This window comes from Pistacia vera, unplaced genomic scaffold, assembly GCF_008641045.1.
Source record: "Pistacia vera cultivar Batoury unplaced genomic scaffold, PisVer_v2 Contig852, whole genome shotgun sequence".
NCBI classification, from domain to species: domain Eukaryota; kingdom Viridiplantae; phylum Streptophyta; class Magnoliopsida; order Sapindales; family Anacardiaceae; genus Pistacia; species Pistacia vera.
The window spans coordinates 18536-79483 of NW_022196726.1; the positions used below are offsets into that span (position 1 = coordinate 18536).

General features: G+C 37.9%; 1 non-coding gene and 1 pseudogene across 1 annotated transcript; both read left to right on the plus strand.

The window, feature by feature from the left end:
- The first annotated feature begins 6787 nt into the window (after nucleotides 1-6787).
- Nucleotides 6788-57093, plus strand: LOC116118656 (annotated as a pseudogene).
- Nucleotides 29077-29180, plus strand: LOC116118666. The gene has a single exon (XR_004126194.1). It is a non-coding gene; the product is annotated as a small nucleolar RNA R71 (small nucleolar RNA).
- Nucleotides 57094-60948: the final 3855 nt, after the last annotated feature.

Below are 60948 nucleotides of genomic sequence, written 5' to 3' on the forward strand. Positions count from 1 at the left end.
CTTGGAACTTATTGAATATCTTTGTGTACAATAGGCATTTGTTTGGGCATGTGGAATACTGTAATTACTATATGGATATTTGCTTGAAAGAGTTTAGGATTAAAATGAAAGGATTTGCATTAGGTGTTGTCATTAGCTAAGGTTCACTTTTAACTTCTCTTTTCTTCTAATGTTGAATATCACTTGTAATAATTTTAGGTCATTGCTGATGATTTGGGAGTCTTATAGGCATATATGATTGGAGCAAATTTTTAGCAAGTTCAGTTGTTGGTTTGTCAATTTTTATTGTTTTCTATCCAGTGTTTAAATGTGATAAATAGCAATTTAATTGATTTTTCTTTGCTAGTGGAAACATTTGATAGGATAACTAGAGCTTCCTTGGTGGAAAACAAAAGATTGTGATGAGGGTTTTGAAGATCCAGAAAGCAAATGAAAAGCAAGCTTCAAGGAGCTAGAAAGTGGGATGGGAAAGCAAAACTTTTTAGATTTTAAGAAATGAATGAGAAACTGTCTTATAAGAATATCACTTGAAATGTTTCTGCTTTCTTTGTATTAAATTTCCTATTTTTACTGGTTTGAATTGACAAAATGATTTGAATATATATGCACTGTAATTTTTTAATTTGGATTCTTATTTAACCAAATTAGATATGCTAATACTCGGTTTTATTGGGTTTAAATTGACAAAATTTCTTGCATATAAATGTCGGTTTAGATTGCAGCAAATAGAGGGACAAAATGGTAATTTTAAAAGTTAAAATTTTTTAAAAGATTTAAAGCATTATTTTAATAAAAAATTAGAGGGATAAATTCGTAATTTAAATCTCATAACGGAGAGCATATTACTAATTGTATATTTAAAGGGGGTATATAGGTAATTGACTGTTGATATATTATTAAGTCAAATTGTAAAAGGTATTTTGGTCTTTACAATGAATATATATTGTAGTTAACAGAATTTACTAACAGAACATAATGGTTGGTGGGAAAGTGTCATTTTGAGACTTATCGGGTAGGAAAGTGTCAGTAGGCCTAACCTTGGGTGGGAACAGGTAGTTTACCCTTTTTAATCCAATAAGCACTATTGAATTATTTTTAGGTTGTTTGATTGCATTTCAAAAGTGCTTATATGGTTATAAAAAAAAGGTTTTATGACTTTTGGAAGAAGCTCAAAATTTGAGTTTTTCTCCTAAAGTCTTTTTGATGATGTAAAACTTTATTACAAGAATAGTTTTCTGAAAAACCTAAGAGACCCAATTGAAAAATTTAATAAATTAATAGGTCCCAATTTTTCTGTACAAAGCCCATAAAAGTTTGCAGAAATCAGAACTTACCCATAAATGAATAATTCTCCAAGTTTTGACCATTAACTTTTGCCCTCCAATGTTCTTAAAAAATACTAGCAATTATATAAGGTGTGGTCACAATTGACCACTGTACTCATTTCATCAAAATTATGGCCAAAATAGTAACTTAACAACCCCATAATTTGTATTAATTGATAGATTCATGCAGAGGAAAAAGTTCTGTATGAAAAGATTGGGCAATGTGAAACCCATTTGACAACTGAAAAATTACCAAATTAGAAGAAGAACAGGGTGGTAGGTCTCCCATCACCTCAAATTGTATCTTCCGTTTGTAATAAAAGCTCTTTTCCCATAAACTCTTCTCAAAGAAGTCATACCAAATGGAGCCTTGGCTCTCCCTCTCCTGTATACATTTACAAAGCTGGTGTACATTATATCATGTATCATCTATTTAAAATCAATGAAGAAAAGTTGTATTCTTTATGGGTATAAAATAAAGGAATTATACATATATAATTAATATGGTAACAGTATCATTTTATCCATGTTGACAAACTGATGATATTGTTGAAGGTTGATACTTGGCTGGAAATGCAGCAGTTTAACTGGTGTTTTTGAATGTGTTTTGGCGGTAAAACTGGAAGGCAATCTGCCGGGGGTCCATTTGTAATGTTGCAAAGTTATGCTTATTTTGTAATACTAGATATGTACTCCAAATTATATGGGATGTGCTGCATAGTTGTTGTTTAGTTGGTATTAAGTCAGTAGCTTTAGATTAAATCATGTTATTATATGTCTGCATGGTTGGTGTAATAGTGTAATATCAACTTTATTAGTTGAAGTGTAAACTCATTTTTTGAATGCAAGAAATCAGACAACTTTTCTTCGTCTTTGTTATGCTCTCTTTCTTTTCATTGTAATCTCCAGTGTAAAAACACTAGCATGGTATCAGAGCTAAGTTGATTCCAACAAAAAACTGAACATTTTCTTCCCCAAACAACTCATCCAGCTCACCAGGAAACTGCCTTGCATCAGACCTGTTTTCTCCTGAAGAAATGACTACTCCAACAGCTTCCCTTCTACCTCCTGTGTTCAACGGTGAACACTACCATATTTGGTCAGTCAAAATGAAGGCTTACCTGAGGGGCCAAGGACTTTGGCAGTATGTAGAGGAAGAGAGACAACCCCCTCAGTTGGGACCAAATCCTACCCTCAACCAAATTCGAATGCATGAAGAGGAAGCATCAAGAGCTCCAAGAGCCCTGTCCCACATCCACTCAGCTGTCACAGACCTTGTTTTTACAAGAATCATGGCATGTGAAACAGCCAAGAAATCATGGGACAAGTTGAGAGAAGAGTTCATGGGGAGTAGCACTACAAGAAACATGCAGGTTCTGAATTTAAGAAGGGAGTTTGAATCTTTAAGAATGCAGGAGGCTGAGAAAGTGAAAGAATATGTTGACAGGCTAATGAGCATTGTCACAAATCAGATTACTTGGAGTGGAGATGTTAGATAGCAGAATAGTGGAGAAGGTAATGGTGAGCTTGCCGGAAAGGTTTGAAGCCAAGATTTCATCCTTGGAGGCCTCAAGAACCTAACTCAGATCACATTGACTGAGCTGGTCCATGTTTTGTAGGCACAAGACAAAGATGCGCTCAAGGCTTGAAGATGCAAATGAAGAGGCATGCTGGCAACCTACAAAGACAACCTGTGCAAGGGAATTATAGAAAGTCTGCTGGAGAAAAGAGAGGAAAAGAAAGTCCAACAACCAATGGAACAAAGCTGGTGGGATGCGAAATTTTCCAGCTTGTTCTCATTGCAAAAAAAAGGACATGCAGAGCACAAATGCTAGTTCAGACCTGGTATCAGTGTAAGCCTGCAAACAGTTTGGGCATATTAAAAGAGTATGTAGAAACAAGGGACAACAGTCCCAACAGCAAGCTCAAACAGCTGATGAACAACAGCCAAGGCAGGAGACAGAGCAGCTGTTTATGGCCTCATCCCTTGATCCAAACTTGATGATACATGGCTGATTGACATGGGTGCACACATCACATGACACCTAATTTGAGCAGCTTTGTGAACATAGATTACTCTCATCGGTCAAAGATCAAGGTTGGGAATGGAAGTGTGTGGAAGCAAGAGGCAGGGAGATGTTGCAATCCAAACTCCAAAAGTACAAAGCTAATCTCAAATGTACTTTATCACCATATAAATCAAGTCTTTTGAGTGTGGGGCAAAGGTTGGAAAGGAATATGCACTGCATTTTCAAAACACATCCTGCATTATTCAAGACAGTGAGGGTAATGAGGTTTTGAGAGTGAAAATGGTTGGGAAAAGCTTTCCAATATTTGGAAAGCTACACCACACACAGCATGCGATGTTAGGGAAGATGAAACTGAAATGTGGCACAAGAACTAGGCCATGTACACTACAAAATTTGACTGAATGTAGTCCAAAAATCTAGTCCATAATCTGCCTATTGTGAGCAGCCGAGAGGTGTGTCAAAGTGTGTCAACTAGGCAAAATGAGTAGGAAACCATTCCCAGTGAATCAAGCTTGGAGAGCCTCTGAAAAACTCCACTTGTTCACTCTGGTGTATGTGGCCCCATGCAAACCTTATCACCAATGGAAGCAAGTATTTTGTATTGTTCTAGATGATTGGTCTAGGATGGGGTGGATTTACTTCCTAAAACAGAAAAATGAGGTGGCTGGAACATTTAGAAATTCAACTAGAAGTAGAGAATTTGACAGAAAAATCCATCAAAACCTTGAGAAGTGATAATGGCACTGAATAAACTTCTCAAGATTTTGAAAAAATCTGCACTGAAGCTAGAATAAGACATGAGTACAGCAGCCCATACACTCCACACAGAATGGAGTTTGTGAGAGGAGAAATAGGACAATCATGGAAATGGCAAGATGCTTAATGGCTGAGAAAAATCTTCCCAAACCATTTTGGGCAGAAGCAGCAAACACAAGTGTCTATCTACTCAATAGGATCCCACCAAGCCTTAAAAAACCAAACACCTTTTGAAGCTTGGACTGGTGTCAAACCAGCAGTGGATGAACTGAAGATTTTTGGAAGCCTTTGCTATGTCCTAGTGCCACCTGCAAAGAGGACTAAGCTGGAGGATAAGCTGTGGACAGGAATTTTATTGGCTATACACAGCCAATCCAAGGCCTACAGACTTTATATTCCTGACTCTAGAAAAGTTGTAGTGTCCAGGGATGTTAGGTTGATGAAAGAGGGATCTGGAACTGGGAAAAGGAGCTGATTGTGATACTCAACCTCAACTAGTGAGGTTCGACCTGAACAAATTGAAGAAGACTCAGGGGAGGAATCAGAAGAAGAAGTTGCTGTCAGGGGAACCAGAACACTTGCTATGTGTATGACAGGTGCAACTTACTCATGGAACCTACAAGTTATTTAGAGGCTGCACAATCAGAATCCTGGAGGAGTGCCATGAAGGAGGAGTTGCCATGATTGAAAAAAAACCAAACCTGAAGCTGTGGATGGACCAGAAAATAGAAAAGTTTTCCAAGTGAGTGGATTTTCAAAAAAAAGCTGAATCCAGGTGGGTCATTCTGAAGCATAAGGCCAGGCTTGTAGTTAGGGATTTGCTCAGCAATATGAAGTGGTTTCCTGGAGACATTTGCTCCTGTTGCACGCATGACACCATTAGCTGCTGCTTGCAGTGGCTGCTCAATTCTCCTGGAAGGTGCACCAATTGATGTAAATCTGCCTTCTTGAATGGCTGGTTAATGAAAGGTCTACATCGAACAACCTAAAGGATATGTGATCCAAGGACAAGAGGGAAAGTTGTATAAGTTAGGGGCCTTGTATGGCCTAAAACAGGCTCCAAGGGCCTGGTACAGCAGGATTAATGACCACTTGCTGAATTTGGATTTGTTTAAGTCCAATGAATACACCCTTTACATTAGAGAAGCTGAAGATGACTTGATGATTTTTCTCTTTATGTGGATGATCTTCTAGTATTGGAAGCATCAAACTCAAGTGGATGAATTCAAGAAATCCATGCAAAGTGAGTTTGAAATGACTGATTTGGGTGGAATGTTTTACTTCCTTGGAATGGATTGATCAACATGTGTGATGGATCTTTGTGAACCAAAAAGATATGCAAGTGAATTTTAAAGAAGTTCTGCATGGAAAACTGCAAACCAGTAAATCTGCCTTTAGTTCCAAATTTAAAGCTGTCAAAGAATGAGGATGGTGAGAAATTGATGAAGGTCTGTATAGGAGTTTTAGAGGATGTCTGCTGTATTTGACAGCAACTAGCCATATTTATGTATGCAACCAGTCTACTGTCCAGATTTATGAGTAATCCAACTGGAACACACTTCAAAACAGCAAAAAGGGTACTGAGGTATGTAAGAGGAAGCACTGACTATGGTGTGGTTCAAGGATCAGAGGACTTCAGTTTGATTGGTTATTCAGACAGTGATTGAGCTGGTTCAACAGATGATATGAGAAGCACTTCAGGTTTGCATTCTTCCTGAATCATGGAGCTATCTGCTGGCTTTCTAGGAAACAAGAAACCATGGCTCAATCCACACTGAAGCAGAGTACATATCAGCTGCTGCAGCTGTAAATCAAGCTATTTGGTTAAGGAAAATCCTTGAGACTTGAAGCTGAAATAGAACAAGGCTACTGCTATCATGTGTGACAATCAATCTGCAGTAGCTATGGCCAAGAATCCTATGCAGCATGGACGAACAAAACACATTAAATTAAGTTCCATGCCGTGAGAGAAGCTGAGCAAAAGTGTTGAAGTGAAACTAGTACATTGCAAGAGTGAATATCGAGTGGCTGACATTATGACCAGGCTGTCTCCAAAGCCAAGTTTGAAGAATTCAGATTCAGACTTGGTGTTTCAGCCAACCATCAAGGAGGAGTTTGAAGGTTCATACTTGGCTGGAATGCAGCAGTTTAACTGGTGTTTTTGAATGTGTTTTGGCGGTAAAACTGGAAGGCAATCTGCCGGGTCCATTTGTATGCTGCAAATTTATGCTTATTTTGTAATACTAGATATGTACTCAGATTTATGGGATGTGCTGCATAGTTGTTGTTTAGTTGGTTTAAGTCAGTAGCTTTAGATTAATCATGTTATTATATGTCTGAATGGTTGGTGTAATAGTGTAATCTCAACTTTATTAGTTGAAGTGTAACTCATTTTTTGAATGCAAGATCAGACAACTTTTCTTCGTCTTTGTTATGCTCTTTTTCTTTTCTTTGTAATCTCCAGTGTAAAAACACAACAGATACAATATACGGTCTGGCTTGCACGTGAGAGATCACCTGAAGATCATTGTTGTCCTTATCGTCCAACCAACACACAAATTACAACCAAACCACCCTTTTTAACTCTTTCCTGTTGTTTTTCTTTCCTTTCTCTTCTTTTTAATCTCCAATTTCTTCACTCAATTTCATCATCACCATGTCTGATTCAAACTCTAACTTGATCCTCACCAGGTTGAAGAATGCCGAGGAGTCCTGTTCGTTTTCAGCGACGGTTCCATCCGCCGCCCCTAAACCAACTTCAACGTCCCGGTTCACGATGATGGTTCCGTTTTATGGAAAACGTTCAATTCGACCCCCCACATGACCTCTCTCTCAGGCTCTACAAACCTGCAGCTCACCCACTTCCACAAATAACATCCCAATCTTCTTTTACATTCATGGGTGGTTTGGTTGCATTGGCTCACGCTCTTGGCCCACTGTCAAAACTACTGTTTTCGCCTGGCTTCCGAGCTTCAAGCAGTGATCATCGCTCCTGACTACAGGTTGGCTCCGGAGAACCGGCTCCCGGCTGCTATTGAAGATGGCTGCACGGCAGTGAAATGGCTCCAGGCTCAAGCTGTGGCTGAGGTGCCCGTACTTGGCTCCTGATGTCGCTGATTTTAGCAAGGTGTTTATATCTGGTGACTCTGCTGGTGGGAACATTGCCCATAATTTGGCGGTGAAGTTGGGGCTGGTTCGCCGGAGTTGGCTCCATTCATGTGAAGGGTTATGTTCTTTTAGCACCATTTTTTGGTGGACTGTGAGGAGTAAATCAGAAGCGTGAGGACAAAGGATGCTTTCCTGAATTTGGACCTTATTGACAGGTTTGTATAAGCTTTAATATGGGAGTTGAAGGTTATGAATCTCAACCATTCACTGTTCACAAATTCTGGAATTTCCATGGAAGTGATCAGAAATCATTTTAACAAAGAAGATTTCTCACACATTTCGTATTCATTTCATGCAAATTAGCAACTAAGTTTATTATGGTGGGCAGGTTCTGGAGGTTATCTATACCATATGGAGACACAATGGATCATCCATTGGTAACCATTTGGCCACGCAGTCCAGCCTTGAAGAAGTAAATTTGATCCAATCTTAGTGGTTGTTGGAGGAATGATTTACTCAAAGACCGAGCTGAAGATTATGCAAAGAAACTCAAAGCATGGGGAAACAAGATGAATATGTTGATTTTGAAGGACAGCAACATGGCTTCTTCACCTTCATCCTATTTCTCAACCATCCAACCAACTTATGCCATAATCATAATCCATTGCTGAAATTTCCGACTAGATTTTGTTTTGGGACCTTATATAATGGTGTGTGTTCTGTTTGGACTTGTTTCTTTGTTTATCAATTTTTACAATTTTCAGCCAATTTTTGTTAAGTGTTTCATGAATGGAGTTGGAGTTGAATTAAATTTGGATATTTAAATCCAATATTTATTGTTCCTTAGACGCAGAGTTGATGAATATGATAATAGAAGATAAAGTTCATAATATGTGATCTGAAGTGAAGGGTGATTTTTCTACTGAGAAAAACTTATTATATTGCAGATTTACTTTTTAAAAAAAAAAAAAATTGTGATATAATAAGAAGCAATGAAATTTTATTTGCACCAATGGAACAATTAATTATGGATTTATTTCATTTATATTTTTGTGAGATTGATTAGTGTTAAACTCATTTGCTTAATTCAAAGAGTATTAAAAACACCCTGCTGCTAGTGATTTGTTTAGATTTCATCCTATTTTAAATTGCTTTAAGTTGGCAGTGATGAAAGGGGTAAAATAGACTTTTAAATTTAAAAGTGGATGAAATCCAAACATATCACTAACAAAAGGGTGTTTTTAATACTTTTTAAATGAAGTGGATGTGTTAATACCTCTCAATCTCACAAAAGTGTAAATAAATACAACAAAGCTATGGACACCGAATATTTTGCACCAAAAATGTGTATCGGCCTACGTGTAGGCGTGACTCACACCAGCAATCTAGACTCTGATTTTTCTATGAATATTTTTCTAGCGAACAGCCATCTATCAATTATGGACGGCCGTTCACTCACATGGACTCCCGTCCATATTATATGGACAGCCGTTCACTCACATGGACTCCCGTCTATATTATATGGATGGGTGTCCCCATTTAAAGGACACCCGAAAGGACGCCCGTTGATAATCCGTAAATTATACAGTTTTTATTAGATCTTTTTGTCAGATTTCAGGTACTTTCTAGTGCATTTTGACCTGAATTGTTGCTTAATTCGTTAATTTTCGTGTTTCAGGTTAAAATAGACATTTTGAGCATAAGGACAAAATTGGATAGTTTTGACTCAGAAATTAGCAGATCTCAGAAGATTGGCGAGTTCCGGAGCAGGATAAAGCACGATGAAGCTTGTTCCCAAGGAAGAGCACCGAGAATCAAGGAATCGAACGAAGAAGCAAGCAGAGTGGTAGTTCTGTAATTTCAGAACTTTTCAAGTAGCTTCGCCCCGACGAAGAAATTGTCTTCGCCGCGGCGAAGTAAGCCAGGGACGAATGTGTCTGCTTCATTCTTCGCCGCGGCGACAGTCAATTTTTCCAGTTTTGTTAAACGCACAGTTTCATTTTGTGCGTGTTTTGGCTGGGTTATTTGGACTAAGTATAAAAGAAAAACTTAACCTTTTGCCAAAGGGGTCTTCAGCTTTTTAGGTTTAGCCGCTTTTACAATTTTCTTAGAGTAAAACTTTGAGCTTTTCGGATTGTTAAAGGGAGAAGATTCGGATTTTGACTAGAAGATTTATCTTTTGGGGAGATTTCTTATCTGCATCTCAGTTTCATTATGTTGAACTTGTGTTTTTCCCGTTTTGTTTTTGTGTTGTAGTATTAATTTAGCGAGAACTAGATCGTTTAGGGTTAGGTTTTTGATTGTAGTTTGGATTTAATGGGTTGTTAAGTGTTTGATTGTTTTGATTTCATATGAATCTGTCCATGGGTTGTGTGGTATCTCGAATTTTTAATGCTTTATATGATGAAATGATGGAGACTGAGAGAAAATAATCATGTAGGCTCTGGGTAAACCCATTTCGTTTGGATGTGAGATAGATTCAAGAATTAATGAAATCATTAGGAATTCTTTGCTTACTGAGTTTGGATATATTAATCTCATTTTGTTGGGTGCGGGAAGGTTAATAAGGATGAATAGGGAAAACATAGCACGAGGGAGTAGTTTACACATTACGCGGAGTTACGATTTACAACCAGTGCCTATGAATGTTGAATTTAGTGTAATTTTTAGGCGGTTAATCCATAAAATCAATTGAGCAAAACCTACCGTTTTGCTGAATTGATATTCCGTGTTGTTCAATTGCTTTCTTAATCAAGTTTTAATTCTTATGTCTAAAATTCATTGTCTTTTAATTAAAAATTAGCTCCCACCAATCCAACGGTATTCGATTGCTTCAATAGGTAACATTAGGAAAAACTTAGGCTTTGCTAATAATCCTCGTGGGAACGATACCTACATCATCATTTGTATTACTTGAGCGACTAGTGCACTTGCTATTTTCGCCATGTTGTAAGAACACGATCACACGGCCATAAGTAAAATACAAGCAATTTTTTTTTTATAACACATTCGGGACCGGCCGACAGATTATTTATAGGATGGGCGCCTCAAATAATGGAAGCCCGTTCACTTGACCACAAATATGAAAAATAAAAAAAAAAAAAAACTTTGGACACCGCGCCACAATTAGTGGACGAGACGGCCCTTATTTGTGATGGGCGTTCCGTAACAAAATGGACGCTCGTCCATTATTTTGGTTTTAAAATAAAAAAAAAAGAAACTCTTGGATGGCCATCCTTTACTGTGGACGGGGCGTTGGTTAAGGTAATGGATGCTCGTCCAGTTCATTTGTTGTTTCCAAATTAATAAAAACTATGGACGGGCCGTCACACAATTGGGATGGACGGGCGTCCGTAAGTAAGGCGCCACGGCCATCTTTTACTTTAAAAAAATAAAATAAAACAAAGGGACGGTAGTCCATAATGGTGGACGACGTCCCTTTATTGTGGAAGGGCGTCCATAATTAATGGGACGACCGTTCTTTATGTAAAGGACGGTCGCCCACCTGTATGGGACGCCCGTCTTTATGTAATCAAATTAAACAAAAAAAAAATACTTGTAGGGTTAAAATTTGGGTATGGGGAACGTTTCAAAAATTAAAATACACAGCAGCCATTACCATCTGCTTTGGTTCCATATTGCGTTATCCTTCTTGTCTTACATTGCGTTAATGTTTCTTTGTTTCACGCTCTTGTTTCTTCTGGATTCCTGTCCTACGCTTGTTCTTCGTTCTGTACTTATCATGCATTGGTAATTAAAAAATTTCTTTTCATTTTTTTTTTTTTTTTTTTGGTTGGCGGATTGATGTGTGAATGGAAATGAGTTGATGAAATGGAAATCCAGTCAATTGTGGGGGATTGGTTTGTGTGAATTGATAAATCAGAAGTGTTTTGCCATTGATAAAGGAAATGTAGTTTATTTTTATGTGCTGGTTTGTGTGAACCTACCGTGATAGGAAAATGAGATTAGGCATATTTTAGGTGCAACTCAGCAGGGGTAAATTTGAGTTGATATCTAAGAATCATAGTCTTAAAACCTAGTTCGCGAAGAAAGATCTCCTCTCAACGCTATTCGAAAGGAACTGTTATTTCAATTTTTGGAGGTATTTCTTTCATTGGGTTTTCTAATATGAACTGTTATGCCTAATTTGATTAACTTATGTTCCATCTTCGTGTCATGATAAGATTAATCTACTTATTAATTACAGTCCCCCATGTAAACTCTACAAGGTAGATTCTTGATGATAGGACTGATTGATAAATATTGCAGGGGAGAGAATGGTGATTAAAAAAACTAAGAGTGTGGAGTTTTATTGCCATTCTTCTGTCATGTTTTTTTGTTCTCTTGGGGACTTCATTTTTTGGTTTATGGGTACTGTGTGTAAACGCCCTTTTTGTGGCGTGTAAGATCATGACTAATACTTTTAATTAATTCCCGCACGAAAAACAAGAGGAAGAGGAGTTTGTCTGTAGATTTTGGTGCTTAATTTGAGTGCAAGTACCTGTTAGGAGTATGTAACACACTTGCACTAGTGATAATTGTTAGCTTGAAATTCTTGTAGGTGTGTTAAACTGGTGCATGGTGCCATACTACCATATTGAATATACATTTGAAGTCTATTGTTGTGATTGTCTATGGTGGTTATTGTGTTTATATGAAATGTGATTTGTGTTGGTTGTGGAATTCTGGAATTTGTTTGCTGGGATCTAAGTGAGTTGTATTGAAGGTAGAAGGAATGGGGTTTTCACCAATGTTCTGTAGTTGTTATACACTGAATTCTTTTGCTTTTCTCTTTTGTAATTGATTTTTGGTGATTGGTTGGTTTTAGTTTTTATTGGAATTAAGGAATGGTTAATTGTATTACAAATTCATGTGGATATACTTTTCTTGACTTCATTTGCTTCATTTCTAAGGTTAGCTTAGAATGACTTATAGGGCTTCAAAAGTTTAAATTCTCTTCTTGATGTTTCAAAGATCTGTGGGTGTTGGCTTTTTTCAGTTTCAAATTAGTATTTTTGATAAAGTTTGATGTATTGTGTTATAATTAAAAAGATTAGAGATCATGAACATAAAGTGTCTTTGATTTGACTAAAAAATGATGAGAGATTTTATATGTTTATGGAAAAGTCTCCGAACAAGCCGAAATTTGGTATGTTGGTTTAGGTTTGGCAGATTATGATGACACTTTTTATCTGTATATAGGTTAGAAGGAAAGACGAAAATGGTGAGGGCAAAAAAATACAACCATTCCTGCAGGAACGCACGTTAGTCATCTGCCAATTCATTCGAGACTTGCGGACAAAAAAACACTACGAGGATGTGTCGAAAAGAGATATTTGCCTGGCAGAAGTTTGGATTTAGGACTTCTAACAAGTTAGGTTTAGGTGATGAAACAATGTTGGATTAATATATTGAAATTGGGACCGTTGGTCAGTATGAGATCTGATGGATTATAGGCATTGGATATATGAGTTTTTTTTGGTTAGTGTGAAGTTGTAGAGACAATAGTTGATGAGTTTCACATAAGTTACAATGTCTTTGAGATATAAAGAATCAGAAACTTTGTAGTGGCACCACAAGTTTAGCAAAACCTGGATAGGATTTGATTGTGAAGGTTTGGAAAACATATCTTAGAAGCTGGGATTCCAAACAAGCTTGGATAATGTTCCGGATAGGGACTTACATAACATAGGTGTAAATCTACAAGTTACAGAAATCACTGCTAGAGAGTATTCACCAGATACACTCCTTTCAATTTAATGGTTAGGAAGAGACAAAGGAAATGTGCGGTTAAAGATTAATGGTTCATGGAAAGCAGCAGTAGTAGCGGAGGTAAGGTAATCAGCGAAGTTATTGATTAAGGAAGTGGGAGATGCTTCAATGCAAAAAAGGAGGAAATATATGGGGGCTGCTTGTTACGTTAATATGTGAGAAGTTGATATTGAGATCCACCCTGATGAGGCAACAGATAGGATTAAGTTCTTCTAACAAATAATGTGTTGGGGGATGTGACATTGAATAAAATGGCGTTTGATTAAAAGGAATATGGCAGGGACAATGGATTCTGATTAGGGATGAAACTGGACGGGAGATGCAACGGTTCAGGAAGGTGTTAGTGTTTCAGAAAGGGTAATGAGGACAAGGTATTGTGCAAAGAAGAAGAATGAGTACTGAACCTGGATCATATGAGAATGTAGAAGATATGTCTTAATACTTTAGAGGAAATAGAAAGCAGATTGAACAGATGGAAAAGTTTCAAGAGGAGCGTTTTGCACGTTATTGAGAGGACAATGCAAGAACAACATGATCAATTGCAACAAGTGATTCAACACGTTTGCATCAAGAATTAGAGAAGAAACAGTTGCAAACATTGGGGAACGCATGACAAAGATTTTCAGGCATGATGAAAGACCTTTCAAAATCCAGTCCTCTCAGTCAACCTCTACCCCCTGCACCTGTTCTTAGGGAACACACTATGAATGTTAATTATGATATGTGTACTGTCAATAGTTTAATCCTTTGTACGAGATTATTTGTGCCTTTTGTTTATAAAAGATTGATTTCAGCGGGATGTTTTAAAAAGATGTCTGTTTGTTTATAAATAGATATATTTTTTTTTATACATATTACGTGAACACTCTATTGAATGCAGATGTATATGTATACATCCAAAATCCATATACAACAGAGTCTGTAATGTGATTGATATATATAACTGAAAACATTAAATAAGTTACATTAACGTCATTACATGAATTCTCATACCCTACACAACCAAGACGAAAAATACATAAAAATAAAACAACTGAATGAGCAGACAACTCAAGTTGATTCAAGAAGAAATTATCCAAAAACATTCGAAAAAGTTCTACCAAATACAATTTCTATATGCTTCAACTTGGCAAAAACATCAACATTCTAACGAGGCATGTTCTAATTTACAAACTCCTGTCCAGTATAGAAATTACTTTGATACTGCGATATTCTGAAACGGACAGTTAGACACTGTCATTGTTTAACAACCACAATTTAGCACAAGTATAGAGCAAATTAGGCATTACAATTATACAAAGTACATAACACAAAAACTTGGGTAAGTAAAACATCATTCGACAACACTTGAGTTTCCGCATCGGCCACGGAACTACAGAAAGAAAAATGTTCCTTTGTCAACCTGTACCAATGATCCTTTTGTCCTAAAAAGATCAAACACTAATAATCAAGTCTAATGATTTAAACGTCAATACGTAAGTAATGTTTCAAAAGATCCTCAAATAAGTATACTCATACCAATTCTTTGTGTTTGTAATGTTTTTCGTTTAACTGCTACAGTACAATTTCTTCAATCTTCGATGCTTGTCTTATACATGGAGGACGACCTGCTAACGAGCTACTTGTGGCCTAATAATTAGGGTATTCACCTCTTTCGGAGGACTGTCCCATCTTGACTAGTCAAACCCGGGTTGTGAAGAAGATGTTCCCTTTGTACCAAGCCCTGCTCTCACTTTCCTTTTGCTCCAAATATTTCCTCTTGTCAATCATAAACTCCGTCAATCCATATTAGAATCTTCTCAGGTTGATGCCTATCCGCTACTGTCAACATAAATTAGACATTATCAAAACATTGTCCTTCAATGTTGGGCTCCACATATTATAAACTGACCTTAATTTCGTTATGAATCTGTTCACATTTTTCCTCCAACGCCATAAATGTACTTTTCCAGCATGTGTGAAAACCTTTATGGAATCAACACCATAATGGCAGTGCTGCAGAAAATCTGCCCTGAACTCAAACAAATGACAGTTACAACGAATATCACACTAACTTTTCTTCAAAGTATAATGCATCAGGAACTGGTCGACTACACCTCACCAACAACATCTTCCCAAACTTGATACTTGCATGAATACAATTTTCTTCAAAAAAGATAACTCCAATAAATCTTCCCCGCAATCTGTATTTGGAAACTCTTTAAACTTGCAGTGTGTATGCACTTGTGAAATATGTTTCTCAATGGGGCAATAGTTATGCATGGTATCCAACGATTTGAAAGATTCCTAAAATCAGCCTCCTTTCTTTTCCACTTTAGTCGCAATGCATTTATATATTGTTCACAAATTTTGCAAAACTTGGTTTTGGAATTGACATACCCATCAAAAAATATAGGCATACTTTCACTACGTTGGGTAGTTAAGGGACTACCTGCCGAGAAAGTTCTTTAAGAAATGCGGCACCCATCGTATCTTTCTTTGACAATCCACATAACCAGCATTCTTGTGAAGTTGTGCAATCGAAAAAATGGTTCCACTGCTCTTCGACTCTTCACGGTGTAAGGAATATACACAACATTTTGCAAACTAAACTGATCGTTTCATTGTAATAGCACTACTACTCAAATTCTCAAAAAAATGACATATAAAGAAATTGGGCCCAAAATTTCTTTTTGTTAATATATATATATATCTTTACAACATCTACATATTTACAAAAAATTATAATGTGTACAACAAGTCATCAAAAACATAATAGACAGTGTACCGCTTCTCCTCGAGCGCCAACGTCCATCCGACCCATGTCCTCACCTAGATCCGTGCAAAACATAGGAAAATAACGGGGGTGAAAAACTAAAAAATGCTCAGTAAGTAAATCCTATCATCTAACCGTAACTCTCTCCTCGCTAACTCTTTCCTTACAAACTTCTCATCAATTTCTCTTGGTTACGTTCTCTCTATTTCTCTTTCCCGTGGAACTCTTTTTCTATTACCTCTCTTTAGTAAGTCACGACCCATCTTACCGGGGGGCATAGAGGGGACTTGCTCCCACATCTACGTTGACCGCACTTATTCTAGCAGAGCACGACTCGTTATGCATGGAATTCAGAAATACCTTGGCCCCATGTGAGTGTTAATATCTCTCTCTCGGTACTCGGGTTATAGCCCTTATCCGCATGCACTATCACGGGCTACACCATTTTCTATCCATATAATGCGCTCTCTTCAATGAGCGTACCTGAAGGAGTACTCTACCACATTACTCAGGGTCCCCATCGACACAACCTACTCATTATCTTTCCTCTTACTCTTAAAGTAGCTATACTCAAATTCTCTACTATGTTCAAGTACTTCTTAATGTATACCTAGCTCATGCCAAATCACTAATGAAATGCCAAATACAAGATTCCTCAAACCAGCATGTCTGCACAAGCCACACTAAAAGGACATAACTGTGCGTTTAGACCATCAGATTTGCTACGGTTTTGGGTCTTGTTTTAAAGCTTGAAGACCAGGACTATTACACTTCTATGTTTTTATCTGCAGCTCAGGTCAAATCCGTAAAATTCCCAAAAATTACTTAGAATGTTACAGAAGTGACAGGGCAGAGTTCAACTAGGTCATTTCATCAAGCCACTCATGGCATAAAAACACTCTATAAAATTAACTATACTTCATTCTCTAGCCATGCCCAAAATGGCGGGAAAAACTTCCGCAAAGATCATAATCCCTGTCAAAGAAAAGCACTTCCAAAAAGGTTCAAGACAAATCTCTCAAACTTCATCTCAAATTACCATTCTCTATCAACAATGAAAAAACACTTCTCATACATGGAGTCTTCCAAACAACCATAAAAAGAGCTACTCATTCAACTCAATTTCTCACAATCATACAACATTACTGATCATGCAACAATCTCTACTCAAAAGCTTATCAAGAACTCAATTGTTGGTTGGATTTACTCCTTGTGGAAAAAGAGACTTCTTTAGTACTTTTCTTTTCCTTGTTGTTCTGGCTCTTCCTACAACAACAACAACAAAACCAAGAACAACAACCAAATAAGACTTCACTATAACTATAAGAAAACTCACATATAAAGCATGAACCTTACCTTAGGATGCTTTGAGAATCCCTCTACGCAAAAATTACTCAAAAACTCTCCTAAATCCTTAGGAAATATTGGAAGATGGACTGGAGAATGAGAGAGAACTTAGGCAAAGGAAAGAGAGGCCGGGTAAGCATGGATGAAATAATAAGGCGTTCCCTACACTTTACTCTTTGTGAGTCGCATATTACAAGATCCTCCTCTCCATCTGCTGCCCTTGCCCTTAGTGGAGACATTCATCATCTACTCAGCTGACTGTGGATTTTTTACAAATATAGCCATACAAACACAATCTCTATTAAATGTCTTTCATTTTACTCGCCACCTTTGCTACTAATTAGGGGCCTCCAGAACACTGGTCATTGTGCCCTAAAAGAAGAATTCTCTAGAAAAACCTCAAGAAACTTGTATTAGGCTCGTGCCGTGGCGAAGCAATTCCATGCCCTCGCTGCAGAAACAGGCCCGAGAACCGCACCCGTGGCATGCAGCTCCTCCTCGCCGCGGCGAAGCCTCTTACTTCGCCCACGGCGAGATGGATTTCCAACTTCACCAACTTAACCAAATAAAGGCAAACATTCAAACCAACTCAACATACAAACTCAATTTGAAACTGAACAGTAAACTGTTTAAACTAATACAGCAAAACTTAAAGATGTACCTCAATGTGAGATATTAACAATTCTCCCCCCACTTATAAAGAATTCGTCCCAACGAAATTCACACGAATAACTCAAGGTACTATTATGTATGTCTTTCTGTTCCCTGTGGCTTCTTCTACTTTGTGATTCTCCAAAGAACCTTCACTAACGAATACTCTTGTTTTGGAGCTTTTTAATCTTCCGATTCAAAATCTGTACAGGGCGCTGCCTATATCACACACGATCTCTAGACGGTCGAAATCGTTCATATTCAAGATGGTGGGGGGGAAAGGGATCACTTACTACTTTCGCAACTGAGAAGGAAGACATCATGTACCTGTCCATACGAGAGGGTGGTAGTGCCAACAATTCGTAGGCAACTTTCCCAATTCATTGCAATACTTCAAATGGACCAATATGATCTTGGTGCGAACTTCCCTTGTTCCCGAAGCGCTACCGTTTATACGGGAAACTTTCAAAACATACCTTACACCCACTTGGACTCTACTTGCTGCCTCTAAGTACTTGCTGCACTGCTCGACACCATCATCGGCCACACTTGTTTAACTCTAACTTCCTCCATAGGGTAGGATGATCTCTAACCTGGGAATCCTTCCTGGGATCACTCAATCGCTCTTTACAAAATCATCTATCACACTCTTTTGCCTTGCAGTCGGGACAAAAAGCTTTTCTACCCAGGCATCGAATACTACGTTGGTTTCACTGTTGATAAGTGATCTCACATTCATAATCCTAACCAGCTTCTAACCACTTCTCTGTCTCATATTCAAAATCCTTTGAGTGAAGAAGTACTTAAACTCTTGTGATCGGTGTAGATATACTCTTGGCACCATAAAGATAATGCCCAAAATCTTAAAGCGAAAAGACCATGGCTGCCAACTCTAAATCATGGTAGGTATTCGTCTCATACTATTTCAATTGCTGAGAGGCATATGCTATTACCCTACCTAACTGCATAACACAGCACCAAGTCCTTGCAAGAGGCATCAGATAAATGGTATAATCTACACCCTCCTGTGGCAACACTAAGATGCGTATTTACAACATGCAAAACTAGCAAGTGCACTAGTGCTCAAACTAATAAAGTGATGGGTAGGATTATGTTCCCGAGGACTATTAGCAAAGCACTAAGTTTCCTAACGTTATCAGTTGAAGCAATCGATTCCTGGATTGGTGGGAGCAAATTTTAATGAAAAAGACAATGAATTTTTAGACTAGAATTAAATTTAATTAAGAAAGCAAGATGAAACACGGATATCATTCAAGCTAAACGGGTGGGTTTTGACTTCGTTTGGATTTTTATGGGGTAAACCTATAAATACACTATGTTCACATCATGCCACAATGGTTGTAAATCGAATTCACTAATATGTTAACACCCTCTCGGGCTATGTTTTCCTATTACCTTATTAACATTCCGCACCCAACCAATTGAAGGTAATAATTCTAAATCATTCACGCAAGAATCCTAAATTGATTTCATAATTCTTGAATCTATCTCTAGCATCCAATTACTATAATGGTGATTACCAAAGAAGCCTAACATGAATTATTTCTCAATCTATCTGTTCCTCACATACAGCATTCAATTTCAGAGTAACACACAACCAAAGCTTATTCACTGGAAATAACAATCAAACACTTAACCCCATTAAAATCCAAACTACAATCAAAACCCTAACCCATAAAAGATTAGTTCATAGCTAATTAATACTATAAAAACGAAAAAAAACAGAAGGTAAACAAGTTAAGCATAATGAAAGTGAGATGAAAGAAAGAAACTCCCCAAAAGATGAATCTCGCAGTCAAAATCCGAATCTCTCCCTTAAACAATCCGACAAACTCAAGTTTTTTTACTCTAGAAAAGGTGTAAAAGCGCTAAACCTAAAAAGCTCAAGATCCTTGGCAAAAGGTTAAGTTTTTCTTTATACTAGTCCAAAAACCCAGCCAAACACGCACACACGAAAAGTGCGTTTAACAAAACTGAAAAAATTGACTGTCGTCGCGGCGAAGAGAATTCTTCGCCGACGAGCAGAAGAAGAAAATCCCCCACTATCGTCTCTGGCTACTTCGCCGCGGCGAAAACAATTTCTTCGCCGGAGCGAGCTCCTTGAAAAGCTCTGAAATTACAGAAATGCCACTCTGCTTGCTTCTTTATTCGATTCTCTCAATTCTCGGTCTCTTCTTGGGAACAAGCTTTTATCGTGCTTTGTCTAGCTCGGAACTTCTATCTTCTGAGATCCGCTAATCTGAGTCAAAACTATCCAATTTTGTCTTTATTTGCTCAAACAGTCCATTTTAACCTGGAAACACGAAAAGTAAAGAATAAGCAACAATTCAGGTCAAAATGCACTAGAAAGTACCTGAAATCCAACAAAAAGATTAAAAAAAAACTGTATAATTTACGGATTATCAACTACCCCCAAACTAATAGATGCTCGTCCCCGAGCATACAGTACAAAAACAACAAAAACAAGACAACAAACAAAAACAAAAACATGAAACATACACAACAAAATGAAAAACAAAACCAAAAAAACTCAAATCCCACAGTGAATTGCCTAGAAATTGCACATGTCTCAAAAATTGTTGAAAAATTATTATCAGGAAATTGTCGAACTACAAGAAGTGTATAAGCTACATCGACTGTCCTTCCTCAACGGTCCACCAAGTAGGTGATCCACCACTTCAATCCACATTCCAAATGCCCGGATATTTTATACAAAATTGTAAAGTTTTATCAAATGGTGCAGACTCCATAAGCCTAATATCGAACTAATTTCCCAAAATGAGGACTAAACACAGATGAGAATCAAAAGGTCTTTAAAAGCTTGTAACGTTAGGCTCAGGTCATGGGTCTCCAATAAAAAGGAAGGAAACAAAGTAAGAGAATCGGTTGTCCTAAGCAAAACTAAATCACAATCGAAACCCACACGTTTCAAACACCAATCGACATGTCCACTAGTTCACAGCCTCAAACGCCGTATCCTTAAAAACTTTTGGCATACCATAAATGCAGGGAGACTCGTTTAAGGTGTACGTGGCGTGTTAAACCCAGGTCGCCAAATACTGTAGGCAGTTTTTAAGACGGGTTCTGGTTTCCAGCCGGTTTCAACTTAAACTAGGCAACATTGTGTTTAAATTTTTTTTTTTTTTTACACATCAATAGAATTGAATTGAGGTGACTACCTCTTTTGTTTTTATTCTTTTCTTTCAACCCCCACATCATTCTTTTTGGTATCTTCTTCATTTTTTCTCTTACCCCCAAACTATTCTTGTGCTCATTGTACACTTGTTTCGGTCTTTGTTTTGCACTAGGACCGAATTCTCCTAAGGGTACGATAAGTGTATGGGTAAAAGGAATGAAAATTCTGTTGTTTCCAGGAAAAATAAAGCAAAGCTCATATGGCTCAAATGGGTGACTAGGGATAATTCATTCATGGTGTGACTAGAAAGGCTCAAACGTTACCGAAATGCCTAAATCATCTCTTAAACATGTCTAATCCTAGAATTTCGCCTCAAGCATTTCTCAACTAGGTTCTAGAGTCACCAACATTATCAAGACTTTACTATAATCGCATAAAATGAATCTAAGCATGCTGAAAAAAAAATGAAAATGATGGTGAACCACTAACAAACCTCAATCAGAATCAGTCAATAAACATAAACTTGAGCAATGCCTAACATTTCCTAACAATAAAAATTCAACATCCTACTCTCATATGATTTATAAATCATCTTCGGCAAACAAAAACATCAAAAGAAAATAAAAACAAAACTAAATTTTTTTTTTTTTTTTTTGTGTTAAGGGATGCGGCATTGTTAACCTTGAGGTCGCCAAGTTACTGCTAGGCAATTTAAGGCAGTTACTGGTTTCCAGCCATAACCCTTATAAAAAAAAATTTACCCCGTAAGGTGTACGCGGCGTTGTTAAACCCGAGGTCGCCAAGTACTGCTAGGCCAGTTTTAAGGCAGTTACGGGTTCAGCCAATATAGCCTTAAACTCAAAATCTATTTCCTACCCCCAAACTAAATATGAACTTGTCCCCAATGTTCCATTATGCACAAATCAGGAATAGAGAATAAAAATACAAAAAAAATCAATAAAGGTACGAGAATGCTTCCTGGTTATTCATGAATCATCACTCCACAATGATCACCCGTTTTCGGACTTTTACATCCAAAATCTGTCAAAACAAAAAAAACCGTGGTGTTTCATGTTAGAACAAATTCACAAACTAAATTGAAAAATACAATAATAATCTCGTCCTTTCAATAACTACAAATTAAAAGAAAACAACTAAACACTAATGTAAACAAAAATCCAAAACCAAATAAACTGAGTTTAAAGTTTCAAATGGACACAAATTAAATGAAAACCATTAAATAACATAAAACATATAACAGGTGCTCGGTTCGTCTTGTTCTTTCTCTTCTTCCCTCTTCATCTTCCTGCGCTCCTCTTCTTCCCCTGAGCCCATCCACTCATCCGAGTCCCAGTCAACCAGGTATGCTGAAGTGTCAACCTTAAGCTCCTGGAAAGTATTTGTCAGCAGCTCAGCATCTTTAGGCCGTCCATCATCCAATCCTGATGTCTCTTATATATCATCAGGCCCATATTTCTTGCATCATCTTATTTTGTGAAACTTTGAGCTGATGATGTGGCAAGACTGTTCTTTGCCTTTCACCCCTGCTCTGGTTGTGCGCTTCGTTCGGTCAAGGTGTTTTTTGAAATAGTTGCATCCAGAATTGGAGCAACATGAATACGGCTCATCATCTTGAACCTTGACCCCAGCGTTTAGGCACATAGCTGTGATGAGATGCGAGAAACAGTAAATCGCTCACCCCTTTTTGGATGTAGCTTGACATTATTATAGATAATGTCTCCCACATCCATTCTCTTCCTGTTGCAATAGATAGAGTAATATCGCCTTTCGCATAGTCACTGTGCTGTAGTGCGACTCTGGCATTAATTTAGCACAGACAAAGTTCAGCCACAGCCGAGCCATTGGTGGCAACTGCGTTCCTTTGAGTGTCTCTTTGTGTCTTAGACACTTCCACGCTTCTGCCCAGGTTTCGCAGAGTCGGCAGACATAATATCATCATCAAATTAGGATCTCTTGAACTCCACATACTGACATTAGGAAAATTTCGGGCAAGTTATAGAAGTTGTTGATATCCCTTGCACAAATTGCACATCCTCCCCTCGTACAAACACGTATCTCAGTGACATTCCGGGAGGTTGGCATAGAATTCTCACCAACGTTCTATAGCCAGAACTTCAGGAGCACGCTGAGCCATGAACTTATAATCTCCCTTACTACAGTCCATAGATTGTTGTGGTGTGGTCAATCCACGCTCAGGGATGAAACCCTTATCCTTGTCGTTTGATTACCTCTCAATCGTTACGGGTGCCTCATCACAACAGGTTGTCAACATTCTCCCTTTGCTCTTATGCTTCAATTTTCGGAGCATTCTTTGTGTTTCTCTGTAGTTTAAGGTGTAACGTGGCTTGTTAAACCTGAAGTCGCAAGTACTGCCTATGCAGTTTTTAAGGCGGTACTGATTTCCAGCCAATATACCCTTAAACTCGGTTTCTAATTTAACCCCCAAAGATTCAGTCCTGATTTTACACACTCATTCCAACCTGCCAAAACAACCCACACGTTCAAAAATTTTTCAGTCAACCCCCAAACAAAATATTCAATTCAACACAAACACTCCAAAATTATCCAACCCACACTCCTAACAATCAAGCACTACACAAACCACTCTTCTCAAACAACAACACAACGTCAACATCCACAAAACACTTCAAAATCAATCACACAAAATTTTCAGATCTACTCTTAGAAACTTGAAAAATTTCAAATTTAAGCTGGGGTTTGTGAGATCTTACCACCATGAAGGAGTATGCACCACCAATTGAAGGAGAAACGACCCAGATTGAAAAGCCCCAAAATTTTTTATTCAAAAATTTGTGAAAATTTTTGCGAAAATTGTTGTGTAAAAAGGGTTGTTGTTTGGTGTTAGTGATGTTGTGGAGTAAGAAATTTTGTTGGGAAGCAAATAGAAGCAAAGATGAAGTGAAAATTTTTCTCTCAACTCAATGCAAGGCGGCATGAAAATGAAGAGACTAAAGCAGGAGTTTTATAGAAAAGGTTCATCGCGCGGCGAAGGAGTTTCTTCAACGCGGCGAAGTTCATCATTCATAAACCCTAAAAAAATTTTCCAGGTTTCGCCCGGCGAAGAAGACACTTCACCGCGGCGAGTTCATCGTTTATGAACCCTAAAATTTCCCAGGTTTCGCTGCGCGAAGAAAAATTCTTCGCCGAGGCGAAAACTTCCTAGAGTACAAGGCTTTCTCTTCGCCCCGGCGAAATGCCTTAGCCCAAATTTTCACCAAATCATTCAGTTCTTCGCCGCGGCGAAGACACTTTCTTCGCCGAGGCGAAAATGTCCAAGAGCTTACCTGGTTTTCTTAGTCTCTTCGCGCGGCGAAGTCTGGAAATTTTATACCTTCTTTGGCTCAAGACTTCACCTGAAACACACCAAAACATAAAAATCACAAAACTCATAATGAAATTAATAAATTCGAACAACCAAAATTAAAAACAAAAATTAAGAACACTGGTTGCCTCCCAAGAGCGCTTATTTATAGTCGAAAGCTCGATCTTTGCAATCTCACAGTTGGGATTTCAAGCCGGATTGGGATGAACTTGCAACTCATCACCCCCTCAATGTATGCTTCAACCTTTGTCCATTAAATGAAAGTGCCTTTTTCTCATGTGTGACTTCCACTGCTCCGGATGCACGTATCTTCCTAATAGTGAATGGTCCGGACCATCTAGACTTAAGTTTTCGGGGAAAAGCCTAAGTCTAGAGTTGAACAAAATACCTTCTACCAACTTCAAGCCTTGACCCGGATGTGCTTGTCGTGCACCTTTTTGTCTTCTCTTATAATTCTGGCATTTTCATATGCTCGAGACGAAACTCATCAAGCTCGTTCAAAGTCAGCATTCTCTCCTCTTCCGCGGCTTTCAAGTCTATGTTAAACTGTTGGACAGCCCAGTATGCCTTATGTTCAAGTCTATCTAACAAGTGGCACGCTTTCCCATAAACCATTTGAACGGAGACATACCATTGGGTTTTAAAGGCAGTGCGATAGCCATAAAGACATCGTCCAACTTCCGTGACCAATCCTTCCTCGAGCATTAAACTGTTTTTTTCTAAAATCCCCTTTAGTTCTCTATTCGACAGTTCCACTTGCCCGCTCGTTTGTGGATGGTAGGGTGTTGCAACTCTATGTTCACTCCATACTTACTCAGCAATGCATCCATTTGCCTATTGCAAAATGCGATCCTCCATCACTAATGATTGCTCGTGGTACCCACAACCTTGAGAAAATATTCTTCCTCACAAAATTAATCACCACCCTAGCATCATTAGTTGGCGTGCAACTGCCTCAAACCATTCGACACATAATCCACCGCTACCAAGATATACGTGTTCCCAAAAGAACTTGGGAAAGGAGCCATGAAATCAATCCCCAAACGTCAAAAATTTCAACCACCAGGATGTTGTTCAACGACATCTCATCTCTTTTTGAAATATTTTCCCATCCGTTGACCTTGGCACCACTTTTGAATCATCCGAACGAATCCTAAGAGGGTTGGCCAATAAAACCCAGATTGTAGCACCTTCGCTGCTGTTCTAGCTCCCCCAAAATGGCACCTACCTTCTCTTCTCATGACATGCCTTAAAATGCTCTCCATTTTCTTCCTCTGGGACACATCTCCATATCATTTGATCAGTACAGTGTCTGTACAGGAACGGCTCTTCCAAAAGTAGTACTTTAAATCGAGAAAAATTTTCTTTTGTTGAAAGTCATACCACTTGGGAGCACCCTTGTGATAATAATTTGCAAAATCGCATACCATGGGCTTCTTCCACTCTCATCAGCTTCTCATCGGAAATTGTTTCTCTAATTGGCATTTCCACCTATTTCCCTTGATTGGTCTCTCAATTCTCGACAAGTGATCAGCTACCACATTTTCTGACCCCTTCTTGTCTCGAATTTCCAACTCAACTCTTGAAGTAGTAAAATCATCTTATCAACCGAGGTTTTGCTTCTGCTTCGCCAGTGTGGTGTGAGTGTGAATGGTCCGTGTAAACATCAACTTGCACCTAATAAGTAAGACGAAACTTGTCAAAAGCAAACACCACAGCCAATAATTCTTTTCAGTGGTGGTGTAATTCAGTGTGCATCAACGAGTGTCTTGCTAGCTACTGAATTACATGCACACTTTATTTTTTTCGTCCTAATACTACCCCTAAAGCAAGTCAATCATCACACATTAGTTCAAAGGGAAGTCCCCAATCGGGAACTGCATAATAAGTGCAGATACTAGTAATTTTTCAGAGATTAGGAAAGCATGCATGCAATCATCATTAAAATCAAAAACAACATTTTATTCAATAGATTGCAAAGGGGTTTAAGATCTTAGAAAAATCCTTGATGAAGCGTCTGTAAAAACAAGCATGCCCCAAGAAACTTTGGACTGCTTTGACATTTGATGGTGGTGGTAGCTTCAATCACTTGTCATTGGTCGATCAACTTCAATCCCATTCTTGGAAATCTATGCCGAGCACTATTCCTCTTGGACATGAAGTGGCAATTCTCCCAATTCAACACCAAGTTGTTCTTACATCGCTGCAAAACAAGAGACAGATTTGTTAGGCAATTATCAAATGATGATCCAAAAACTGAGAAGTCATCCATGAAGACTTCTAAAACCGTTCCACCATGTCTCCAAAGATTGACATATGCATCTTTGGAATGTTGCTGGTGCATTGCAACCCAAATGCATCCGTCTGTAAGCAAAAGTGCCGTAGGGACAAGTGAGGTCCTTTTCCTTGATCCTCAGGAGCGATGGCCATTTGTTATAACCTGAATACCATCCAGAAAACAATAGTAGGATGTCCTGCCAACCTCTCTAACATGATAATGAAGGGTATGGGAAATGATCCTTCCTTGTCGCCTCATTAGTTACGGTAATCGATGCATACTCTCAGCCCGTCACCGTCTCTCTGGAATCAACTCATTACTCCTCATTCTTCACTACCGTGATCCCTCTTTCTTCGGGACCACTTGTACCGGGCTCACCCATGGACTATCCGAAATCGGATAAATAATCCCCGCATCTAAGAGTTTCACCCTCTTTCTCACCACTTCCTTCATTGAAGGATTCAATCTCCGTTGTGGGTGTACCCTAGGCTTAATGTCATCCTCATGAGAATCTTATGATGCAAAATGAGGGGAGATACCTCTAAGTCCGAAGGTCCATCCAATTGCTAGTATATGTTCCCTCAACACTCTGATCAACCTTCCCTCTAAGGCATTAAATTTGCACTAATAATCACCGGAAAAGTTTCTGAGTCTCCAAGAAGACATATTTGAGGTGAGGCGTAAAGGTTTCAGTTAAGCCTTGGAGCTTCTTCATTATTTTCTTTGCCCTCTTTTTGTCAAAATCAAACTCCTCAAATCTACATCTTGACTCTCCTCAATGGTGACGTGCTTTAACATCCTAGCATAATAACCACAGTCGTATTCCCACCTCTACTGTTTTTGTTTGGCTATACAACGTTCTAGAGGTAATTCAGGGGTGTTTTCTTCCATGGATTTATAACAAGTTCACTCACCACATCGACACTAAAGCATGAATCCAATTCAGACGGAAACTTCATTGCATCAAAAAAATTGAAAGTTACTGTTTCATCTTGAACCCTTAACAGCAATTTTCCTTCCTGCACATTCAATCAGTGTCTCCCCGTGGCCAAGAATGGTCGGCCAAAATGAGAGGAATCTCCTTATCCTCTTCCATGTCCAACACACAAAGTCCGCTGGAAAAATTATCTTCCCCACCTTCACTAATACATCTTCAACTATCCCCTCGGGTGCTTTATCGACCTATCCGCTACTTGCAACGACATTGTCGTTGGCTTCACTTCACCAATTCCCAAATCTCTAAAAAACAGAAAAGGGCATCAAATTTAACTAGCTCCTAGATCACATAGAACAAGATCAAAGTAATATCCCTATAACACAGGAATAGTAAAACCCTGGATCTTTGAGTTCGGGGGTAATTTCTTCTGGAGGATTGCACTGCACTCTTCTGTGAGCATCACCGTTTCCTCATCTTCTATTTCCTTCACGGAATCACATAACTTGGCATTTGCTGTTGTAATGCATTGCAAAAGGAATGTAATATGCAATTTTTTTAAAAATTCAATGAACTTTGAAAATTGCTTATCCTGATTCTTTTTCTTCAATCTCTGAGGAAAAGGCACGGGTGGGGTGTGATGTGCCAATTCTGGTGGTATCTCGGGGAATGGCAATTTCTCCTTCTTCTTTTGCCTTCTTCCTCTTTCTTTTTCCTTCCCCAAATCACCTGATTTCTCTTCACAACATGATCTCTTCATCAATTCTCTCTTCAAAATCTTCCTTCTGGTTTGCTCCACCTCTTTGGTAGTGTGGCCTACCTCTTCCAAAACTGTTCCACTCTCAAAATTATGGCATTTGCTTGTTCACGTGGGTTGGTTACGGTATTGCTGGAGGAACCCTGGGTCTATCATTTAGCTTCTCGGCCAATTGGCCCATATGTACCTCAAGATTCCGAATGGACGCCCCTGGTTTCAAAGTTTGTCCTCGTCTCATTCATGAATCCAGTGGTTCTTGCATGAATTTACCAAACATATCCTCCAACTTCGACTCTTTAATCTCCCGGTTGATTGGTCACCCTGGTTTGGTTATTTGGGACTTGTCTTGTTCCATTGGTTACCTGTTGGGTTGATTTCCCCAAGCAGATATTAGGTGATTTCTCAACCCGGATTAGATGTGTTGGAAAATGGTTGTTCGGTTGTCTCTGATTTCCTGCCACCGTAGTTCACTGCTCCCTTGATGAAGATGTTGAAGCAAACGTGTTCCCAACTTGACACTCGCTGCCCACATGGTTTCAGCAAAAAATTCAATGTTAGTTGAGGTGCTTGTATAGAATTTCCTGCATAGTTCCCAACTGTTTTTGAAGTGCGGTGAGTTGGGCTGAGATGGCTGTGAAAGCATCAACTTCATGAAGAACAAGGATTTCCTCGTTGTAAACTCTCCATTCGGTCTTGATATGTGTTGCTTACCAAAAAATCAAGTAACTCATACGCTTCCTCTGGTGTCTTATTCTGCAAGGCCCTCCTGATGCTGCATCAGCCATGTTTGCACATTACCCATCAAACCATTATAGAATGTTTGGACTTGAAGCCAAACTGGCAAACCATGATGTGGGCACTTCCTCATTAATTCCTTGGATCTCTCCCAAGCTCGTACAACGACCGGCATCATCTTATAAAATGATGTGATATCATTTCTCAATTTCGTGACTTGTGGAGGAAAGAATTGGTCAGGAATTTCTGTGCTAGATCATTCCACGTTGTTATTGTTCTCGGTGGTAATGCCATTAACCACCCCTTTGCTTTATCTCCCAATGAGAATGGGAATAAACGTAGCCAATAGCATCATCTGACACTCCATTGACTTGAAGGTGTCGCAAATTTCAGGAAATTTGCAATGTGCTGATTCGGATCCTCCTTCAAATCACCGTTGAATCTAACCGATTGCTGATCACTGGATGATCGCCAGCTTGATTCGAAGTTAGTGCTGACTGTAGGTCTAGTAATACTTGACCCACTTCCATTCACTGTGGGAACTGAAAATTCCTCAGTGTCCTGTTTTCTTATTCAGCCATTTCAACAACAGCTTCTTCCGATTCTGCAGTAAGATATCTCTTTCTTCTCTCTTGTTAGTCTTCTTACAGTCCTCTCAAGCTCAAGGTCAACAGGAACCCATGGTTGCGTCTTGCTCTTCGCATAAATGAACGAACACAAGTGAAAGAAAAGTGAGATCACAACTCAATGAAAATTAAAAACAAAAATTAAAACTCAATCTAGCTAAACTTAAGGAAAAACTCAATGTTAACTTAAAAACAGTCCCCGGCAACGGTGCCAAAAACTTGATGCGTATTTCTTACAACATGCAAACTAGCAAGTGCACTAGTCGCTCAAGTAATAAAGTGATGGGTAGGTATCGTTCCACGAGGATATAGCAAAGCACTAAGTTTCCAACGTTCTAGGTTGAAGCAATCGATTCCTGGATTGGTGGGAGCAAATTTTAATGAAAAAGACAATGAATTTTAGAATAAGAATTAAATCTTAATTAGAAGCAGATGAAAACACTGAATATCAATTCAAGCTAAACGGGTAGGGTTTTGACTTCGTTTGGATTTGTATGGGTTAAACTATAAATTACACATAGTTCACATTCATGCGCAATGGTTGTAAATCGAATTCACTAATATGTTAAACATACCTCTCGGGCTATGTTTTCCTATTCATCCTATAACATTCCGCACCCAACAAATTGAAGGTAATAATTCTAAATTCATTCAGCGCAAGAATCCTAAATTGATTCATTAATTCTGAATCTATCTCTAGCATCAATACTATAATGGTGATTACCCAAGAAGCCTAACATGAATTATTTCCAATCCTCATGTTCATCACATACAGCATTCAATTTCAGAGTAACACACAACCAAAGCTTATTCACATGGAAATAACACAATCAAACACTTAACCTATTTAAAATCCAAACTACAATCAAAACCCTAACCCATAAAAGATAGTTCATAGCTAAATTAATACTATAAAAACGAAAAACAGAAGTAAAAACAGTTAAGCATAATGAAATTGAGATGAAGAAAAGAAATCTCCCCAAAGATGAATCTTCCAGTCAAAATCCGAATCTTCTCCCTTAAACAATCCGACAAACTCAAAGTTTTTACTCTAAGAAAAGTTGTAAACGGCTAAACCTAAAAAGCTCAGATCCTTTGGCAAAAGGTTAAGTTTTCTTTTAGCTTGTCCAAAAACCCAGCCAAAACACGACAACACGAAACTGTGCGTTTAACAAAACTGAATAAATTGATATCACCGCGGCGAAGAGTGAAGAAATCCCCATCGTCTCTGGCTTAATCGATGCGGCGAAGACAATTCTTCGCCGGGGTGAAGCTCCTTGAAAGTTCTGAAATATAGAATAACACTCTGCTGCTTCTTCGTTCGATTCTTGATCTTGGCTCTCTTCTTTTGGGAACAAGCTTCATCGTGCTTTGTCCTGCTCCGGAACTCTCTATCTTCTGAGATCCGCTAATTTCTGAGTCAAAACATCCAATTTTGTCTTTATTTGCTCAAAAAGTCCATTTTTAATCTGAAACACGAAAAGTAAAGAATTAAGCAACAATTCAGGTCAAAATGCACTAGAAAGTACTTGAAATCCGACAAAAAGATCTAATAAAAACTGTATAATTTACGGATTATCACTAACACTGGAGCTGTTGTAACCTCTTCTTAACTCTTGGAAACATTCCTCACAAGCTTTTGACCATATAAAAGGAGTCTTCTGTTTGGTAAGAGCTGTCAATGGTTTAGCCAACTAGGCGAACCCTTCAACAAATTGTCTGTAATAACCTGCCAGGCCTAATAAACTTCAGACCTCTTTACTGTCTTCGGTCTCTGTCATTCAAGGATTGCTTTTATCTTGCTCGGATCTACTGAAATCCCTTCCTTCGACACGTATGGCCACAAATATCACTTGATCGAGCCAAAACTCACACTTCGAAAATTTAGCATACAACTGCCTTTCTCTCAAAACCGTTTGCAACATATTCTCAAATGTTCCTCATGCTCCTCTCTCGACTTAGAGTAAACCAGGAATCATCTATGAAAACCAGTTGAATTGATCCAAGCAATCATGGAATACCCGGTCCATCAAGTCCATAAAAACGGCGGGGCATTAGTCAAACCAAACAGCATCACTACAAACTATAATGCCCATACCTGTAGAAAAGCAGTCTTAGCTACATCCTGTTCAGCCACTCTTACCTGATGTACCCTGACCTCAAATCAATTGGAGAACACTGCTGCTCCCTTCAACTGATCAAACAAGTCATCTATTCAGAGGTAAGGTACTTATTCTTCACTGGCACTTATTCAATTCTCTATTACAATACACATCCATAGTGATCCATCTTTCTTCTCCCAAACAAAATTGGGGCTCCCCAGGGAGAATGACTTGGTCGGATAAAGCCTTTATCTAAAAGCTCCTGAAGTTGTTTCTTTAATTCTTGAAGCTCTGCTGGGGCCATTTGGTAAGGGGCTTTAGATATAGGTGCTGTTCTTGGTGCAAGTTCATACTAAACTCAACCTTCTTTCCGGCGGCAGCCTGGTAAGTCTTCGGAAACACATCCAGAAATTCTCGAACTATCGGCACCTCTGAATTTCTGACTGTGGAACATCACCACTTGTACTACATGAGCAAGTGATCAGAGCACCCCTTTCTCAACATCTTCCTAGCTTTACACTACTGATCAACATACTCAACCGATGGCCCTCTCCAAAAGTAAACTATCTCATTACGAGATTAAATCTCGTCTTCTTTTTCCGACAATCAATTTCTACTCAATTCTCCCTAGGAAATCCATGCCCAAATCAACACAAAGTCGGGCATATCGAAGACTATTAAGTCAACTACAATCTCGACCATGGATCACCACAGACTCTCCCATCAACTCTTTGAGTCACACACTACCCCATACGGGCAACTCTATCTTAAGGGCGCGACTCACTTTAACGGTTTCAAATTTAATCTCTCTATCATTCCATGAGATATAAAAGAATGAGTGGCTCCAGAATCAATCAAAACATATAAAGACACAGCATGAAATAACAACTGACCAGTTACGACTGATGGACTGGCCTCGGCCTCACCCTGTGCCACGTAAAAACCCTAGCATTTGTACCTCTAGGGATCTGAACCATCGATGGAAGGGGAGCTTTACAATCCCTCCACATATCCTGACTGTCGGCACTGTAACACACGTTTTGATCCTCCAAACACTCTCCTGAATGGGTCCTCCCACATTAACACAAGGGGGAAAACCTTCTGTCCTGGGCCGTTGGATTGTTGCCCTCTCCTATTTTCCTTGGTTGAAACTTCTTCTTGGCCCTGACTCTCTGTTCTTTGTGGCATCTATCTCTCCCTCTGAAGGTGGGGATGGCTCACTAGGTACTGTTAGAGCCAACCTTCTGCAATATATTGTTCACATAGATCTCTGCCCTTAAAGCCCGTGCTAGAGCTTCACTATAGGTATGAGGGGTGGTACTCCTGTCATTACATCTCGAGCAAAATCTGATCTCAACCCTTGCACAAACTTGTTTCTCCTTAATTCCAGTGTATACACTATCCCGGGTGCAAAGCAAGCAAGGGAGTTGATCTTACGAATATTCCTTTACAGTACTAGTCCCCTGCTTCAGGTGAATAAACTCTGGACTTTTATGTACTCGATCTTCTGTTCAGTACTCAGCCTCAAACAACACCTTCTGAACCCTCCCAGGTCATCGAGGTATATCGTGAGTCTCCTCCATAATTCCACCATATCCGGGCATCTCCCTTAAACAAGAAACTAGATATTGATCCTCTCTATCATTCAGGGAAACAGTGCCGCCGTCCGTTCTACGGACTTAAACCACTCCTCTGCCTCTAGCGGGTCCTGTACCCTTAAATGCTGGCGGCTGGTGCTGATTCAAGCCCTGAATCGGATCACCCCGAGTTTGTACTGGCTGAGGTACCGACCCTTCTCGTCTTGTCTTGGAGGTGGTACTCTACTAGGAGTCTCGGTTCCTCCTGAACAAATCTCCCCTGACTCTCTGCTTAAACTGTTGTCAATGGCTCGAATCCTCGTTCATCAAGGGTAGAGGGAGTCAATTCTGGTGGGTTGGAGGATTCTCTCATTCATCACACTTTACCTTCCTCCTGTTACGACGCCTCATCTACAAACAACCATACTTGATCAATTCAAAAGAACACTTAAAGTAAGGAAAGATATAACTTACACAGTCGGCTATCAGACGTCTTAGCGAGAAGAATGGCATACTGTCAAATCCCAAAAATCTCGGCTCTGATACCAAAAATGTAATAGCCACTACTACTCAAATTCTCAAATAAAATACATATAAAGAATTGGGCCCAAAATTTTCTTTATTATAACTAATATATAATATTCTTTACAAACATATACATATTACACAAAATTATAATGGTACAAAGTCATCAAAAACATATAGACAGTGGTAACCGCTTCTCTCGAGCGCCGACATCCATCCGACCATGTCCTCACCTAGATCCTGCAAAACATAGGAAAATAACGGGTGAGCACAATAATGCTCCGTAAGTAAAATCATTTACTCATCTATCCCCGTAACCTCTCTCTCTAACTCTTTCCTTACAACTTCTCATTAAATTTCTCTTTGGTACTTCTCTTATTTCTCTTTCCCTTAGAACTCTTTTCTACTCTCTTTAGAAAGTCACGACCCCATCTTACCGGGGGCACGGCCGGGACTCGCTCCCACTCTACGACCCTACTCATTCTAGCCGATCGGACTCGGTTATGCATGGATTCGAACCCTTGGCCATGTGAGTGTATAATCTCTCTCCTCGGGTATCAGGTATAGCCCTCATCCGATGCACTCTCACGGGCTGCACCACTTCTCTATCTCATACTCATGCCGCTTCTCAATGCGGCGTACATGCGGGAATACCTACCCATTACTCACGGGTTCCCCATGCACAACCTACTCTATTCTCTTCTCTTAAACTCTTAAGAAGCTTATACTCAAATTATTACTATGTCTCAAGATACTTCTTAAGTGTATAACTAGCTCATGCTCACTAATGCACTAATGAAATGCCAAAACAAGATTTCCTCAAAACAGTCATTCTGCACAAGCCACACTAAAAAGGCCATAACTTGCGTTATACACCTCGGATTGCTACGTTTTGGTCTCGTTTTAAAGCTTAGAAACAGGGCTATAACTTCTATGTTTTCATCTCAGCCCAGTTCAATCCGTACGATGCCCAAAAATTACTTAGAAATACGGCAGTGAGGGCAGATTTCACCTAGGCATTCATCAAGCAACCATTTGCATAAAAACCCTCTACTAAAATTTCTACTATACTTCATTCTCTAGCCATCCCAAAATGGGGGAAAAATTCCTCAAATACTCATAATCCTGTCAAGAAAAGCACTTCCAAAAAGGTTCACACAACATCTCTCAAACTTCATCTCAATCATTTCTCATCATACATGAAAACACATTCTCAACATGGGTCTATCCAACAACCATAAAAATAGCTACTCATCTCAACTCAATTTCTCATCAATCATACTACATACTGATCTCTGCATACATCTCTACTCAAAAGCTTATTCAAAACTCAAGTTGGTTGGATTTACTTACCTTGTGAAAAGATGACTTCTTTAGCACTTTTCTTTTCCTTGTTGTCTTGGTCTTCTCTACAACTAAAACAACAACAAGAAACATAACAACCAAATAAGACTTCACTAAACTATAAGAAAACTCACATCTAAAGCATGAATCCTTACCTGGAGCTTTAGATGAAATCTCTACTCAAAATTACTCAAAAGCTCTCCTAAATCCCTTAGAAATCTGGGATTGGATGGAGAAAATGAGAGAACTTAGGTAAATGGAAGAGGCGGTGGAATGGAATGAATAAAGGCTTTCTCTACCATTACCTCTTTTTGCTCATTATAAGCATCCTTTCCCATTTTGCCCTTGCCCCTGCCCTCCTTAGAAATTCCATCTATATCCTTTGATTTACAAACACCCCTATCCAAACACAATCTCTATTAAATTTCCTTTCATTTTACTCCCACTTTTCCTACTAATTAGGGGTAGAATGGTCATGTGCCCCAAAAGAAGAATTCTCTAGAAAAAAGAAACTTTGTATTAGGCTCGTCGCCGCGGGAAGCATTTCTGTCAACGGCGAAACAAGGCAGAACCTACCGTGGGTGCAGCTCCTCCTCGCCGCAGCGAAGCTTCTTCTTCGCCCCGGCGAAGATTGGATTTCCAAACTTCACCAAAATTCAACCAATTCAGGCAACCATTCAACCAACCTCACATACAAACTCAATTGAAACTGAACAGTAAACTTTAACTATACAGCAAATCTTAAAGGCGTACCTCAAGTGGGATATTACATTCATATTCCTTATACCCCTTAACTTTTCAGGCAGTTTTCATTATATGCCACAAACACCACCTATGTCTTGTACCAGAGAAAACAATCCCAATTGTATTTTGCATGGCCTTATCTTGATTGGTGATTATTCATTAGGAGCGACATCCATGCATTCAAGCCAAGAACGAAATAGCCATACAAATGTCTCAGTGTCCTTATGAGAAATTAACCCACAAACCTAACAAGTCGAATGTCCATGATGATCAACCCCCACAAAAGCAGACATGGCATGTCATACTTGTTCGTCGATACGTTGTGTCGAAGTGAAACATCACCGAATTCTTTATATGCAGCCCACATCTAGCATCAACCCATAGCACATTCTATAATCGACTCTCTTCATCTACATCAATCATGTACACAGAAATTTGAATTCTCCTTTTGCATTTTCCTAAAAACTCAAGCACTGCGAAGCATCTCCAACACCAAGTCGTAGCTTTCTCGCTTTTTCAATGTAGTTCCTACAATCTTTTTCTAGAAACGTCAAATTCTCTATACCTCCGCCTAACTGAACATGACTGAAAATTTTACAAGGTCTAATCCCAGCCACATCATTAACCTCAAGTCGCCTTTTCACATAAGGTGTTATCATTCGGTTACCTTGAAATATCTTCTTTTTGTCGGACTTGTAAGATCATGGTTATGTTCAAGTACAACTGATTAATTTCCCATTTGCATTCACCATTCAAAGCTGCACTACATCTACTACAATCTGTTTTGGCAACAGGTTGCTTTTCAAGGTATTTTGGACTTACATCTCTCCTTTCCAAAACAGAACATGCCACTGTCACATATACATCCTCCACCTTCACCTTTCTTTGGCGTACATATCATTGCTTCAAATCCCATTTTGTTACCCTACCGTTGTAAACTTCACCAGATATCAACGAATCACAACACCATTCCAATATAAGGCTCTATCTTCCTCTGCACATCCCATATCTTCTAATTCATCATGTTCATTTTCCTGATTTAATAGTTTTTAATACATAAAATTAGAATGTACTAATACAACACATCAAAATAAACAATACGATACAATAAATTTAAATCATGTTAACGAAAAAGTTAAGGTTTCGAGACAATTTACCTCAACATCATTGAAATGAGGCAAACTGGACTCTTCCATATTTTGAGGCAAACGGACCTTCCATATTTTGAGGCAAACTGGACTCTTCCATATTCTGAGGCAAACTAGACTCTTCCATATTCTATAATTAATGCAAATCCAATACCAGTGTTCACGTTCACGAATCTGATTCATAACAACCACCACAAATTTTCTTTATCAGTTTTTCTTGTAACATATATTCACCCAAAATAAAACACACTAAATAAATGCATAAGTTATATAAAATACAGTTAACAACCTGGATAATATTTCTAATCTCCCTTGCCACTGTAAAAAACTAAATAAATGCATAAGTTATATAAATTGGTTAACAACCTGGACAAAATCTTTCTAATCTCCCTTTCCACTGTAAAAATTGGTTGATGAAAAGTTTATAGTTTTCGTTCTTCATACGGTAGTTGGAAAATGAGGAAAAAATGTTTGTTGTAGGAAGAAATGGCTGAGGAATGCAGACGCAACACATAGGAAGAACAACGGCAACGATGAAGTAGAAGGGGACGAAGAATTTTGGTGCTGGTTATTTCGCTCGAAGAATTTTGCGCTTGTTGGAGGAGAGTGATTGGAGAGCTAATGTTATTCGCAATAAACAAAATTTTTTTATTAAAAAAACATTAATTTTTTTAATTTTTAATTACATTAAAGGCGGGCATCCAACCCTTACGGATGGCCGTCCATAAAGAATGGATGGGCATCCATTACTTATGGACGCCCGTCCACAATGAAGGGACAACCGTCACATTTATGGACGACCGCAGTGTTTTAATTTTTTTAAAGAAATAATTTTGGACCCGTCCACACATAAAGGACGGATGCCACAATTTTTGGAACGCCGTCCATAGTTTTATTTAAATTTGAAACAACAAAAGAATGGACGGGCATTCCTTACGGACACCCGTCCACAGTGAAAGGACGACCGTCCACAATTTTTGGATGGCCGCCCAAATATTTTCATTTTTTATTTGTAAAAGCAAATAATGGATGGGTCCATTTCTTATGGACGCCGTCAAATGTTAGGGACGGCCGTCCAGAATTGTGGACGGGCGTCCCCAAAGTTTTTTTTTAATTTTCATATTTGGGTAAAGGACAGGCGTCCAATATTTGTGGGCACCCATCCAAAATTAATGGACGGCCGTCCATAATGGATGGATGGTCGTCCCTAATGTTTATAAATTTTTTATTATATTTTATTTATGGACAGACGTCCTTTAAATGGGGACGCCCATCCGTGTGATATGGACCCCTTTCCATATAATATGGACGGGAGTCCTGTGAGTGAAGACCGTCCAATTTGATGGACGGCCGTTCACTAGAAAAAAATTGATAGAAAAACAGGCGCCTGGGTACACATAGGCCGGTACACATTTTCGGTGCAAAATATTCGGTGTCGTAGCTTTGTTGAAATAAATAAACAATTAATTATCATGCACTTTAACTTAAAGAGAAAAAAAAATATATTTTGCTTCTCGTTATATGGAATGAACTGTTGGAGTAGGTGCCCTTGAGCCAATCATTATTGTAGATTGACTCTTTGTAATAATGTTCATATCAAAAAAGGCCTTTTATTCTATATCGGTAAATCATTATTAGCAATATGTATTGATATATGTCCTTAGAATGGTAGAACGTGACGAGGGTATCAAGTGTTTCAAACTTGATAGTAGAACCCTATGAGCACATATGGTGGCCATTTAGAAACGTCCGTAGCCCTAGTATTATCTGAAGTAAGGGCACATTAATACGGTAAGGCTCATATAGTGTTGAACGACCTGTCAAAAGGCAGTGACTGATCTCACTTGTCAAGGTTGTTTGGTACAACCTGGTGTAACAATGGTGCTTGCTGTAGGCGGATACACCGCAGCAAGTTCATTGGACTGACCCACTAGAGGATTCATATGGATGTTACCCCAGTGTCTATGGAACAAATCCTCTAACGAATGGTGGTGCATGTGATTTAGACTTGAGATCACGGAGTGCTATGCACCGATTGGTGTAGTTGACACAAAGAGCTGTCAATACGGTGGTGATTGCGCATCAAGGAGTGTATCAAGACTATGGTGGATTGACAGAGGATTCATCACTCTCGGGTGAGAGAAGTTATCTCACGGCGCAATTCAATATATGGCAATGACATAAAACTGTGACCACAGTGAGGTTGAGTTGTTGCTCTATCCAGTTTAAATACGGGTCATTGGTCCAGATACTGAATACATAAGATCGAGAGTAACCGAGGTTGACACTATTTCTATGCCTTCATCTCGTCGAGATAACGTATGATGAAAGGAACGAATTGCATGGTAACCTATCGTTGACAGGTTGCTCCTTGCTGAATCTGAATCTGGTTGCTACTTTGCTGAATCTGAATCTGGTTGTACTTTGCTGAATCGAATCTATCGGGTGGCCCTGATGCCTTGTTAGGAGCCAATCTTGTCTGTGTATTAGTGAGACGATTAATTGGTGTTATTGTGATACTAACACTGCGAATGAGGGGCGCCTGAAGTCAAACCACAATGGAAGACAATTTAAGATGCAAGAAGAAAGAAGGGCGTTTTCGTCTTTTAAGGCGAAAGGGTATTTTGGTAATTTCACAGTGCAATTAAATTTGCTGAGGTCGTAGCCTTTATTTAATTTGTTAGAAAAATTAAATAAGTGAAATTACGTTTAAATGTGTGTTCGCGCATTTAAATATATATTATCATTATTGTTAAATGTTAATATATATATATTTAAATATATATATTAATTGATTTTAATTGAGATAATTATGGAAAAATAAAATATTAAATTGGGAGTGTTTGGCAACATGGGGCGTTTGGGTTGGAGCCCAAGCCTATTCCGTATGGGATTAGGGCAAATTGATTAACTATAAAAAGAAAAGTGTGTGTTAATTAATGAATTAATTGATTTCTCTTGAAATTAAAAACACACACAGTAGCCCCATCTCCTCCCATGCTAGTTTTGGGTTTTAGCCTAAATCAAATTCCTTTTGATTTGCTTTCTTCTTAATCTTGAAGCAAAAGAGGATCTAGCAAATCCCTCTTTGGTTCTTTTTGAGATTGTCTTCGTGTGGACTACGCAGGTTCGATCCTACACTTGGATCGGTAGCAAAACATTCGTCGACAAATTTGGAGGAGCCTCCAATGGGCGTTTGTTTTCTTTAAACTCAGATTTATTTTTCTGCAGATTTTATTTAATATAAATTGTAAAATTATACCCTTGATCTTGGCTCATGTAAATGATCTCTACATTAATTTTGTTTTGTTTCCGCTGCGTATATGGGACCGTTTACTAACACAAACTAAAGCTCCCTCGTCACATGCGACTTGTCTATTTGTTCGTTGGATAATGCTACGCTTACAACTAAATCATAATGCTATGCTTACAACTAAATCATACAATCAATCATACATTCAGACAAAAAACATAAGACAGAGTAGTTATTTTACAAAAAAATTTATAGAATTTTTGTCTGATTGTATGACTTAATTGTAATCATAACATTATTCTTGTTTGTTTGAGTGTTTGATGGGCAATATGATGCACAATACCCTTTCTAGTTTCACGACAAAAATTTCAAAGAACAAAGGGGCATCAAAATTTTAATGGGGCTTAAAATAATATTACTGTAATATTATATTGGGAAGTGATTTTTGAACCTCACTTATTTGATCAATAGCCTCCAACAAATGGATAAAATTACATTAAAAATTTAGTAAAATAAAAAAGTTTGTCTTACATCTACAATTACATTTTTACCCACATATTCATCTTTCTTTTTATTTAAGAAGAGTTAATTATACTAACCTCCTCAAAGATTGTAACATTACAAGTGCATAGAAAAGATAATTAGGTTAACACAAACACCCCAACCTATTAACTTTTGGTAGGGTTTTGTTAACTGAAAAGTTCTCTTATACCCCTTCAAATATAAAAACCATTCAGTACACCCACTAACTAGCCAAAATACCCTTGATGATGCCTCCACCTTATTCAATAACATATATTTCCGCATATATTTTATGAATCTTCCAATACAAGTGAATCTCTTTTTGGTAAACCTCTCATGCAACAGAATTACCGAAGTCATTTTTTGGCACACACACTCCCAAATAATTGTGATGATTCTTCTAAACTCCAAAGGGGAAAAAAATGTCAATTATATGTTTACAATGTGATTGATTTTTGTCAAAGTTTAAGTTGGAAGGAAGGCAAAAGAGGCAGAAGACCGTCGAAAAATGCCAATAGAGGGAAACTTGACAAAGTAGCAGAAACAGTGCTGAAGAATGTCAAGAAAAGAGAGAATAGAAGACTGTAATTTTGTATACATTTCACATATTGTAATGAGTACATTAGCCAATTTATATAGTGGCTTTGAATACAATAAAGGCAATGAAATAATACAGTAAAGGAAATATAATAAAGACTTAATTACAAAATATTATAGTAATCAATCAAATAAATGCAAATCAATAATTGCTTGATTCCAACATGAATATCTTCAGCATTCCATATTTCATCATTGTCCCTCAAGCTGGTGATTTGTAGATGTCGAAAACCCCAAACTTGTGTGATAAATAAGAATGCTGACGATTGCATAAAGGTTTAGTGAAAATATCTGAAGGTTGTTTCGAGGTTTGTATGTGCATGGTCGTGATAATCCTTTCCTGAATCTTTTCTTTGACGAAATGATAGTCAATCTCTATATGCTTGGTTTTTTCATGGAAAATTGAATTTGTTGCGATATCATTGGCAGCTTTATTATCACAGTATAAAGTGACTGGTCTCCTTGTTTACACTCCTAAATCTTTCAATAATCTAAGGATCTAGACAATTTTACAAATTGTTTTTGCCATGGCTCTATATTCCGCTTTAGCTGAGGGAAACAATACTGTTGATTGCCTTTTTGTTTCCATGATATGAGAGACCCTCCAAATTTGATGCAAAATCCTGTAAGAGACTTTCTGATCATAGGACATGTACTCCAATCTGAATCACAATATGTTGTGAGGTCCAAATTCCCACCTCGTGGTAAAAGGAGTCCTAGTCCACCTTTAAATACTTAAGTACCTTGATCACTGCGTCCATATGAGACTATTTTGGCCCATGCATGAGCTGACTCAATATGTGAATGGCGTAACTTATGTCAGGTCTGGTCATGGTGAGATAAATAAGTCTTCCCACTCTGATAATGAGATGGATCGTTTAACAGAGGATCATTTTTTGAAGAGGTTGTCTCATGATCATATTGTTGGGATGTGAGTTTGGTGTTCTGTTCCACAAGAATGGTGTTGGGCTTGCATGTTGATAAACTAGAGTTGCACACAAGCTCTAAAACATACTTTCTTTGACTCAAAAGAAATACATGCTGGTGATCATGCAATCTCAATGCCCAAGAAGTATTTTGGCTCCCCCAGATCTTTTATACAAAAATGTCTATTGAGATGCTCTTTAGGGGTACGAATGTTATCCTCATTGTTCCTGGTGATTAGGATATCATCAACATAAATAATAAGAGCAATGAAGGTGGTACCTTTGTGCCATGTGAAGAGAGAGTAGTCATGCTTGGACTAAGTGAAGCCCATGCTCATTAGAGCCTTTGTGAATTTTGCATTCCATTGGCAGGATGCTTGTTTCAAACCATACAAGGACTTACATAGACGACATACCAGATTCTCCCCCTATCTATGTAGTTTGGGAGGAAGATCCATGTAGATTTCTTCATGAAGATCCCCATGAGGGAAGGCATTATAGACGCCCATCTAATGAAGAGTCCAGTCACGTATGGCAGCAACAGATAAGAAAACCTGGACAATAACATGCTTGTCCACCGGGGAAAAGGTGTCATGGTAATCAAACATTTCTCGTTGAGTGAAGCCTTTTGCAATGAGACGGGCTTTGTATCGTTCTATTGAACCATTGGCACGGTGTTTGATCTTGTAAACCCATTTACAACCAATGGGCTTCTTGTTAGAAGGACGTGGGACAAGATCCCATGTATGATTCTGAGAAAGAGCACTGAGTTCATCGGCCATGGCCTGGCTCCAATGTGCATGGGGAACAACATCAGAATAACAGGAAGACTCTTGCTACGTAGAAATCTGATTGACACAGATCCTGTGGGCAGGGATAGTCTGTCATAAGTAACATAGTTGGAAGTAGGGTAAGGTGTACCTATGGTAGTTTGAATAGTAGTACAAACATAATCTTCTATCCAAATAGGTGGGCAAGTGGCCCTTGGGGATTGTCTCTGAGGGGGGACAAGGACTATAAGAGTATTATCCAAAGGTAGTGGTGGACTAGTATGCTGTTTCTCTAGAGAAGAATTAAGAGTTCTGAGGCGGTCATGAAGGGTTCTATATCATGGATGGGATTCTATATCATAGATGGGATGCATGGTATAGTGAGGTCTTGATAGAGCATCTTCTAAAGGATCTTCCAAAAAAGGTGAAGATTGTGGAGATTTATCAGAAGTGAACCTGTCTAAAAATGGAAAAGAGTCTTCATTAAAAACCATAACTCTAGAAACCAAGAATTTTTTTGGGTTAGATCATATAGTCGATAACCTTTCTGATGCATTGGGTAACCCATAAAAACACATTGAGTAGCACGAGGAGAAAATTTATCATGCCCCCCCCCCCCCCCCCCAAAAAAAAAAAATTTGTAGAATAACATAAACACCCAAGTACTTGAAGATGATCAACTATAGGCTGTTTACGAAAAAAAAAGCTTATAAGGTGTCTTACCATGGAGAACCCAAGTCGGCATCCGATTGATCAGGTAGGTGGCCATGACCAAACATTCACCCCAAAGGGAGTTAGGGATGCTGGCTTGGTGTTTTAGGGCACAGGCAACCTCTAGGAGATGTCGATGTTTCTGTTCAACTATGCCATTATGCTAAGGTGTATAGACACAAGAGCTCTCATGGATAATACCAAGATAAGAGAACATGGTTGAACATTGAGTGTTAAAAAAATCCCTAACATTATCTGTTCGAATTCGTTGAACTGAAAGATCAAATTTGGTTTTGACCATTGACAAAAAATGTTTGATGTGAACGAGTGTCTGTGTTTTAGATTGCATGAGGTAGACCCAAGTTCCTCGAGAGTAATCATCAATGATTGTTAGAAAAAATCTAGAGCCATCGTGATTGGCTATGTGATATGGACCCCATATGTTCGTATGAACTAAGGAAAAAATGCGTGTGGTGGAAGGTGTGTTTGAGAAATGTTGTGCGGGACTATTTTGCAATAGGACGAACATGACAATTGGGTTGAGGAATAGATGCACTATGACTCAGACGTTGATGCAAAATAAAAAGATTTTTATTAATGTTTGTATTACAAACATAACTTTTATTATCAATAATACAAGACATGAAGTTTTTAGCATCAGAGTCACCTATCCAAAATAAAGCCCATGGTGTACTTTACCTGAGCCTATCAGATTCCCAGTCAAACGGTCATGAAACTCACATTTGTTAGGAAAGAATTTTAAAACACAGACATTATCTTGACATAGTTTAGAAACAGATATGAGGTTGACACAGAAAGCGGGAACAAACAAGACATTATGAAGAACTAAGTGGTTGTTAAGATGGACAATCCCTAATTTAGTGGTTGGTACATGTGTACCATTAGGCATGTGGACTGAGGTGTAGGGTATATCGGATGTGTGGGAGAAGTGTTTGGTGTTAGGAAACGGTCCAAATACGTAGCAGAAAAACAAAAATCATAATACAAGCATCATTCCCAAAGAGCCAAGATCAAAGGTATAATTTTACAGTTTATGTTAAAATAGAAATCTGCAGAAATTAATCATGAGTTTAGAAAAACATACGCACGTTTGGAGGTTCCTCCAAATTTGTCAATGAACGTTTTTGCTACCGACCCAAGTGTAGAATCGAACCCACGTAGTCCACACGAAGACAATCACAAAGAACTAAGGAGGGATTTGCTAGATTTTCCTTAGCTTAAAGATTAAAGAAGAAAAATCAAATGAATTGATTTTGGGCGAAATCAAATACTGCCGTGGGAGAGAGTTTGGGGCTATGTGTATTTCCTTTTACAATGAAAAAAGAACTAATAAAAAATCTTACCCATTTTACAAATAACCTTTTTCTTTTATAGTAAATTAAGTTGCTCTATTCCTATATGGAATAGGCTTGGGCTCCAACCCAAACACTCCATGTTACCAAACACTCCCAATTAGATATTTATTTTTATTTCAACATTATCTCAATTAAAATCAATTAATATATATATATATATAAATATTCAACAATAATGATGATTTAATTAAATATATGCGAACACATATTTAAACGTAATTTTACTTATTTAATTTTTCTAATAAATTAAATAAATGCTACGACCTCAGCAAATTTAATTTCACTATAAAACTACCAAAATACCCTTTCGCCTAAAAAGATGAAAACGTCATTCTTTCTTCTTGGCTCTTAAATTATCTTCTATGTGTGTGACCCATAGGCTCCTCATCATACCGGCAGTGTATAGTATTAACACCAATTAATCGTCTCACTAATACACAGACCAAGATTGGCCCCTAGCAAGGCATCATGGCCACTCGATAGATTCAGATTCAGTAAAGTAGCTACTTGTCAATGATATGGTTATCGTACAATTCGATCCTTTCATTATACGTTATCTCGATGAGATGAAGGCATAGAGATAGTGTCAACCTTCGGTTACTCTCAATATTATGTATTCAGTTTCTGGAACAATGAACTGTATTATAAACTAGATAGAGCAACAACTCAATCCCACTGTGGCCACAGTTTTAGTGTCATTGCCATATACTGAATTGTGCGTGAGATAACTTCTCTCGTACCCAAGAGTGATGAATCCTCTGTCTATCCACCATAGTCTTGATACACTGCTTGATGCAGCCAATCACCACCGTATTGACAACTCTGAATAGAACTGCGTTAGGCTAGTGTCAAACTACACCAATCGGTGCACAAGGCGCTCCAGTGATCTTAAGTCTAAGGATCACATGTACCACCATTCGTTAGAGGATTTGTTCCATAGACACTGGGGTTACCATCCATATGGAGTCCTCTGGTGGGTCAGTCCAGTGAACTTGCTGTGATGTATTCGCCTACATCAAGCACCCATATATTGCACAAGGTTGTCACCGAACAACCTTGACAAGTGAGATCAGTCATTGCCTTTCGACAGGGTCGTTCAACACTATGATAGCCTTACCGTATTATCTGTGCCCTTACTTCAGAATAATACTGGGGCTGCAGACGTTTCTAGAATGGCCACCATATGTGCTCATAGGGTTCTCACTATCAAGATTTGAAACACTTGATACCCTCGTCACAGTTATACCATTCTAAGGAGATATATCAATACGTATTACAATAATAATGATTTATGCGATATAGAACAAAATACCTTTTATTGATTAATGAACATTATTACAAAGAGTCAATTCTACAATAATTGATTGGCTCTAGGACATCTACTCTAACAATCTCCCACTTGCACTATAGCCAATCGTTCATGTATTTAATACCAAATGATCTCAAGTGCCTTTCATGCTTCTGTTGTGACAGAGGCTTTGTCAGTGGATTTGCGAGATTGTCGTCAATATGCACTTTACTAATCTGCACGTCTTTCCTTTTAACTATCTCTCTGATGAGATGGAATCATCTGAGTATGTGTCTGGACTTCTGATGAGACTGTGGTTCCCTAACTTGAGCAATTGCTCCATTGTTGTCATAATAGATGTCTATAGGATCAACAATCGTGGGAACTACACCAAGTTCAGTAATGAACTTCTTAATCCAGACTGCCTCTTTGGCCACATCTGACAGTGCAATATACTCAGCCTCCATTGTAGAATCTACTACAGTGCTTTGCTTGGAGCTCTTCTAGCTCACTGCATCGCCATTGAGACAAAATACAAACCCTGATTGCGATCGATAATCATCTTTGTCCGTTTGGAAACTAGAATCACTGTATCATCTTATAGTGAGCTCATCTTCCCCTCCATAAACCGAGAACATATCCTTAGTCCTCTTTAGGTACTTAAGAATATTCTTGACAGCCATCTAGTGACGGTCAGTTGGATCTGATTGATATCTACTACAAGTGCTTAAAGCACATAAGACATCAATCCGAGTACATAGCATGGGATACATGATGGATCCAATTGCTGATGCATATGGGATCCTCTTTATCTTATCTCTCTCATCTTGTGTTTTAGGACACAATTCCTTAGAGAGATAAACACCATGTGACATCAGAAGAAATCTGTTCTTGGATTCTTCCATACTGAATCTTTTCAGTACTTTGTCAATATATGCACTCTGACTTAGGCCAAACAACCAACGTGATCTATCATGATAGATCTTTATTCCAAGGATGTAGGCTGTTTCACCTAAGGCCTTCATGGAGAAGCACTTGGATAACCAAGTCTTTACCGACTGCAAGTTTGGTATATCATTCCTGATCAGAAGTATTTCATCGACATACAACACTAGGAATACTACTGCGCTCCCACCCACTTTCTTGTAAACACAAGGCTCATCTTCATTCTTGATAAAACCGAATTCTTTTACGGCTTCATCAAAACGAATGTTCCAGCTCCTTGAAGCTTGCTTGAGTCCATAAATAGATCTTTGCAACTTGCATACCCTATCAGCTTGCCCATCAAGAACGAAACCATTAGGTTGTGTCATATACACATCCTCCACAAGGTTTCTATTCAGGAAAGCTATTTTGACATCCATTTACCAAATCTCATAGTCATGATATGTAGCAATCGCAAGCATAATCCGAATGGATTTAATCATGGCAACTGGTGAAAAGTTTTCTTCATAGTCAATGCCATGAATTTGTTTGAGACCTTTGGCAACCAGTCATGCTTTATAAGTATGCACGTTGCCATCCATGTCAGTCTTCTTCTTGAAGACCCATTTACACCCTATGGGTTTAACCCCTTCAGGTGGTTCCACTAGAGACCACACTTGGTTCTGGTACATAGAGTCCATCTTAGATTTCATGGCTTCAAGCCATTTAACGGAATCTGGATCCGACTAGTACGTCACCATGTTGAGTCATGAGATAACCTTATCTCTCGGGCTCATGGAGTACTCTCCCAGATCTACGTAGCTCCTGTGCTACCTGAGGTGGTTCACTTTGATCCATAAGTTGTGGAGTAGCCTCTTCATGATGCTCAACCACTTCCTGTGGCACATCATCCCGTCCTTCGTCTAGTGTATCTTATGGTTCTAGAACTTCATCAAGTTCTGCTTTTCTCCCACTAGTACTTCTTAGAAAATATTTCTTTTCTAGGAAGACACCAGATCGAGCAACAAAAATTTTGTGCTCTTCTGGGTGGTAGAAATAGTATCCCTTGGTCTCTTTTGGATACCCCACAATTATACATTTACAGGATTTTGGGCCCAGCTTGTTCGAAGTCAGTTTTTTAACATAAGCTTCACAACCCCAAATCCTTAGATAAGATAAGTTGGGCTTTCACCCACTCCATAGCTCATATGGAGTCTTATCTACAGACTTTGACGGCACACGGTTCAAAACGTGAGTCACAGTCTCTAGGGCATAACCTCAGAACGATGTAGGTAAATCACTAAAACTCATCATAGACCTAACCATGTCAAGTAAGGTCTTGTTCCTCATTTCTGACACTCCATTGTGTTGGGGTGTATAAGGAGGGGTGAGTTGTGATACTATCCCATATTCCTTCAGATACTCTGAAAACCCTGAGCTTAAGTATTCACCTCTTTGATCCGACCGAAGAGCTTTAATACTTTTGCCCAACATATTCTGTACTTCATTCCTGAATTCTTGAATTATCAGGTCATTTAGTCTCATAAGGTAGACATAACCATATCTACTGAAATATCAGTCAATGTGATGAGTGATAATATCACCTCTGGCCTCAACTATTAGTGGAAACATACATCACTATGGATGATGCCTAATAGCTCAGTAGCCCTTCACCTTGTCCTGTGAAAGGAGACTTGGTCATCTTGCCTACCCATGACTCGCATCCTCAATGACTGAAAGTCAAAAGGGTCCAAAACCCATCCCTTTAAAGTTTGCAATGCGGTCTTAACATGACACAATCTACAGTGCCAGAGATATGTCTGGTTTTAACGCTATGTTTAGCTTTTTGGTTTCAATATTGAGATATCTTTATTGTTTAAATCAAGAACATATAAACCATTATATAACCTTGCAATTCCAATAGAATACCATTCAAACTAAAGGACAACAATCCATTAGATATCTCAAAGACTTACCCTATTATCCAAAGCGGATACTGAAATAATATTTCTAGAAATAGAAGGTACGTGAAACAGTAGTAGTTCAATAACAAGCCCATAGGCAAAGATAACACGTAAGTCCCTACAGCCAATGCAGCCACATGTGCTCCATTTCTAACTCGTAGGTCCATCCTTGGCGAGCACTCTACTGTGGCTTAGTTCTACTCATTAGTACAAATGTGAGTACCACATCCTGTGTCAATGACCCAAAGAGTTGAAGGAGAGAAATTAATCTCAATCATAAAATACCTAAAGTCGTAGCCTCTGATTCTTCTTGCTTGCGAGGAAAGCCTTGCAGTTCCTCCAGTGGCCAGGCTTGCCAAAAAGAAGCAGACTACCTGCCCTTCCCTATGCACTCCCAGGCCAAGAGCAACTATCCTTGGGATTGGCTTGGGCTTGGGCTTGGGCTTGGCCTGGGTTTGGCCTTGGCCTTACCTTGCCGTTACCCTTTGTTTTACTGGCAGTAACTAGTAAAACTTGGTGGACTTTTTCAAGTACTGTTTGCAGTCCTCAGCATGTTCAAAAGTTTTGACAGGGTTTTCTCCACATGTTCATATTGAAATTCATTCTGAACAGAGCATAAGAGTCAGGCAAGGATTGCATAATTAAATCCATTTGTATTCTGCATCCAAGCCACATCCAAAGTCTCAAGCCTCTCATGTGTGATCATCTTGAGCACATGAGGACCAACTTGGGCTCCCCTCAGTTAGACGACTCCCAAACAGTGCTTTTGACACCTTGTACCTCTCATGTCGAGCATTTGTTTCGAAAAGCTCCTTGAGGTGTAGAATAATGGAAGAAGCATCCATATTCTCATGCTGCTTTTGCAGCATAGGTGTCATCGATGCGAACATTAAGCATTGAACGCTATCAGCATCATCAAGGAACTTTTGATAGTATCCTTACTTCATGAGTGGCTCAGGATCAGGTAGCCATGTATGGATATCAAGGATATACAATTTTCTTTCTGACTTGAGTATATCCGAAAGATCGATACTAGTATAAGAAATTGGATCCATCCAACCTGTTTTCTTTCTCGATTATCGGTCGCAGGTTCATAATGCTCATTTTGGTGAATCCAATTGTAGAAAAATAAGTATTATAAGTTCATTATTATTTAATGTGGTTTTTATTAAACAATGCTCCCACTATTTTACTCAAGTCAATAGCCTCACTATTAACTCGAGGGAATGCCCGTTGACTTCCTAGTGGAATAAGATCCCATCCGACCCATATTCAAACCTTCGCTTTGGTGAACAAGCCAAAAAGTTGATAGGTAGGCCAACAAACTTAATCCACACACAATTGACAACTCCTACTATCAACCTCAAATGTGGAAAAGCCAACAAGCCAATCACACAATCCAATGGCTCCAACCTTGTCTCAAGTGTGATTCTTAGTATTAGTAGTGGACAATACATGTCACCACGAAACAAAATGTGTATTACTCTACTATGCTTATGACACGTTTCAACCTTCGCTTTGGCAAAACAAGCAAAACCATCATTTTAAGTCGAGCATTACCATAGGAAAACTCCAATGCATTTTTAACCTCCCACTAGTAGAAGGTTACCCTTCGTTTAGTGAACAAGGTTTCGACGAATAGTGGTTTGATTAAAACCATGATGATGGAAGCATACGTGACTAATATACTTTAATTAAGGGTTTTTATTTAATGTCTAATCAAAATATTATCTTTGTTAGGATGACATTGTTTGGCATGTATTCAACATTCAACCTTAGCATGCATTCTAAACATAATATAAACGTACCAGTACATGGCCCAACTAAAAACCGATTTCCTCGAGCCTAGAGGAATTGGTGGGTCACAGAGGCTATAATAAACATCTTGAGTCTTCAAGTATGGTTGCTTGTTCTTTGCTCCGTCTTTAAGTACATTATAAAAAAAATCATTCTAAATTTACAATATAATATACAAATTCTTTACATCAATAAATTTAGAAACCCGATTTACATTCGGGGAATGAGATGAGAAGAGAATGTACATTGAGAAAAGGAGGAAGGCAGGGCACCGAGACCCTATTTAATAATTATACAAACCATTATACCTAAATATTATAAACATTCACCCTTAGGTCTAAGGCTCATGTACTGGGCACCATGCAATAAAAACAATATAGGTGTACATTTCAAAAACAATCAATTTTGAAATTTGTGGGTTAATTAATACCCCTAACAATTTACAGATCTGTAATTTGGTCCAAAAGTTTTGAAACTTTATATGCGGCTGTGCACTGGAAGTGCCTCGCTGTGGTGATGAGTTAGATCGTCGCGGTATGCGTTGGTTATGCTGACGTACAGCTCCAAGGACGATCGCAGCGATGATGGGTTATATCGCCGCGGCGAGTGCTGTTTTCGACAACGCTCGTCCAAAGGACGATCGTCGCGGTGAGCGCTAGTTTTGTCCACGTGCCAGCGTGAACAACGCTCGCTGCGATGATGGGTTATTTCACCGCGGCGCGCGTACACAGACCTGTAGCTCCGGATGTTTCATACAGTAACCATATACACTCCAAACGGATTTTCAACAATCATACACTCTGATTTCAACCAAAAATCCATCACCAATATAACAACTTACAGATCATCAACAAATTAAATTAATCGATTAATAAATTCTTAAAACATGATTTTAAGGCGATTTTAGGCAGATTTATAAGGCAACATAATATCATCAAATACATGTTACAACCATCCACATAATAACATGTAAATTTGCTACCCTAGGTCTATACTACGAGAGAACACGGTACTATACGCAGCGGAAAAAACAAGACACAATACAAGCATCGTTCCCAAAGAGCCAAGATCAAAGGTATAATTTTAAAGTTTATGTTAAAATAGAAATCTGCAGAAATATCATGAGTTTAGAAAAAACATACGCACGTTTGGAGGCTCCTCCAAATTTGTCAATGAACGTTTTTGCTACCGACCCAAGTGTAGGATCAAAACACGTAGTGCACACGAGAACGATCCCAAAGAACTAAGGAGGGTTTGCTAGATCCTCTAGCTTTAAGATTAAAGAAGAAAAATCAAATGAATTGATTTTGGCCAAATGAATACTGTCGTGGGAGAGAGTTTGGGGCTGTGTTGTATTCTCTTTACAATGAAAAAGAACTAATAAAAAAACCTTACCATTTACAAATAACCTTTTTCTTTTATAGTAAATTAAGTTGCCCTATCCTATTATGGAATAGGCTTGGGCTCCAACAAAACACCCCATGTTACCAAACACTCCCAATTAGATATTTATTTTTATTCATCAATATCTCAATAATCAATATTATATAATTATAATATATATATATATATATATATATATATATATATAATAATATATATATATATATTAACATCAACAATAATGATGATTTAATAAATTGTGAAACATATTTAAACGTAATTTTACTCATTTAATTTTTCTAATAAATTAAATAAAGGCTACGACCTCATCAAATTTAATTGCACTGTAAAACTACCAAATACCCTTTCGCCTAAAAAGATGAAACGCATTCTTCTTCTTGGTCTTAAATGATTTCTATGTGTGGGACCCATAGGTCCCTCATACCACGACAGTGTATACTATTAACACCAATTAATCAATCTCACTAATACACCCAAGATTGGCCCTCGTAAGGCATCATGGCCACCCTATAGATCTGGATTCAGCAAAGTAGCTACTGTCAACGATATGGTTACCATACAATTTGATCCTTTCATCATAAGTTATCTCGACAGACGAGGCATAGAATGTGTCAACTTCGGTTCTCTTGAGTTATGTATTTGTTTTAGACAAGACTTGATTATAAACGGATAGAGCAACACACTCAATCCACTGTGGCCACAGTTTTAGTGTCATGCCTTTACTGAATTGCACCATGAGAAAACTTCTCTCGTACCCAGGAGTGATGAATCCTTTGTCTATCCACCATAGTCTTGTACACTGCTTGATGCAGCCATCACCACCGTATTGACAGCTCGAATAGAACTGGTTAGGCTAGTGGTAAACTGCACCAATCGGTGCACAAGGCGCTCTGTGTGATCTTAAGTCTAAAAATCACATGTACCACCATTCGTTAGAGGATTTGTCCATGACAGGGTCGTAACACATGATAGTTTACCGTATTATCTGTGCCCTACTTCAAAATAATCTGGGGCTACGGACGTTTCTAGAATGGCCACCATATGTGCTCATAGGCTTCTCACTATCAAGATTTGAAACACTTGATACCCTTATCACGGTTCAACCATTCTAAGGACATATATCAATACATATTGCAATAATAATGATTTACGTGATATAGAATAAAATGTCTTTTATTGATTAATGAACATTATTACAAAGAGTCAATTCTACAATAATTGATTGGCTCTAGGGCATTTACTCTAACATTTGGGATTGCAAACAATGTGGTCATTGGCCCCTAAATCAATTATCCAAATATTTTCTTTTATAATATTGGAACAAAAAGATGTACCTGAGTAGGATGTTGTATTGTCCTGTGGACATTGGTTCAACATCTGTAGGACTTGGTGATACAGTTCTTGGCTAAACATATGAGTCGTAGCACTATTTCTTTTCTAGAAGTGACAGGGTGGCTTACTTGATTAGCAATGACGGATCTATATCATTGGTTTTGAGGGCGGCCATGTAATTTCTAACATGTGTCCCTTGTGTGGTTTCTCCATTTGTAATAATCACAGTAATGGTTTTTGTTGGACTTGGATGACCCATGGGATGAATTAAAATTTGTGGAATGAGTTGGGCCATTTGCCGAATTTGGGCGAACGACAAAACTTGAGCCCAAGTTATTATTTAGCCCATAAGTCCCACTTGATTTTGAGCTGTTGGATGAGGGGATTTGATCTAGGCCGTTCACTTCTCCATATAAAATAAAACTTTCTCCTTCAAGTTGCCCTAGCCCCCATTTGCCATTGCCATTCTTTGTCTTCGTTGGTCCAATCTGTCGGCGTTGTGGGGTGATTGCGAAAGTAGCAGCCTCAGCACTTGATTGAGAGTCAAACGAAGCTGATCTCTGGCTTTCGTCTTACACCGCCAACTGGTAGGCGCATCAGAGAGATGGCATTGGCGATGTAGCCAATATCTGTGTCCAAAAAGCCAAAAAACCGTCAGTCAAACCAATCAACAAGTGAATTAACTTGTTTTGATCCTTAACACACTTGATCTATTGAAGAATCATGGAGGGCCATTCAAACAATTCTTTAACAGCATCAAATTCATTCCAAATCATCGAAAGACGATTGAAATAAGTAGTGACCGATAGGTTGTGTTGCTTGATCTCAAGAAGGTTTTTATGCAAAGTATAGATCTTTGCAAGATCTAATTGGCCATAACTCTCTTGAATGTTTGTCTACATCTCTTAGAAATTTTAAGTTTGAAGCAAGCCGACAACAATCTCCTAGGTCAGGGAGTTGCTGATCCAAGCACGAACAAGGGTATTGCATTGAGTCTAGTATTGGGAAAGGTGTGGTTGAGGAAGGGTTTCATCAATGAACCCTTCTTTATTTTTGGTTACCAGAGCTCGCCGGAAGTCTTTGGCCCAGGTGGCGTAATTTTGAGATCCAGCTAGGGGTTGTTTCATGAGTACAAGCTCAAATCCATTGGAATCTGACGAAAAAAGGGCATCCCTTGGTTCTGGTCGACCGATGGTGGCTAGAAGAATTTGGAAAACCGAGTAGGGATTTTAACCTGTTGGGATATTAAATAAGTTCTTTTTTAGTTATTTAAAATATTTAAACTTCAAAATATCTTGGTATGTACAATTTTATAAATTTGAGTTCATCATTCTTATATATTAGAACTCTTTTTGATAATTTATGATCAGAAAGCTCTTTCACACTTTTAATGAAATAAATAACAAAATTTTCATAAAAGGTATATTTTCATAAGTTACACTCTAATCTCTAATTTCATTACCTCTATTTCAATTAACCATACCAAACTAATCCGTGGTTAATTAGCATTACTGTTTTGATGGAGTGTAGTGGGATAAAGGATATATCAAAATGAATCCCTAGATTTTCAGACAATTTATATTATCTATATATCTATAAAATCCTGAAGCCCACCCTCTCTATTGATAGCCATTTGGACTCCATGTAGGATGCCACATATGATCTTAAGAGCTCTATTAATATATGATTGTCATGTAGGATTTCAGCTGGAGCTCTAGAATTGCTATTTATTAGTATTAATAGCACATATTGGGCATTCAAAAGTCTAATTAAAAGATATATAGATTCATGTTAGTCCCTTCACAATCACCTAAATATTAATAACAATTAAATAATGGCATCCCAAAGGTCTCAAGAAAACTTTGTTTATATGTAAATTTCTATTTATTAGTATTAATAGCACATATTGGGTATCCAAAGGTCTAATTAAAAGATATATAGATTCAGTTAGTCCCTTCACATTCACCTAAATATTAATAACAGTTAAATAGTGGCATCCGAAAGGTCTCAAGAAAACTTTGTTTATATGTATAGATTAAATATTCAGTTTTGCATATATTTTGAATTCGAATTCGAATTGATTTTGCTTCTGCTTTTAGAGATTGTTCAGTGTAGAAGAATTGGCTTTGTACAATGGAATTGATGACTCAAGACCGATTCTCTTAGGCACTCTTCGGTATTAACTTTTATTCTTTGTTATATGTGACTTTACCTATAATAACTGGCTTAGCAGTTACTTATTTTGATGTTTATCTGGTTGTGCTTTTGAATTAGATCGGTGTTTGATGTAACGAAAGAGAAATCCCATTATGGTGTAAGAGGAGGTTACCATCATTTTGTTGGAAGGTTTGTGGTTGGTTCTTTCACTTAAATGATATTCTTTTGTTTCTAAGTTGTACATAGAAATTTGAGCATATTCAAAGTTCTTCGAAGAGCCTAAAACGTTGTTGGATTCATTGTATTATATAAATTATGTCTCTAGACCTGCTCTGATAACTTTTTCTTTTCCTTACAAACATAGAGATGCTTCCCGTGCATTTGTTTCATGAAACTTTATGGGTACAAATGGTCAACTGTTATCTTTATTTTTTGTTTTAGTTTTAATCTTCTTGATGACTTCTATACAGGTATCATTGCATCTTTGCTGTAAATTTCTCCTCATCCATGTCAGTTGTAGAATATTACCTTCTGAAATGTTTTCCCATCCCTTACGGTAAGCGACCCACTGGCACCCAAATTGCACAATTATTTGTACTTTTGTCATTTCTAAACATCAGAAAAACACCTTCCAAAGAAACGCACAATGTAATTTGCATCTAGATGTTGGATCTATGGTTTATCTAATTTCAATTGATTTTTTACTTTCTTTGGCACCTCTCTACTTTGTTGCTGTGGCTACTGTTGTTGCTTTAATTGGGTAGTATATTGTGAGAAAACTGATTATTTTATTGGGAAGGGCATGCTTATCATCTTCATTTTAGCCTTTACCATATTTGTTAGTGCAATATCTTTAGGTTGGTGCTGATCTCCTTGTTGCCTAGCTTGATAATACCATTTTCATTCAGATATCATTTTACTTGGACAAAGTCCGAAATTGATGTTTTCTTCTATTGATAGGTGGGGTTGGCATATCAAACATGATCGAGAAGATTGAAGCGCATGACTACATGGGATTTGAAAACCTTTGCAAATAGGCCATACCAATAACCTGCAAATACGTACATTTGCATACCACTAAAACTTTACAATAAAACTATTTACAAATAGTTTCAAAAAAAACTACTAAACATACCTGCGCAACGTTCGAGCCTTCCATCTTGTTTAAGAGATAATTCAGTGATTCTTTCTAATTCAATGGTCTATCGATTATAAAAACAATATGGAATATTGAAAAAATAAAACTTGATTAGCATAAGTATTAAGAAATTAAAAAAAAAAAAACATAATTTCAAATTCATTTCAAAAATTCATTAGTCAACAACCTGTCGAAAACCATTTATCTGTGGTATAGAAAGTTGTGTGGTGGTCTTTTAGAATTAAAAAATAAATAGGAAATTGTAAAATCCCCCTCCAGTCAGGTATCCTCTGAATATCCCTCAATGAGAATCCCGAGGATACATGTCTGGAGAACGAGTTGTATTTAGAAAAAATCTGTATAAGGATAATAATAATAATATCCAAAACATGCATATAAAATATCACGCAGGATCTAAACTTATAATTTACAAACTTTAAGAAATTACACAATCAAAACATATTTATAGGGTGGAAGCTTCCAATGTATTTTCACAAATATTTATCATTTACATTATTACATCAAGATAAAACATCTCCCCTCACGTGTAGTCCCGCTGTCTCTAGCATCCCTCGCTTCTAGTCTACTTGCAAAGCAATCAACAATGAAAGTGAGGCGCTAATCGCTCAGTAAGATGATCCGTTTCATTCTAAATGTACTATTTGATCTTATTTAAACATATCTGTTAACACATCACTTATCTTTACATCTAGGGATTTTCCCCTTTTATTCTAATTCATATGCTTTCATCATCATTTTATCCCATGGCTATATAAACATCAATGTTACACACACATCACATATCATGACATAACATCTAAAATCATCTAACAGGATATAAATCATCTCATGATGTAAATAGCATCATAACTCATGTATGCAACTAAATGCATATGAAACATTTAACGTCTAGCCGATCGGACCTTTCTTACATCTTAAGCACTTCATATCATCTAGCCTCAAATTTCATCTAGACTCATATCATCGGGAGGCGTGCTTATGCTTTTTTAGCATCTAAAGCATATATTCATCTTTCCTCAACCGTTATACGAGGATATCTACCGTTTTCCATCGTGTCTTATGCATCTCTGTCATGTCTATTTGCATCTCTAACATCTTATGGCATGTAAATACATATTTTGGTGAGCTTAATACTTTTAATTCATTATGGATTATCAACCCATTTACATTACCTCTTGCTCACATACATCATCTTAACACATGTATTACATTGCATCTTCATGCCATTTCATAACATTAATCATGCATTGACATCATACCATGTACATCTTTCAAGATCACTAACTAATGGGTAAACTTAGTACATGGCATATATTCAATAATCATTAATAATCAATTCATAATCATAAGAATTGATTATATTAATCTTAAACTTTAATAACCAGTTTATGTTTCAGGCCATTTTCCATCCTTTTCTCAAACGAATTGGCTCTTGGCATAAACATAAAGTTATGGTCTGTGTCTTATCTTTCTAATGCTTCAAGAATCATCGCATTTCAATTTTATACTCAAGTTATGGCCGAAATACGAACAGGGTTACCAAAACCCCTAAGCCCATTAAATCCGAATTTTCATATTAACTATGCCACATCAATTCCTATTGACATTAACCAATAGGTTAACTTGTGGATCAAATAAACCTCCCCTTAATATCTTTAACATCTAAGGAAGTGTAAATCCATTTCCATAATCACCATTATTGCTATACCATTGTAAGCTAATGCAAACAACACATCAACACTTCTAACAGCAACCATTCACCACCATGTGGCCTCCAATACTCAATTTTTGCCACATCAGTATCCACACTTCATTTTCTTCAATCAAACATAACAACTCATAAAACATAAAGAGCATAACTTCATGTATAATGAATTCAGGCAATAAGTAAAAATGATTCAACTACACTTGCCATCAACTAATTCTATGCCTTGAAGCCTTAATTTAGGTTTCATAAAAATCTACAAACCCTAGCAAAAACCCTAAAGTCATGGGAGGTTTTTCCTTACCTTTTTAAAGACTTCCTCCAACAAATCCTTTGCCTTTGACTTCTTTTAACCTTAATCTTACATATATAACATTATAACCTCAACATTTACCTCAAGCTTCAAATCATCACACATCAAAACTAAAGTTTTTAATCCTTACCTTAAACCCTTCAAATTGAAGATCCAAGGCTCCTATCTTGTTCTCCTTGAAAAATTATGCAAAACTCCTTGAAAACCTAGAGAAAGAAAGCTTGTTTCATGGAAGATTTTAGAGAAAATGGAAGAAATGTTGAAGAAAGGCTCTCCCCTTTGGCTTGAACGAATTTCATCTCATTTATAGGAAAATATTTCATTTATTTTCCAAAATTATGCAATTGGCCCAATTATTTTAATTGTATATCTCATAAGTCTTTAATTCTTCATATAAGGGCATTTTGGTCATTTCACACTAGACATAATTATTACTTAATTAATGCCATTAAATGCAATGAAGCCTACTCATCCTTGACTTGTTCAATGCTTATCCATAGGCAAAATAACCATTTTGCCCCTAAGCCTCTTTATGGATAATTGATTCATACCGTTCCAAATGAATTTATTATTTTTCCCTTAGTTAGATTTTATGCTTTTTAACATAAAATAAACATTTAAAGGACTATTTTGAGTTAGGAACATACCTTTGACATCTTGGGTATTACATAAATTACAGCAATAATTTTTATTACAATCGGAAATAAAAATTATTGACACAAGAAGGTCAAGGCAAATAGTGTGAAAGTTAAGGTGTGGGAGCTAATCATCCAATGAAAGGGTGAAAATAGATGTGATTGTTAGTAAATTATCCATATACGCAGCGGAAACAAAAAAATATAATACAAGGATCGTTTATATGAGCCAAGATCAAGGGTATAATTTTACAATTTATATTAAAGTAAAATCTACACAAAAAGGTTAATCATGATTCATGAGTTAAGAGAATCATACGGATGTTTGGAGGCTCCACCACGTTTGTCTTTGAACGTTTTTGCTACCGACCCAAGCGTAAGATCGAACCGACTTAGTCCACATGAAGACAATCACAAAGAACCAAAGAGGGATTTGCTAGATCTTCTTTGACTTTAAGATTAAAGAAGAAGAAAGATGTATTTGATTTTGGTTAAAATCAAAAACTGCCGTGAGAGAGTAAAATGGGGCTGTGTGTTTTGTTTTCAAAGAGAAAAATGAACTAATGAATTAACCCCTCTTTTACAAAAATCCTTTTTCTTTTATAGTAAAACTTTAATGCCCTATTCCCATATGGAATAGGCTTGGGCTCCAACCCAAACACCCCATATTACCAAACACTCCCTAATTAGATATTTTATTTATTTCATCATTATCTCAATTAAACTCAATTAATATATATTTACTCTATATATTAACATTTAACAATAACGATGATTTAATTAAATATATGTGAACACATATTTAAACGTAATTTCACTTATTTAATTTTTCTAATTAAATAAAGGCTACGACCTTCAGCAAATTTAATTGCACTGTGAAATTACCAAAATACATTTTTGCCTTAAAAAGACGAAAACGCCATTCCTTCTTCTTGGATCTTAAATTATCTTCTATGTGTGTGACCCATAGGCTCCTCATCATACCGGGAGTGTATAGTATCGTGATTAACACCAACTAATCGTCTCACTGTACACAGACCAAGATTGGCCCCTAGCAAGGCATCATGGCCACCCGATAGA